Raw genomic sequence first — 72,089 nt, forward strand, 5'->3', positions numbered from 1 at the left:
TACACAAGTGCGAAAAGTGGTTTTTCAACACTAACACAAGTGCGAAAAGTGGTCTCCTGCACCAACACAAGTGCGAAAAGTGGTTTTTCAACACTAACAAAAGTGCGAAAAGTGGTTTTTCAACACTAACACAAGTGCGAAAAGTGGTTTTTCCACACTAATACAAGTGTAAAAGTGGTTTCCTGCACCAACACAAGTGCGAAAAGTGGTTTTTCAACACTAACACAAGAGCGAAAAGTGGTTTTTCAACACTAACACAAGTGCGAAAAGTGGTTTTTCAACACTATCACAAGTGCAAAAAGTGTTTTTTCCACACTAATACAAGTGCAAAAGTGGTTACCTGCACCAACACAAGTGCGAACAGTGGTTTTTCAACACTAACACAAGTGCGAAAAGTGGTTTTTCAACACTATCACAAGTGCAAAAAGTGCTTTTCCACACTAATACAAGTGCAAAAGTGGTTTCCTGCACCAACACAAGTGCGAAAAGTGGTTTTCTTCACTAACACATGTGCGAAAAGTGGGTTTTCAACACTATCACAAGTGCGAAAAGTGGTTTTTCAACACTAACACAAGTGCGAAAAGTGGTTTTTTCCACACTAATACAAGTGCAAAAGTGGTTTCCTGCACCAACACAAGTGCGAAAAGTGGTTTTTCAACACTAACACAAGTGCGAAAAGTGGGTTTTCAACACTAGCACAAGTGCGAAAAGTGGTTTCCTAAACTAACACAAGTGCGAAAAGTGGTTTTTCAACACTAACACAAATGCGAAAAGTGGTTTTTCAACACTAACACAAGTGCGAAAAGTGGTTTTTCAACACTATCACAAGTGCAAAAAGTGGTTTTTCAACACTAACACAAGTGCGAAAAGTGGTTTTTCCACACTAATACAAGTGCGAAAAGTGGTTGCCTTCACCAACACAAGTGCGAAAAGTGGGTTTTCAACACTAACACAAGTGCGAAAAGTGGGTTTTCAACACTAACACAAGTGCGAAAAGTGGTTGCCTTCACCAACACCAGTGCGAAAAGTGGTTTTACCACACTAATACAAGGGCAAAAGTGGTTCCTGCACCAACACAAGTGCGAAAAGTGGTTTCCTTCACTAACACATGTGCGAAAAGTGGGTTTTCAACACTATCACAAGTGCGAAAAGTGTTTTTCCACACTAATACAAGTGCAAAAGTGTTTCCTGCACCAACACAAGTGCAAAAAGTGGTTTTTCAACACTAACACAAGTGCGAAAAGTGGTTTTTCAACACTAATACAAGTGCAAAAGTGGATTTTCAACACTAACACAAGTGCGAAAAGTTGTTTTTCAACACTAATACAAATGCGAAAAGTGGTTTTTCCACACTAATACAAGTGCAAAAGTGGTTTCCTGCACCAACACAAGTGCAAAAAGTGGTTTTTCAACACTAACACAAGTGCGAAAAGTGGTTTTTCAACACTAACACAAGTGCGAAAAGTGGTTTTTCAACACTAACACAAGTGCGAAAAGTGGTTTCCTGCACCAACACAAGTGCGAAAAGTGGTTTTTCAACACTAACACAAGTGCGAAAAGTGGTTTTTCCACACTAATACAAGTGCAAAAGTGGTTTCCTGCACCTACACAAGTGCGAAAAGTGGTTTTTCAACACTAACACAAGTGCGAAAAGTGTTTTTTCCACACTAATACAAGTGCAAAAGTGGTTTCCTGCACCTACACAAGTGCGAAAAGTGGTTTTTCAACACTAACACAAGTGCGAAAACTGGTTTTTCAACACTAACACAAGTGCGAAAAGTGGTTTTTCAACACTAACACAAGTGCGAAAAGTGTTTTTTACACACTAATACAAGTGCAAAAGTGGTTTCCTGCACCAACACAAGTGCGAAAAGTGGTTTTTCAACACTAACACAAGTGCGAAAAGTGGTTTCCTGCACCAACACAAGTGCGAAAAGTGGTTTTTCAACACTAACACAAGTGCGAAAAGTGGTTTTTCCACACTAATACAAGTGCAAAAGTGGTTTCCTGCACCTACACAAGTGCGAAAAGTGGTTTTTCAACACTAACACAAGTGCGAAAAGTGGTTTTTCCACACTAATACAAGTGCAAAAGTGGTTTCCTGCACCTACACAAGTGCGAAAAGTGGTTTTTCAACACTAACACAAGTGCGAAAACTGGTTTTTCAACACTAACACAAGTGCGAAAAGTGGTTTTTCAACACTAACACAAGTGCGAAAAGTGTTTTTTACACACTAATACAAGTGCAAAAGTGGTTTCCTGCACCAACACAAGTGCGAAAAGTGGTTTTTCAACACTAACACAAGTGCGAAAAGTGGTTTTTCAACACTAACACAAGTGCGAAAAGTGGTTTCCTGCACCAACACAAGTGCGAAAAGTGGTTTTTCATCACTAACACAAGTGCGAAAAGTGGTTTTTCCACACTAATACAAGTGCAAAAGTGGTTTCTTGCACCAACACAAGTGCGAAAAGTGGGTTTTCAACACTAACACAAGTGCGAAAAGTGGTTTTTCAACACTAATACAAGTGCGAAAAGTGGTTTCCTGCACCAACACAAGTGCGAAAAATGGTTTTTCAACACTAACACAAGTGCGAAAAGTGGTTTTTCAACACTATCACAAGTGCGAAAAGTGGTTTTGCCACACTAATACAAGTGCAAAAGTGGTTTCCTGCACCAACACAAGTGCGAAAAGTGGTTTTTCAACACTAACACAAGTGCGAAAAGTGTTTTTTCCACACTAATACAAGTGCAAAAGTGGTTTCCTGCACCAACACAAGTGCGAAAAGTGGTTTTTCAACACTAACACAAGTGCGAAAAGTGGTTTTTCAACACTAACACAAGTGCGAAAAGTGGTTTTTCAACAATAACACAAGTGCGAAAAGTGTTTTTCCACACTAATACAAGTGCAAAAGTGGTTTCCTGCACCAACACAAGTGCGAAAAGTGGTTTTTCAACACTAACACAAGTGCGAAAAGTGGTTTTTCAACACTAACACAAGTGCGAAAAGTGGTTTCCTGCACCAACACAAGTGCGAAAAGTGGTTTTTCATCACTAACACAAGTGCGAAAAGTGGTTTTTCCACATTAATACAAGTGCAAAAGTGGTTTCCTGCACCAACACAAGTGCGAAAAGTGGGTTTTCAACACTAACACAAGTGCGAAAAGTGGTTTTTCAACACTAACACAAGTGCGAAAAGTGGTTTCCTGCACCAACACAAGTGCGAAAAGTGGTTTTTCAACGCTAACACAAGTGCGAAAAGTGGTTTTTCAACACTAACACAAGTGCGAAAAGTGGTTTTTCCACACTAATACAAGTGCGAAAAGTGGTTGCCTTCACCAACACAAGTGCGAAATGTGGGTTTTCAACACTAACACAAGTGCGAAAAGTGGTTTTTCAACACTAACACAAGTGCGAAAAGTGGTTTCCTGCACCAACACAAGTGCTAAAAGTGGTTTCCTTCACTAACACATGTGCGAAAAGTGGGTTTTCAACACTAACACAAGTGCGAAAAGTGGTTGCCTTCACCAACACCAGTGCGAAAAGTGGTTTTACCACACTAATACAAGGGCAAAAGTGGTTCCTGCACCAACACAAGTGCGAAAAGTGGTTTCCTTCACTAACACATGTGCGAAAAGTGGGTTTTCAACACTATCACAAGTGCGAAAAGTGTTTTTCCACACTAATACAAGTGCAAAAGTGTTTCCTGCACCAACACAAGTGCAAAAAGTGGTTTTTCAACACTAACACAAGTGCGAAAAGTGGTTTTTCAACACTAATACAAGTGCAAAAGTGGATTGTCAACACTAACACAAGTGCGAAAAGTGGTTTTTCAACACTAACACAAGTGCGAAAAGTGGGTTTTCAACACTAGCACAAGTGCGAAAAGTGGTTTCCTAAACTAACACAAGTGCGAAAAGTGGTTTTTCAACACTAACACAAATGCGAAAAGTGGTTTTTCAACACTAACACAAGTGCGAAAAGTGGTTTTTCAACACTATCACAAGTGCAAAAAGTGGTTTTTCAACACTAACACAAGTGCGAAAAGTGGTTTTTCCACACTAATACAAGTGCGAAAAGTGGTTGCCTTCACCAACACAAGTGCGAAAAGTGGGTTTTCAACACTAACACAAGTGCGAAAAGTGGGTTTTCAACACTAACACAAGTGCGAAAAGTGGTTGCCTTCACCAACACCAGTGCGAAAAGTGGTTTTACCACACTAATACAAGGGCAAAAGTGGTTCCTGCACCAACACAAGTGCGAAAAGTGGTTTCCTTCACTAACACATGTGCGAAAAGTGGGTTTTCAACACTATCACAAGTGCGAAAAGTGTTTTTCCACACTAATACAAGTGCAAAAGTGTTTCCTGCACCAACACAAGTGCAAAAAGTGGTTTTTCAACACTAACACAAGTGCGAAAAGTGGTTTTTCAACACTAATACAAGTGCAAAAGTGGATTTTCAACACTAACACAAGTGCGAAAAGTTGTTTTTCAACACTAATACAAATGCGAAAAGTGGTTTTTCCACACTAATACAAGTGCAAAAGTGGTTTCCTGCACCAACACAAGTGCAAAAAGTGGTTTTTCAACACTAACACAAGTGCGAAAAGTGGTTTTTCAACACTAACACAAGTGCGAAAAGTGGTTTTTCAACACTAACACAAGTGCGAAAAGTGGTTTCCTGCACCAACACAAGTGCGAAAAGTGGTTTTTCAACACTAACACAAGTGCGAAAAGTGGTTTTTCCACACTAATACAAGTGCAAAAGTGGTTTCCTGCACCTACACAAGTGCGAAAAGTGGTTTTTCAACACTAACACAAGTGCGAAAAGTGTTTTTTCCACACTAATACAAGTGCAAAAGTGGTTTCCTGCACCTACACAAGTGCGAAAAGTGGTTTTTCAACACTAACACAAGTGCGAAAACTGGTTTTTCAACACTAACACAAGTGCGAAAAGTGGTTTTTCAACACTAACACAAGTGCGAAAAGTGTTTTTTACACACTAATACAAGTGCAAAAGTGGTTTCTTGCACCAACACAAGTGCGAAAAGTGGGTTTTCAACACTAACACAAGTGCGAAAAGTGGTTTTTCAACACTAATACAAGTGCGAAAAGTGGTTTCCTGCACCAACACAAGTGCGAAAAATGGTTTTTCAACACTAACACAAGTGCGAAAAGTGGTTTTTCAACACTATCACAAGTGCGAAAAGTGGTTTTGCCACACTAATACAAGTGCAAAAGTGGTTTCCTGCACCAACACAAGTGCGAAAAGTGGTTTTTCAACACTAACACAAGTGCGAAAAGTGTTTTTTCCACACTAATACAAGTGCAAAAGTGGTTTCCTGCACCAACACAAGTGCGAAAAGTGGTTTTTCAACACTAACACAAGTGCGAAAAGTGGTTTTTCAACACTAACACAAGTGCGAAAAGTGGTTTTTCAACACTAACACAAGTGCGAAAAGTGTTTTTCCACACTAATACAAGTGCAAAAGTGGTTTCCTGCACCAACACAAGTGCTATAAGTGGTTTTTCAACACTAACACAAGTGCGAAAAGTGGTTTTTCAACACTAACACAAGTGCGAAAAGTGGTTTCCTGCACCAACACAAGTGCGAAAAGTGGTTTTTCATCACTAACACAAGTGCGAAAAGTGGTTTTTCCACATTAATACAAGTGCAAAAGTGGTTTCCTGCACCAACACAAGTGCGAAAAGTGGGTTTTCAACACTAACACAAGTGCGAAAAGTGGTTTTTCAACACTAACACAAGTGCGAAAAGTGGTTTCCTGCACCAACACAAGTGCGAAAAGTGGTTTTTCAACGCTAACACAAGTGCGAAAAGTGGTTTTTCAACACTAACACAAGTGCGAAAAGTGGTTTTTCCACACTAATACAAGTGCGAAAAGTGGTTGCCTTCACCAACACAAGTGCGAAATGTGGGTTTTCAACACTAACACAAGTGCGAAAAGTGGTTTTTCAACACTAACACAAGTGCGAAAAGTGGTTTCCTGCACCAACACAAGTGCTAAAAGTGGTTTCCTTCACTAACACATGTGCGAAAAGTGGGTTTTCAACACTAACACAAGTGCGAAAAGTGGTTGCCTTCACCAACACCAGTGCGAAAAGTGGTTTTACCACACTAATACAAGGGCAAAAGTGGTTCCTGCACCAACACAAGTGCGAAAAGTGGTTTCCTTCACTAACACATGTGCGAAAAGTGGGTTTTCAACACTATCACAAGTGCGAAAAGTGTTTTTCCACACTAATACAAGTGCAAAAGTGTTTCCTGCACCAACACAAGTGCAAAAAGTGGTTTTTCAACACTAACACAAGTGCGAAAAGTGGTTTTTCAACACTAATACAAGTGCAAAAGTGGATTGTCAACACTAACACAAGTGCGAAAAGTGGTTTTTCAACACTAACACAAGTGCGAAAAGTGGGTTTTCAACACTAGCACAAGTGCGAAAAGTGGTTTCCTAAACTAACACAAGTGCGAAAAGTGGTTTTTCAACACTAACACAAATGCGAAAAGTGGTTTTTCAACACTAACACAAGTGCGAAAAGTGGTTTTTCAACACTATCACAAGTGCAAAAAGTGGTTTTTCAACACTAACACAAGTGCGAAAAGTGGTTTTTCCACACTAATACAAGTGCGAAAAGTGGTTGCCTTCACCAACACAAGTGCGAAAAGTGGGTTTTCAACACTAACACAAGTGCGAAAAGTGGGTTTTCAACACTAACACAAGTGCGAAAAGTGGTTGCCTTCACCAACACCAGTGCGAAAAGTGGTTTTACCACACTAATACAAGGGCAAAAGTGGTTCCTGCACCAACACAAGTGCGAAAAGTGGTTTCCTTCACTAACACATGTGCGAAAAGTGGGTTTTCAACACTATCACAAGTGCGAAAAGTGTTTTTCCACACTAATACAAGTGCAAAAGTGTTTCCTGCACCAACACAAGTGCAAAAAGTGGTTTTTCAACACTAACACAAGTGCGAAAAGTGGTTTTTCAACACTAATACAAGTGCAAAAGTGGATTTTCAACACTAACACAAGTGCGAAAAGTTGTTTTTCAACACTAATACAAATGCGAAAAGTGGTTTTTCCACACTAATACAAGTGCAAAAGTGGTTTCCTGCACCAACACAAGTGCAAAAAGTGGTTTTTCAACACTAACACAAGTGCGAAAAGTGGTTTTTCAACACTAACACAAGTGCGAAAAGTGGTTTTTCAACACTAACACAAGTGCGAAAAGTGGTTTCCTGCACCAACACAAGTGCGAAAAGTGGTTTTTCAACACTAACACAAGTGCGAAAAGTGGTTTTTCCACACTAATACAAGTGCAAAAGTGGTTTCCTGCACCTACACAAGTGCGAAAAGTGGTTTTTCAACACTAACACAAGTGCGAAAAGTGTTTTTTCCACACTAATACAAGTGCAAAAGTGGTTTCCTGCACCTACACAAGTGCGAAAAGTGGTTTTTCAACACTAACACAAGTGCGAAAACTGGTTTTTCAACACTAACACAAGTGCGAAAAGTGGTTTTTCAACACTAACACAAGTGCGAAAAGTGTTTTTTACACACTAATACAAGTGCAAAAGTGGTTTCTTGCACCAACACAAGTGCGAAAAGTGGGTTTTCAACACTAACACAAGTGCGAAAAGTGGTTTTTCAACACTAATACAAGTGCGAAAAGTGGTTTCCTGCACCAACACAAGTGCGAAAAATGGTTTTTCAACACTAACACAAGTGCGAAAAGTGGTTTTTCAACACTATCACAAGTGCGAAAAGTGGTTTTGCCACACTAATACAAGTGCAAAAGTGGTTTCCTGCACCAACACAAGTGCGAAAAGTGGTTTTTCAACACTAACACAAGTGCGAAAAGTGTTTTTTCCACACTAATACAAGTGCAAAAGTGGTTTCCTGCACCAACACAAGTGCGAAAAGTGGTTTTTCAACACTAACACAAGTGCGAAAAGTGGTTTTTCAACACTAACACAAGTGCGAAAAGTGGTTTTTCAACACTAACACAAGTGCGAAAAGTGTTTTTCCACACTAATACAAGTGCAAAAGTGGTTTCCTGCACCAACACAAGTGCGAAAAGTGGTTTTTCAACACTAACACAAGTGCGAAAAGTGGTTTTTCAACACTATCACAAGTGCGAAAAGTGGTTTTGCCACACTAATACAAGTGCAAAAGTGGTTTCCTGCACCAACACAAGTGCGAAAAGTGGTTTTTCAACACTAACACAAGTGCGAAAAGTGTTTTTTCCACACTAATACAAGTGCAAAAGTGGTTTCCTGCACCAACACAAGTGCGAAAAGTGGTTTTTCAACACTAACACAAGTGCGAAAAGTGGTTTTTCAACACTAACACAAGTGCGAAAAGTGGTTTTTCAACACTAACACAAGTGCGAAAAGTGTTTTTCCACACTAATACAAGTGCAAAAGTGGTTTCCTGCACCAACACAAGTGCGAAAAGTGGTTTTTCAACACTAACACAAGTGCGAAAAGTGGTTTTTCAACACTAACACAAGTGCGAAAAGTGGTTTCCTGCACCAACACAAGTGCGAAAAGTGGTTTTTCAACACTAACACAAGTGCGAAAAGTGGTTTTTCCACACTAATACAAGTGCAAAAGTGGTTTCCTGCACCAACACAAGTGCGAAAAGTGGTTTTTCAACACTAACACAAGTGCGAAAAGTGGTTTTTCAACACTAACACAAGTGCGAAAAGTGGTTTTTCAACACTAACACAAGTGCGAAAAGTGTTTTTCCACACTAATACAAGTGCAAAAGTGGTTTCCTGCACCAACACAAGTGCGAAAAGTGGTTTTTCAACACTAACACAAGTGCGAAAAGTGGTTTTTCAACACTAACACAAGTGCGAAAAGTGGTTTCCTGCACCAACACAAGTGCGAAAAGTGGTTTTTCAACACTAACACAAGTGCGAAAAGTGGTTTTTCCACACTAATACAAGTGCAAAAGTGGTTTCCTGCACCTACACAAGTGCGAAAAGTGGTTTTTCAACACTAACACAAGTGCGAAAAGTGTTTTTTCCACACTAATACAAGTGCAAAAGTGGTTTCCTGCACCTACACAAGTGCGAAAAGTGGTTTTTCAACACTAACACAAGTGCGAAAACTGGTTTTTCAACACTAACACAAGTGCGAAAAGTGGTTTTTCAACACTAACACAAGTGCGAAAAGTGTTTTTTACACACTAATACAAGTGCAAAAGTGGTTTCTTGCACCAACACAAGTGCGAAAAGTGGGTTTTCAACACTAACACAAGTGCGAAAAGTGGTTTTTCAACACTAATACAAGTGCGAAAAGTGGTTTCCTGCACCAACACAAGTGCGAAAAATGGTTTTTCAACACTAACACAAGTGCGAAAAGTGGTTTTTCAACACTATCACAAGTGCGAAAAGTGGTTTTGCCACACTAATACAAGTGCAAAAGTGGTTTCCTGCACCAACACAAGTGCGAAAAGTGGTTTTTCAACACTAACACAAGTGCGAAAAGTGTTTTTTCCACACTAATACAAGTGCAAAAGTGGTTTCCTGCACCAACACAAGTGCGAAAAGTGGTTTTTCAACACTAACACAAGTGCGAAAAGTGGTTTTTCAACACTAACACAAGTGCGAAAAGTGGTTTTTCAACACTAACACAAGTGCGAAAAGTGTTTTTCCACACTAATACAAGTGCAAAAGTGGTTTCCTGCACCAACACAAGTGCGAAAAGTGGTTTTTCAACACTAACACAAGTGCGAAAAGTGGTTTTTCAACACTAACACAAGTGCGAAAAGTGGTTTCCTGCACCAACACAAGTGCGAAAAGTGGTTTTTCATCACTAACACAAGTGCGAAAAGTGGTTTTTCCACATTAATACAAGTGCAAAAGTGGTTTCCTGCACCAACACAAGTGCGAAAAGTGGGTTTTCAACACTAACACAAGTGCGAAAAGTGGTTTTTCAACACTAACACAAGTGCGAAAAGTGGTTTCCTGCACCAACACAAGTGCGAAAAGTGGTTTTTCAACGCTAACACAAGTGCGAAAAGTGGTTTTTCAACACTAACACAAGTGCGAAAAGTGGTTTTTCCACACTAATACAAGTGCGAAAAGTGGTTGCCTTCACCAACACAAGTGCGAAATGTGGGTTTTCAACACTAACACAAGTGCGAAAAGTGGTTTTTCAACACTAACACAAGTGCGAAAAGTGGTTTCCTGCACCAACACAAGTGCTAAAAGTGGTTTCCTTCACTAACACATGTGCGAAAAGTGGGTTTTCAACACTAACACAAGTGCGAAAAGTGGTTGCCTTCACCAACACCAGTGCGAAAAGTGGTTTTACCACACTAATACAAGGGCAAAAGTGGTTCCTGCACCAACACAAGTGCGAAAAGTGGTTTCCTTCACTAACACATGTGCGAAAAGTGGGTTTTCAACACTATCACAAGTGCGAAAAGTGTTTTTCCACACTAATACAAGTGCAAAAGTGTTTCCTGCACCAACACAAGTGCAAAAAGTGGTTTTTCAACACTAACACAAGTGCGAAAAGTGGTTTTTCAACACTAATACAAGTGCAAAAGTGGATTGTCAACACTAACACAAGTGCGAAAAGTGGTTTTTCAACACTAACACAAGTGCGAAAAGTGGGTTTTCAACACTAGCACAAGTGCGAAAAGTGGTTTCCTAAACTAACACAAGTGCGAAAAGTGGTTTTTCAACACTAACACAAATGCGAAAAGTGGTTTTTCAACACTAACACAAGTGCGAAAAGTGGTTTTTCAACACTATCACAAGTGCAAAAAGTGGTTTTTCAACACTAACACAAGTGCGAAAAGTGGTTTTTCCACACTAATACAAGTGCGAAAAGTGGTTGCCTTCACCAACACAAGTGCGAAAAGTGGGTTTTCAACACTAACACAAGTGCGAAAAGTGGGTTTTCAACACTAACACAAGTGCGAAAAGTGGTTGCCTTCACCAACACCAGTGCGAAAAGTGGTTTTACCACACTAATACAAGGGCAAAAGTGGTTCCTGCACCAACACAAGTGCGAAAAGTGGTTTCCTTCACTAACACATGTGCGAAAAGTGGGTTTTCAACACTATCACAAGTGCGAAAAGTGTTTTTCCACACTAATACAAGTGCAAAAGTGTTTCCTGCACCAACACAAGTGCAAAAAGTGGTTTTTCAACACTAACACAAGTGCGAAAAGTGGTTTTTCAACACTAATACAAGTGCAAAAGTGGATTTTCAACACTAACACAAGTGCGAAAAGTTGTTTTTCAACACTAATACAAATGCGAAAAGTGGTTTTTCCACACTAATACAAGTGCAAAAGTGGTTTCCTGCACCAACACAAGTGCAAAAAGTGGTTTTTCAACACTAACACAAGTGCGAAAAGTGGTTTTTCAACACTAACACAAGTGCGAAAAGTGGTTTTTCAACACTAACACAAGTGCGAAAAGTGGTTTCCTGCACCAACACAAGTGCGAAAAGTGGTTTTTCAACACTAACACAAGTGCGAAAAGTGGTTTTTCCACACTAATACAAGTGCAAAAGTGGTTTCCTGCACCTACACAAGTGCGAAAAGTGGTTTTTCAACACTAACACAAGTGCGAAAAGTGTTTTTTCCACACTAATACAAGTGCAAAAGTGGTTTCCTGCACCTACACAAGTGCGAAAAGTGGTTTTTCAACACTAACACAAGTGCGAAAACTGGTTTTTCAACACTAACACAAGTGCGAAAAGTGGTTTTTCAACACTAACACAAGTGCGAAAAGTGTTTTTTACACACTAATACAAGTGCAAAAGTGGTTTCCTGCACCAACACAAGTGCGAAAAGTGGTTTTTCAACACTAACACAAGTGCGAAAAGTGGTTTCCTGCACCAACACAAGTGCGAAAAGTGGTTTTTCAACACTAACACAAGTGCGAAAAGTGGTTTTTCCACACTAATACAAGTGCAAAAGTGGTTTCCTGCACCTACACAAGTGCGAAAAGTGGTTTTTCAACACTAACACAAGTGCGAAAAGTGGTTTTTCCACACTAATACAAGTGCAAAAGTGGTTTCCTGCACCTACACAAGTGCGAAAAGTGGTTTTTCAACACTAACACAAGTGCGAAAACTGGTTTTTCAACACTAACACAAGTGCGAAAAGTGGTTTTTCAACACTAACACAAGTGCGAAAAGTGTTTTTTACACACTAATACAAGTGCAAAAGTGGTTTCCTGCACCAACACAAGTGCGAAAAGTGGTTTTTCAACACTAACACAAGTGCGAAAAGTGGTTTTTCAACACTAACACAAGTGCGAAAAGTGGTTTCCTGCACCAACACAAGTGCGAAAAGTGGTTTTTCATCACTAACACAAGTGCGAAAAGTGGTTTTTCCACACTAATACAAGTGCAAAAGTGGTTTCTTGCACCAACACAAGTGCGAAAAGTGGGTTTTCAACACTAACACAAGTGCGAAAAGTGGTTTTTCAACACTAATACAAGTGCGAAAAGTGGTTTCCTGCACCAACACAAGTGCGAAAAATGGTTTTTCAACACTAACACAAGTGCGAAAAGTGGTTTTTCAACACTATCACAAGTGCGAAAAGTGGTTTTGCCACACTAATACAAGTGCAAAAGTGGTTTCCTGCACCAACACAAGTGCGAAAAGTGGTTTTTCAACACTAACACAAGTGCGAAAAGTGTTTTTTCCACACTAATACAAGTGCAAAAGTGGTTTCCTGCACCAACACAAGTGCGAAAAGTGGTTTTTCAACACTAACACAAGTGCGAAAAGTGGTTTTTCAACACTAACACAAGTGCGAAAAGTGGTTTTTCAACACTAACACAAGTGCGAAAAGTGTTTTTCCACACTAATACAAGTGCAAAAGTGGTTTCCTGCACCAACACAAGTGCGAAAAGTGGTTTTTCAACACTAACACAAGTGCGAAAAGTGGTTTTTCAACACTAACACAAGTGCGAAAAGTGGTTTCCTGCACCAACACAAGTGCGAAAAGTGGTTTTTCATCACTAACACAAGTGCGAAAAGTGGTTTTTCCACATTAATACAAGTGCAAAAGTGGTTTCCTGCACCAACACAAGTGCGAAAAGTGGGTTTTCAACACTAACACAAGTGCGAAAAGTGGTTTTTCAACACTAACACAAGTGCGAAAAGTGGTTTCCTGCACCAACACAAGTGCGAAAAGTGGTTTTTCAACGCTAACACAAGTGCGAAAAGTGGTTTTTCAACACTAACACAAGTGCGAAAAGTGGTTTTTCCACACTAATACAAGTGCGAAAAGTGGTTGCCTTCACCAACACAAGTGCGAAATGTGGGTTTTCAACACTAACACAAGTGCGAAAAGTGGTTTTTCAACACTAACACAAGTGCGAAAAGTGGTTTCCTGCACCAACACAAGTGCTAAAAGTGGTTTCCTTCACTAACACATGTGCGAAAAGTGGGTTTTCAACACTAACACAAGTGCGAAAAGTGGTTGCCTTCACCAACACCAGTGCGAAAAGTGGTTTTACCACACTAATACAAGGGCAAAAGTGGTTCCTGCACCAACACAAGTGCGAAAAGTGGTTTCCTTCACTAACACATGTGCGAAAAGTGGGTTTTCAACACTATCACAAGTGCGAAAAGTGTTTTTCCACACTAATACAAGTGCAAAAGTGTTTCCTGCACCAACACAAGTGCAAAAAGTGGTTTTTCAACACTAACACAAGTGCGAAAAGTGGTTTTTCAACACTAATACAAGTGCAAAAGTGGATTGTCAACACTAACACAAGTGCGAAAAGTGGTTTTTCAACACTAACACAAGTGCGAAAAGTGTTATTTCCACACTAATACAAGTGCAAAAGTGGTTTCCTGCACCAACACAAGTGCGAAAAGTGGTTTTTCAACACTAACACAAGTGCGAAAAGTGGTTTTTCAACACTAACACAAGTGCGAAAAGTGGTTTCCTGCACCAACACAAGTGCGAAAAGTGGTTTTTCATCACTAACACAAGTGCGAAAAGTGGTTTTTCCACACTAATACAAGTGCAAAAGTGGTTTCTTGCACCAACACAAGTGCGAAAAGTGGGTTTTCAACACTAACACAAGTGCGAAAAGTGGTTTTTCAACACTAACACAAGTGCGAAAAGTGGTTTCCTGCACCAACACAAGTGCGAAAAATGGTTTTTCAACACTAACACAAGTGCGAAAAGTGGTTTTTCAACACTATCACAAGTGCGAAAAGTGGTTTTGCCACACTAATACAAGTGCAAAAGTGGTTTCCTGCACCAACACAAGTGCGAAAAGTGGTTTTTCAACACTAACACAAGTGCGAAAAGTGTTTTTTCCACACTAATACAAGTGCAAAAGTGGTTTCCTGCACCAACACAAGTGCGAAAAGTGGTTTTTCAACACTAACACAAGTGCAAAAAGTGGTTTTTCAACACTAATACAAGTGCAAAGTGGATTTTCAACACTAACACAAGTGCGAAAAGTTGTTTTTCAACACTAATACAAATGCGAAAAGTGGTTTTTCCACACTAATACAAGTGCAAAAGTGGTTTCCTGCACCAACACAAGTGGAAAAAGTGGTTTTTCAACACTAACACAAGTGCGAAAAGTGGTTTTTCAACACTAACACAAGTGCGAAAAGTGGTTTTTCAACACTAACACAAGTGCGAAAAGTGGTTTCCTGCACCAACACAAGTGCGAAAAGTGGTTTTTCAACACTAACACAAGTGCGAAAAGTGGTTTTTCCACACTAATACAAGTGCAAAAGTGGTTTCCTGCACCTACACAAGTGCGAAAAGTGGTTTTTCAACACTAACACAAGTGCGAAAAGTGTTTTTTCCACACTAATACAAGTGCAAAAGTGGTTTCCTGCACCAACACAAGTGCGAAAAGTGGTTTTTCAACACTAACACAAGTGCGAAAAGTGGTTTTTCAACACTAACACAAGTGCGAAAAGTGGTTTTTCAACACTAACACAAGTGCGAAAAGTGTTTTTTCCACACTAATACAAGTGCAAAAGTGGTTTCCTGCACCAACACAAGTGCGAAAAGTGGTTTTTCAACACTAACACAAGTGCGAAAAGTGGTTTTTCAACACTAACACAAGTGCGAAAAGTGGTTTCCTGCACCAACACAAGTGCGAAAAATGGTTTTTCATCACTAACACAAGTGCGAAAAGTGGTTTTTCAACACTATCACAAGTGCGAAAAGTGGTTTTGCCACACTAATACAAGTGCAAAAGTGGTTTCCTGCACCAACACAAGTGCGAAAAGTGGTTTTTCAACACTAACACAAGTGCGAAAAGTGTTTTTTCCACACTAATACAAGTGCAAAAGTGGTTTCCTGCACCAACACAAGTGCGAAAAGTGGTTTTTCAACACTAACACAAGTGCAAAAAGTGGTTTTTCAACACTAACACAAGTGCGAAAAGTGGTTTTTCAACACTAACACAAGTGCGAAAAGTGTTTTTTCCACACTAATACAAGTGCAAAAGTGGTTTCCTGCACCAACACAAGTGCGAAAAGTGGTTTTTCAACACTAACACAAGTGCGAAAAGTGGTTTTTCAACACTAACACAAGTGCGAAAAGTGGTTTCCTGCACCAACACAAGTGCGAAAAGTGGTTTTTCATCACTAACACAAGTGCGAAAAGTGGTTTTTCCACATTAATACAAGTGCAAAAGTGGTTTCCTGCACCAACACAAGTGCGAAAAGTGGGTTTTCAACACTAACACAAGTGCGAAAAGTGGTTTTTCAACACTAACACAAGTGCGAAAAGTGGTTTCCTGCACCAACACAAGTGCGAAAAGTGGTTTTTCAACGCTAACACAAGTGCGAAAAGTGGTTTTTCAACACTAACACAAGTGCGAAAAGTGGTTTTTCCACACTAATACAAGTGCGAAAAGTGGTTGCCTTCACCAACACAAGTGCGAAAAGTGGGTTTTCAACACTAACACAAGTGCGAAAAGTGGTTTTTCAACACTAACACAAGTGCGAAAAGTGGTTTCCTGCACCAACACAAGTGCTAAAAGTGGTTTCCTTCACTAACACATGTGCGAAAAGTGGGTTTTCAACACTAACACAAGTGCGAAAAGTGGTTGCCTTCACCAACACCAGTGCGAAAAGTGGTTTTACCACACTAATACAAGGGCAAAAGTGGTTCCTGCACCAACACAAGTGCGAAAAGTGGTTTCCTTCACTAACACATGTGCGAAAAGTGGGTTTTCAACACTATCACAAGTGCGAAAAGTGTTTTTCCACACTAATACAAGTGCAAAAGTGTTTCCTGCACCAACACAAGTGCAAAAAGTGGTTTTTCAACACTAACACAAGTGCGAAAAGTGGTTTTTCAACACTAATACAAGTGCAAAAGTGGATTGTCAACACTAACACAAGTGCGAAAAGTTGTTTTTCAACACTAATACAAATGCGAAATTTGGTTTTTCCACACTAATACAAGTGCAAAAGTGGATTTCCAACACTAACACAAGTGCGAAAAGTTGTTTTTCAACACTAACACAAGTGCGAAAAGTGGTTTTTCCACACTAATACAAGTGCAAAAGTGGTTTCCTGCACCAACACAAGTGCAAAAAGTGGTTTTTCAACACTAACACAAGTGCGAAAAGTGGTTTTTCAACACTAACACAAGTGCGAAAAGTGGTTTTTCAACACTAACACAAGTGCGAAAAGTGTTTTTTCCACACTAATACAAGTGCAAAAGTGGTTTCCTGCACCAACACAAGTGCGAAAAGTGGTTTTTCAACACTAACACAAGTGCGAAAAGTGGTTTTTCAACACTAACACAAGTGCGAAAAGTGGTTTCCTGCACCAACACAAGTGCGAAAAGTGGTTTTTCATCACTAACACAAGTGCGAAAAGTGGTTTTTCCACACTAATACAAGTGCAAAAGTGGTTTCTTGCACCAACACAAGTGCGAAAAGTGGGTTTTCAACACTAACACAAGTGCGATAAGTGGTTTTTCAACACTAACACAAGTGCGAAAAGTGGTTTCCTGCACCAACACAAGTGCGAAAAATGGTTTTTCAACACTAACACAAGTGCGAAAAGTGGTTTTTCAACACTATCACAAGTGCGAAAAGTGGTTTTGCCACACTAATACAAGTGCAAAAGTGGTTTCCTGCACCAACACAAGTGCGAAAAGTGGTTTTTCAACACTAACACAAGTGCGAAAAGTGTTTTTTCCACACTAATACAAGTGCAAAAGTGGTTTCCTGCACCAACACAAGTGCGAAAAGTGGTTTTTCAACACTAACACAAGTGCGAAAAGTGGTTTTTCAACACTAACACAAGTGCGAAAAGTGGTTTTTCAACACTAACACAAGTGCGAAAAGTGTTTTTTCCACACTAATACAAGTGCAAAAGTGGTTTCCTGCACCAACACAAGTGCGAAAAGTGGTTTTTCAACACTAACACAAGTGCGAAAAGTGGTTTTTCAACACTAACACAAGTGCGAAAAGTGGTTTCCTGCACCAACACAAGTGCGAAAAGTGGTTTTTCATCACTAACACAAGTGCGAAAAGTGGTTTTTTCCACATTAATACAAGTGCAAAAGTGGTTTCCTGCACCAACACAAGTGCGAAAAGTGGGTTTGTCAACACTAACACAAGTGCGAAAAGTGGTTTTTCAACACTAACACAAGTGCGAAAAGTGGTTTCCTGCACCAACACAAGTGCGAAAAGTGGTTTTTCAACGCTAACACAAGTGCGAAAAGTGGTTTTTCAACACTAACACAAGTGCGAAAAGTGGTTTTTCCACACTAATACAAGTGCGAAAAGTGGTTGCCTTCACCAACACAAGTGCGAAAAGTGGGTTTTCAACACTAACACATGTGCGAAAAGTGGTTTTTCAACACTAACACAAGTGCGAAAAGTGGTTTCCTGCACCAACACAAGTGCTAAAAGTGGTTTCCTTCACTAACACATGTGCGAAAAGTGGGTTTTCAACACTAACACAAGTGCGAAAAGTGGTTGCCTTCACCAACACCAGTGCGAAAAGTGGTTTTACCACACTAATACAAGGGCAAAAGTGGTTCCTGCACCAACACAAGTGCGAAAAGTGGTTTCCTTCACTAACACATGTGCGAAAAGTGGGTTTTCAACACTATCACAAGTGCGAAAAGTGTTTTTCCACACTAATACAAGTGCAAAAGTGTTTCCTGCACCAACACAAGTGCAAAAAGTGGTTTTTCAACACTAACACAAGTGCGAAAAGTGGTTTTTCAACACGGTTTGTGTTAGTGATGAAAAACCACTTTTCGCACTTGTGTTGGTGCAGGAAACAACTTTTCAACAACTTTCAAAAGTGGTTTCAACTTTCAACACAAGTGCAAAAGTGGATTGTCAACACTAACACAAGTGCGAAAAGTTGTTTTTCAACACTAATACAAATGCGAAATTTGGTTTTTCCACACTAATACAAGTGCAAAAGTGGATTTCCAACACTAACACAAGTGCGAAAAGTTGTTTTTCAACACTAACACAAGTGCGAAAAGTGGTTTTTCCACACTAATACAAGTGCAAAAGTGGTTTCCTGCACCAACACAAGTGCAAAAAGTGGTTTTTCAACACTAACACAAGTGCGAAAAGTGGTTTTTCAACACTAACACAAGTGCGAAAAGTGGTTTTTCAACACTAACACAAGTGCGAAAAGTGGTTTCCTGCACCAACACAAGTGCGAAAAGTGGTTTTTCAACACTAACACAAGTGCGAAATGTGGTTTTTCCACACTAATACAAGTGCAAAAGTGGTTTCCTGCACCTACACAAGTGCGAAAAGTGGTTTTTCAACACTAACACAAGTGCGAAAAGTGTTTTTGCCACACTAATACAAATGCAAATGTGGTTTCCTGCACCAACACAAGTGCGAAAAGTGGTTTTTCAACACTAACACAAGTGCGAAAAGTGGTTTTTCAACACTAACACAAGTGCGAAAAGTGGTTTTTCAACACTAACACAAGTGCGAAAAGTGTTTTTTCCACACTGATACAAGTGCAAAAGTGGTTTCCTGCACCAACACAAGTGCGAAAAGTGGTTTTTCAACACTAACACAGGTGCGAAAAGTGGTTTTTCAACACTAACACAAGTGCGAAAAGTTGTTTCCTGCACCAACACAAGTGCGAAAAGTGGTTTTTCATCACTAACACAAGTGCGAAAAGTGGTTTTTCCACACTAATACAAGTGCAAAAGTGGTTTCCTGCACCAACACAAGTGCGAAAAGTGGGTTTTCAACACTAACACAAGTGCGAAAAGTGGTTTTTCAACACTAACACAAGTGCGAAAAGTGGTCTCCTGCACCAACACAAGTGCGAAAAGTGGTTTTTCAACACTAACACAAGTGCGAAAAGTGGTTTTTCAACACTAACACAAGTGCGAAAAGTGGTTTTTCCACACTAATACAAGTGTAAAAGTGGTTTCCTGCACAAACACAAGTGCGAAAAGTGGTTTTTCAACACTAACACAAGAGCGAAAAGTGGTTTTTCAACACTAACACAAGTGCGAAAAGTGGTTTTTCAACACTATCACAAGTGCAAAAAGTGTTTTTTCCACACTAATACAAGTGCAAAAGTGGTTACCTGCACCAACACAAGTGCGAACAGTGGTTTTTCAACACTAACACAAGTGCGAAAAGTGGTTTTTCAACACTATCACAAGTGCAAAAAGTGCTTTTCCACACTAATACAAGTGCAAAAGTGGTTTCCTGCACCAACACAAGTGCGAAAAGTGGTTTTCTTCACTAACACATGTGCGAAAAGTGGGTTTTCAACACTATCACAAGTGCGAAAAGTGGTTTTTCAACACTAACACAAGTGCGAAAAGTGGTTTTTTCCACACTAATACAAGTGCAAAAGTGGTTTCCTGCACCAACACAAGTGCGAAAAGTGGTTTTTCAACACTAACACAAGTGCGAAAAGTGGGTTTTCAACACTAGCACAAGTGCGAAAAGTGGTTTCCTAAACTAACACAAGTGCGAAAAGTGGTTTTTCAACACTAACACAAATGCGAAAAGTGGTTTTTCAACACTAACACAAGTGCGAAAAGTGGTTTTTCAACACTATCACAAGTGCAAAAAGTGTTTTTTCCACACTAATACAACTGCAAAAGTGGTTTCCTGCACCAACACAAGTGCGAAAAGTGGTTTTTCAACACTAACACAAGTGCAAAAAGTGTTTTTTCCACACTAACACAAGTGCGAAAAGTGGTTTTTCAACACTATCACAAGTGCAAAAAGTGTTTTTTCCACACTAATACAAGTGCAAAAGTGATTTCCTGCACCAACACAAGTGCGAAAAGTGGTTTTTCAACACTAACACAAATGCGAAAAGTGGTTTTTCAACACTAACACAAGTGCGAAAAGTGGTTTTTCAACACTATCACAAGTGCAAAAAGTGTTTTTTCCACACTAGTACAACTGCAAAAGTGGTTTCCTGCACCAACACAAGTGCGAAAAGTGGTTTTTCAACACTAACACAAGTGCGAAAAGTGGTTTTTCCACACTAATACAAGTGCAAAAGTGGTTTCCTGCACCAACACAAGTGCGAACAGTGGTTTTTCAACACTAACACATGTGCGAAAAGTGGGTTTTCAACACTATCACAAGTGCGAAAAGTGTTTTTTCCACACTAATACAAGTGCAAAAGTGGTTTCCTGCACCAACACAAGTGCGAAAAGTGGTTTTTCAACACTAACACAAGTGCGAAAAGTGGTTTTTCAACACTATCACAAGTGCAAAAAGTGTTTTTCCACACTAATACAAGTGCAAAAGCGGTTTCCTGCACCAACACAAGTGCGAAAAGTGGTTTTTCAACACTATTACAAGTGCAAAAAGTGTTTTTTCCACACTAACACAAGTGCAAAAAGTGTTTTTTCAACACTAACACAAGTGCGAAAATTGGTTTCCTGCACCAACACAAGTGCGAAAAGTGGTTTTTCAACACTAACACAAGTGAGAAAAGTGGTTTTTCAACACTAACACAAGTGCGAAAAGTGGTTTTTCAACACTATCACAAGTGCAAAAAGTGTTTTTCCACACTAATACAAGTGCAAAAGTGGTTTCCTGCACCAACACAAGTGAGAAAAGTGGTTTTTCAACACTAACACAAGTGCGAAAAGTGGTTTTTCAACACTAACACAAGTGCGAAAAGTGGTTTTTCAACACTAACACAAGCGCAAAAGTGGTTTCCTGCACCAACACAAGTGCGAAAAGTGGTTTCCTTCACTAACACATGTGCGAAAAGTGGGTTTTCAACACTAACACAAGTGCGAAAAGTGGTTGCCTTCACCAACACCAGTGCGAAAAGTGGTTTTTTCCACACTAATACAAGTGCAAAAGTGGTTTCCTGCACCAACACAAGTGCGAAAAGTGGTTTCCTTCACTAACACATGTGCGAAAAGTGGGTTTTCAACACTATCACAAGTGCGAAGTGTTTTTTCCATACTAATACAAGTGCAAAAGTGGTTTCCTCCACCAACACAAGTGCGAAAAGTGGTTTTTCAACACTAACACAAGTGCGAAAAGTGGGTTTTCAACACTAGCACAAGTGCGAAAAGTGGTTTCCTAAACTAACACAAGTGCGAAAAGTGGTTTTTCAACACTAACACAAATGCGAAAAGTGGTTTTTCAACACTAACACAAGTGCGAAAAGTGGTTTTTCAACACTATCACAAGTGCAAAAATTGTTTTTTCCACACTAATACAACTGCAAAAGTGGTTTCCTGCACCAACACAATTGCAAAAAGTGGTTTTTCAACACTCACACAAGTGCAAAAAGTGTTTTTTCCACACTAGCACAAGTGCGAAAAGTGGTTTTTCAACACTATCACAAGTGCAAAAAGTGTTTTTTCAACACTAACACAAGTGCGAAAATTGGTTTCCTGCACCAACACAAGTGCGAAAAGTGGTTTTTCAACACTAACACAAGTGCGAAAAGTGGTTTTCCCACACTAATATAAGTGCAAAAGTGGTTTCCTGCACCAACACAAGTGCGAAAAGTGGGTTTTCAACACTAACACAAGTGCGAAAAGTGGTTTTTCAACACTAACACAAGTGCGAAAAGTGGTTTCCTGCACCAACACAAGTGCGAAATGTGCTTTTTCAACACTAACACAAGTGCGAAAAGTGGTTTTTCAACACTAACACAAGTGCGAAAAGTGTTTTTTCCACACTAATACAAGTGTAAAAGTGGTTTCCTGCACCAACACAAGTGCGAAAAGTGGTTTTTCAACACTAACACAAGAGCGAAAAGTGGTTTTTCAACACTAACACAAGTGCGAAAAGTGGTCTCCTGCACCAACACAAGTGCGAAAAGTGGTTTTTCAACACTAACACAAGTGCGAAAAGTGGTTTTTCAACACTAACACAAGTGCGAAAAGTGGTTTTTCCACACTAATACAAGTGTAAAAGTGGTTTCCTGCACCAACACAAGTGCGAAAAGTGGTTTTTCAACACTAACACAAGAGCGAAAAGTGGTTTTTCAACACTAACACAAGTGCGAAAAGTGGTTTTTCAACACTATCACAAGTGCAAAAAGTGTTTTTTCCACACTAATACAAGTGCAAAAGTGGTTACCTGCACCAACACAAGTGCGAACAGTGGTTTTTCAACACTAACACAAGTGCGAAAAGTGGTTTTTCAACACTATCACAAGTGCAAAAAGTGCTTTTCCACACTAATACAAGTGCAAAAGTGGTTTCCTGCACCAACACAAGTGCGAAAAGTGGTTTTCTTCACTAACACATGTGCGAAAAGTGGGTTTTCAACACTATCACAAGTGCGAAAAGTGGTTTTTCAACACTAACACAAGTGCGAAAAGTGGTTTTTTCCACACTAATACAAGTGCAAAAGTGGTTTCCTGCACCAACACAAGTGCGAAAAGTGGTTTTTCAACACTAACACAAGTGCGAAAAGTGGGTTTTCAACACTAGCACAAGTGCGAAAAGTGGTTTCCTAAACTAACACAAGTGCGAAAAGTGGTTTTTCAACACTAACACAAATGCGAAAAGTGGTTTTTCAACACTAACACAAGTGCGAAAAGTGGTTTTTCAACACTATCACAAGTGCAAAAAGTGTTTTTTCCACACTAATACAACTGCAAAAGTGGTTTCCTGCACCAACACAAGTGCGAAAAGTGGTTTTTCAACACTAACACAAGTGCAAAAAGTGTTTTTTCCACACTAACACAAGTGCGAAAAGTGGTTTTTCAACACTATCACAAGTGCAAAAAGTGTTTTTTCCACACTAATACAAGTGCAAAAGTGATTTCCTGCACCAACACAAGTGCGAAAAGTGGTTTTTCAACACTAACACAAATGAGAAAAGTGGTTTTTCAACACTAACACAAGTGCGAAAAGTGGTTTTTCACACTATCACAAGTGCAAAAAGTGTTTTTTCCACACTAATACAACTGCAAAAGTGGTTTCCTGCACCAACACAAGTGCGAGAAGTGGTTTTTCAACACTAACACAAGTGCGAAAAGTGGTTTTTCCACACTAATACAAGTGCAAAAGTGGTTTCCTGCACCAACACAAGTGCGAACAGTGGTTTTTCAACACTAACACATGTGCGAAAAGTGGGTTTTCAACACTATCACAAGTGCGAAAAGTGTTTTTTCCACACTAATACAAGTGCAAAAGTGGTTTCCTGCACCAACACAAGTGCGAAAAGTGGTTTTTCAACACTAACACAAGTGCGAAAAGTGGTTTTTCAACACTATCACAAGTGCAAAAAGTGTTTTTCCACACTAATACAAGTGCAAAAGCGGTTTCCTGCTCCAACACAAGTGCGAAAAGTGGTTTTTCAACACTATTACAAGTGCAAAAAGTGTTTTTTCCACACTAACACAAGTGCGAAAAGTGGTTTTTCAACACTATCACAAGTGCAAAAAGTGTTTTTTCCACACTAATTCAAGTGCAAAAGTGGTTTCCTGCACCAACACAAGTGAGAAAAGTGGTTTTTCAACACTAACACAAGTGCGAAAAGTGGTTTTTCAACACTATCACAAGTGCAAAAAGTGTTTTTCCACACTAATACAAGTGCAAAAGTGGTTTCCTGCACCAACACAAGTGAGAAAAGTGGTTTTTCAACACTAACACAAGTGCGAAAAGTGGTTTTTCAACACTAACACAAGTGCGAAAAGTGGTTTTTCAACACTAACACAAGCGCAAAAGTGGTTTCCTGCACCAACACAAGTGCGAAAAGTGGTTTCCTTCACTAACACATGTGCGAAAAGTGGGTTTTCAACACTAACACAAGTGCGAAAAGTGGTTGCCTTCACCAACACCAGTGCGAAAAGTGGTTTTTTCCACACTAATACAAGTGCAAAAGTGGTTTCCTGCACCAACACAAGTGCGAAAAGTGGTTTCCTTCACTAACACATGTGCGAAAAGTGGGTTTTCAACACTATCACAAGTGCGAAGTGTTTTTTCCATACTAATACAAGTGCAAAAGTGGTTTCCTCCACCAACACAAGTGCGAAAAGTGGTTTTTCAACACTAACACAAGTGCGAAAAGTGGGTTTTCAACACTAGCACAAGTGCGAAAAGTGGTTTCCGAAACTAACACAAGTGCGAAAAGTGGTTTTTCAACACTAACACAAATGCGAAAAGTGGTTTTTCAACACTAACACAAGTGCGAAAAGTGGTTTTTCAACACTATCACAAGTGCAAAAATTGTTTTTTCCACACTAATACAACTGCAAAAGTGGTTTCCTGCACCAACACAATTGCAAAAAGTGGTTTTTCAACACTAACACAAGTGCAAAAAGTGTTTTTTCCACACTAGCACAAGTGCGAAAAGTGGTTTTTCAACACTATCACAAGTGCAAAAAGTGTTTTTTCAACACTAACACAAGTGCGAAAATTGGTTTCCTGCACCAACACAAGTGCGAAAAGTGGTTTTTCAACACTAACACAAGTGCGAAAAGTGGTTTTCCCACACTAATATAAGTGCAAAAGTGGTTTCCTGCACCAACACAAGTGCGAAAAGTGGGTTTTCAACACTAACACAAGTGCGAAAAGTGGTTTTTCAACACTAACACAAGTGCGAAAAGTGGTTTCCTGCACCAACACAAGTGCGAAATGTGCTTTTTCAACACTAACACAAGTGCGAAAAGTGGTTTTTCAACACTAACACAAGTGCGAAAAGTGGTTTTTCCACACTAATACAAGTGCAAAAGTGGTTTCCTGCACCAACACAAGTGCGAAAAGTGGTTTTTCAACACTAACACAAGTGCAAAAAGTGGTTTTTCAACACTAACACAAATGCGAAAAGTGGTTTTTCAACACTAACACAAGTGCGAAAAGTGGTTTTTCAACACTATCACAAGTGCAAAAAGTTTTTTTTCCACACTAATACAAGTGCAAAAGTGGTTTCCTGCACCAACACAAGTGCTAACAGTGGTTTTTCAACACTAACACAAGTGTGAAAAGTGGTTTTTCAACACTATCACAAGTGCAAAAAGTGTTTTTCCACACTAATACACGTTCAAAAGTGGTTTCCTGCACCAACACAAGTGCGAAAAGTGGTTTTTCAACACTAACACAAGTGCGAAAAGTGGTTTTTCCACACTAATACAAGTGCAAAAGTGGTTTCCTGCACCAACACAAGTGCGAACAGTGGTTTTTCAACACTAACACATGTACGAAAAGTGGGTTTTCAACACTATCACAAGTGCGAAAAGTGTTTTTTCCACACTAATACAAGTGCAAAAGTGATTTCCTGCACCAACACAAGTGCAAAAAGTGGTTTTTCAACACTAACACAAGTGCGAAAAGTGGTTTTTCAACACTATCACAAGTGCAAAAAGTGTTTTTTCCACACTAATACAAGTGCAAAAGCGGTTTCCTGCACCAACACAAGTGCGAAAAGTGGTTTTTCAACACTAACACAAGTGCAAAAAGTGTTTTTTCCACACTAACACAAGTGCGAAAAGTGGTTTTTCAACACTATCACAAGTGCAAAAAGTGTTTTTTCCACACTAATACAAGTGCAAAAGTGGTTTCCTGCACCAACACAAGTGAGAAAAGTGGTTTTTCAACACTAACACAAGTGCGAAAAGTGGTTTTTCAACACTATCACAAGTGCAAAAAGTGTTTTTCCACACTAATACAAGTGCAAAAGTGGTTTCCTGCACCAACACAAGTGAGAAAAGTGGTTTTTCAACACTAACACAAGTGCGAAAAGTGGTTTTTCAACACTAACACAAGTGCGAAAAGTGGTTTTTCAACACTAACACAAGCGCAAAAGTGGTTTCCTGCACCAACACAAGTGTGAAAAGTGGTTTCCTTCACTAACACATGTGCGAAAAGTGGGTTTTCAACACTAACACAAGTGCGAAAAGTGGATGCCTTCACCAACACCAGTGCGAAAAGTGGTTTTTTCCACACTAATACAAGTGCAAAAGTGGTTTCCTGCACCAACACAAGTGCAAAAAGTGGTTTCCTTCACTAACACATGTGCGAAAAGTGGGTTTTCAACACTATCAAAAGTGCGAAAAGTGTTTTTTCCATACTAATACAAGTGCAAAAGTGGTTTCCTCCACCAACACAAGTGCGAAAAGTGGTTTTTCAACACTAACACAAGTGCGAAAAGTGGGTTTTCAACACTAGCACAAGTGCGAAAAGTGGTTTCCTAAACTAACACAAGTGCGAAAAGTGGTTTTTCAACACTAACACAAGTGCAAAAAGTGTTTTTTCCAGACTAACACAAGTGCGAAAAGTGGTTTTTCAACACTATCACAAGTGCAAAAAGTGTTTTTTCCACATTAATACAAGTGCAAAAGTGGTTTCCTGCACCAACACAAGTGAGAAAAGTGGTTTTGCAACACTAACACAAATGCGAAAAGTGGTTTTTCAACACTATCACAAGTGCGAAAAGTGTTTTTTCCACACTAATACAAGTGCAAAAGTGGTTTCCTGCACCAACACAAGTGCGAAAATTGGTTTTTCAACACTAACACAATTGCGAAAAGTGGTTTTTCAACACTATCACAAGTGCAAAAAGTGTTTTTTCCACACTAATACAAGTGCAAAAGTGGTTTCCTGCACCAACACAAGTGCGAAAAGTGGTTTTTCAACACTAACACAAGTGCAAAAAGTGTTTTTTCCACACTAACACAAGTGCGAAAAGTGGTTTTTCAACACTATCACAAGTGCAAAAAGTGTTTTTTCCACACTAATACAAATGCAAAAGTGGTTTCCTGCACCAACACCAGTGAGAAAAGTGGTTTTTCAACACTAACACAAGTGCGAAAAGTGGTTTTTCAACACTATCACAAGTGCAAAAAGTGTTTTTTCCACACTAATACAAGTGCAAAACTGGTTTCCTGCACCAACACAAGTGAGAAAAGTGGTTTTACAACACTAACACAAGTGCGAAAAGTGGTTTTTCAACACTAACACAAGTGCGAAAAGTGGTTTTTCAACACTAACACAAGTGCAAAAGTGGTTTCCTGCACCAACACAAGTGCGAAAAGTGGTTTCCTTCACTAACACATGTGCGAAAAGTGGGTTTTCAACACTAACACAAGTGCGAAAAGTGGTTGCCTTCACCAACACCAGTGCGAAAAGTGGTTTTTCCACACTAATACAAGTGCAAAAGTGGTTTCCTGCACCAACACAACTGCGAAAAGTGGTTTCCTTCACTAACACATGTGCGAAAAGTGGTTTCCTTCACTAACACATGTGCGAAAAGTGGGTTTTCAACACTAACACAAGTGCGAAAAGTGGTTGCCTTCACCAACACCAATGCGAAAAGTGGTTTTACCACACTAATACAAGGGCAAAAGTGGTTCCTGCACCAACACAAGTGCGAAAAGTGGTTTCCTTCACTAACACATGTGCGAAAAGTGGGTTTTCAACACTATCACAAGTGCGAAAAGTGTTTTTCCACACTAAGACAAGTGCAAAAGTGTTTCCTGCACCAACACAAGTGCGAAAAGTGGTTTTTCAAAACTAACACAAGTGCGAAAAGTGGTTTTTCAACACGAATACAAGTGCAAAAGTGGCTTTTTCAACACTAACACAAGTGCGAAAAGTTGTTTTTCAACACTAATACAAATGCGAAAAGTGGTTTTTCCACAATAATACAAGTGCAAAAGTGGATTTCCAACACTAACACAAGTGCGAAAAGTTGTTTTTCAACACTAATACAAGTGCGAAAAGTGGTTTTTTCACACTAATACAAGTGCAAAAGTGGTTTCCTGCACCAACACAAGTGCGAAAAGTGGTTTTTCAACACTAACACAAGTGCGAAAAGTGGTTTTTCAACACTAACACAAGTGCAAAAAGTGTTTTTTCCACACTAATACAAGTGCAAAACTGGTTTCCTGCACCAACACAAGTGAGAAAAGTGGTTTTACAACACTAACACAAGTGCGAAAAGTGGTTTTTCAACACTAACACAAGTGCGAAAAGTGGTTTTTCAACACTAACACAAGTGCAAAAGTGGTTTCCTGCACCAACACAAGTGCGAAAAGTGGTTTCCTTCACTAACACATGTGCGAAAAGTGGGTTTTCAACACTAACACAAGTGCGAAAAGTGGTTGCCTTCACCAACACCAGTGCGAAAAGTGGTTTTTCCACACTAATACAAGTGCAAAAGTGGTTTCCTGCACCAACACAACTGCGAAAAGTGGTTTCCTTCACTAACACATGTGCGAAAAGTGGGTTTTCAACACTATCACAAGTGCGAAAAGTGTTTTTTCCACACTAATACAAGTGCAAAAGTGGTTTTCCTCCACCAACACAAGTGCGAAAAGTGGTTTTTCAACACTAACACAAGTGCGAAAAGTGGGTTTTCAACACTAACACAAGTGCGAAAAGTGGTTTCCTGCACCAACACAAGTGCAAAAAGTGGTTTTTCAACACTAACACAAGTGCGAAAAGTGGTTTTTCAACACTATCACAAGTGCAAAAAGGGTTTTTTCCACACTAATACAACTGCAAAAGTGGTTTCCTGCACCAACACAAGTGCGAAAAGTGGTTTTTCAACACTAACACAAGTGCAAAAAGTGTTTTTTCCACACTAACACAAGTGCGAAAAGTGGTTTTTCAACACTATCACAAGTGCAAAAAGTGTTTTTTCCACACTAATACAAGTGCAAAAGTGGTTTCCTGCACCAACACAAATGAGAAAAGTGGTTTTTCAACACTAACACAAGTGCGAAAAGTGGTTTTTCAACACTATCACAAGTGCAAAAAGTGTTTTTTCCACACTAATACAAGTGCAAAAGTGGTTTCCTGCACCAACACAAGTGCGAAAAGTGGTTTTTCAACACTAACACAAGTGCGAAAAGTGGTTTTTCAACACTAACACAAGTGCAAAAAGTGTTTTTTCAACACTAACACAAGTGCAAAACTGGTTTCCTGCACCAACACAAGTGCGAAAAGTGGTTTCCTTCACTAACACATGTGCGAAAAGTGGGTTTTCAACACTAACACAAGTGCGAAAAGTGGTTGCCTTCACCAACACCAGTGCGAAAAGTGGTTTTTCAACACTATCACAAGTGCAAAAAGTGTTTTTTCAACACTAACACAAGTGCGAAAATTGGTTTCCTGCACCAACACAAGTGCGAAAAGTGGTTTTTCAACACTAACACAAGTGCGAAAAGTGGTTTTCCCACACTAATATAAGTGCAAAAGTGGTTTCCTGCACCAACACAAGTGCGAAAAGTGGGTTTTCAACACTAACACAAGTGCGAAAAGTGGTTTTTCAACACTAACACAAGTGCGAAAAGTGGTTTCCTGCACCAACACAAGTGCGAAATGTGCTTTTTCAACACTAACACAAGTGCGAAAAGTGGTTTTTCAACACTAACACAAGTGCGAAAAGTGGTTTTTCCACACTAATACAAGTGCAAAAGTGGTTTCCTGCACCAACACAAGTGCGAAAAGTGGTTTTTCAACACTAACACAAGTGCAAAAAGTGGTTTTTCAACACTAACACAAATGCGAAAAGTGGTTTTTCAACACTAACACAAGTGCGAAAAGTGGTTTTTCAACACTATCACAAGTGCAAAAAGTTTTTTTTCCACACTAATACAAGTGCAAAAGTGGTTTCCTGCACCAACACAAGTGCTAACAGTGGTTTTTCAACACTAACACAAGTGTGAAAAGTGGTTTTTCAACACTATCACAAGTGCAAAAAGTGTTTTTCCACACTAATACACGTTCAAAAGTGGTTTCCTGCACCAACACAAGTGCGAAAAGTGGTTTTCCAACACTAACACAAGTGCGAAAAGTGGTTTTTCCACACTAATACAAGTGCAAAAGTGGTTTCCTGCACCAACACAAGTGCGAACAGTGGTTTTTCAACACTAACACATGTACGAAAAGTGGGTTTTCAACACTATCACAAGTGCGAAAAGTGTTTTTCCACACTAATACAAGTGCAAAAGTGATTTCCTGCACCAACACAAGTGCAAAAAGTGGTTTTTCAACACTAACACAAGTGCGAAAAGTGGTTTTTCAACACTATCACAAGTGCAAAAAGTGTTTTTTCCACACTAATACAAGTGCAAAAGCGGTTTCCTGCACCAACACAAGTGCGAAAAGTGGTTTTTCAACACTAACACAAGTGCAAAAAGTGTTTTTTCCACACTAACACAAGTGCGAAAAGTGGTTTTTCAACACTATCACAAGTGCAAAAAGTGTTTTTTCCACACTAATACAAGTGCAAAAGTGGTTTCCTGCACCAACACAAGTGAGAAAAGTGGTTTTTCAACACTAACACAAGTGCGAAAAGTGGTTTTTCAACACTATCACAAGTGCAAAAAGTGTTTTTCCACACTAATACAAGTGCAAAAGTGGTTTCCTGCACCAACACAAGTGAGAAAAGTGGTTTTTCAACACTAACACAAGTGCGAAAAGTGGTTTTTCAACACTAACACAAGTGCGAAAAGTGGTTTTTCAACACTAACACAAGCGCAAAAGTGGTTTCCTGCACCAACACAAGTGTGAAAAGTGGTTTCCTTCACTAACACATGTGCGAAAAGTGGGTTTTCAACACTAACACAAGTGCGAAAAGTGGTTGCCTTCACCAACACCAGTGCGAAAAGTGGTTTTTTCCACACTAATACAAGTGCAAAAGTGGTTTCCTGCACCAACACAAGTGCGAAAAGTGGTTTCCTTCACTAACACATGTGCGAAAAGTGGGTTTTCAACACTATCACAAGTGCGAAAAGTGTTTTTTCCATACTAATACAAGTGCAAAAGTGGTTTCCTCCACCAACACAAGTGCGAAAAGTGGTTTTTCAACACTAACACAAGTGCGAAAAGTGGGTTTTCAACACTAGCACAAGTGCGAAAAGTGGTTTCCTAAACTAACACAAGTGCGAAAAGTGGTTTTTCAACACTAACACAAATGCGAAAAGTGGTTTTTCAACACTAACACAAGTGCGAAAAGTGGTTTTTCAACACTATCACAAGTGCAAAAATTGTTTTTTCCACACTAATACAACTGCAAAAGTGGTTTCCTGCACCAACACAAGTGCAAAAAGTGGTTTTTCAACACTAACACAAGTGCAAAAAGTGTTTTTTCCAGACTAACACAAGTGCGAAAAGTGGTTTTTCAACACTATCACAAGTGCAAAAAGTGTTTTTTCCACATTAATACAAGTGCAAAAGTGGTTTCCTGCACCAACACAAGTGAGAAAAGTGGTTTTGCAACACTAACACAAATGCGAAAAGTGGTTTTTCAACACTATCACAAGTGCGAAAAGTGTTTTTTCCACACTAATACAAGTGCAAAAGTGGTTTCCTGCACCAACACAAGTGCGAAAATTGGTTTTTCAACACTAACACAATTGCGAAAAGTGGTTTTTCAACACTATCACAAGTGCAAAAAGTGTTTTTTCCACACTAATACAAGTGCAAAAGTGGTTTCCTGCACCAACACAAGTGCGAAAAGTGGTTTTTCAACACTAACACAAGTGCAAAAAGTGTTTTTTCCACACTAACACAAGTGCGAAAAGTGGTTTTTCAACACTATCACAAGTGCAAAAAGTGTTTTTTCCACACTAATACAAATGCAAAAGTGGTTTCCTGCACCAACACCAGTGAGAAAAGTGGTTTTTCAACACTAACACAAGTGCGAAAAGTGGTTTTTCAACACTATCACAAGTGCAAAAAGTGTTTTTTCCACACTAATACAAGTGCAAAACTGGTTTCCTGCACCAACACAAGTGAGAAAAGTGGTATTACAACACTAACACAAGTGCGAAAAGTGGTTTTTCAACACTAACACAAGTGCGAAAAGTGGTTTTTCAACACTAACACAAGTGCAAAAGTGGTTTCCTGCACCAACACAAGTGCGAAAAGTGGTTTCCTTCACTAACACATGTGCGAAAAGTGGGTTTTCAACACTAACACAAGTGCGAAAAGTGGTTGCCTTCACCAACACCAGTGCGAAAAGTGGTTTTTCCACACTAATACAAGTGCAAAAGTGGTTTCCTGCACCAACACAACTGCGAAAAGTGGTTTCCTTCACTAACACATGTGCGAAAAGTGGTTTCCTTCACTAACACATGTGCGAAAAGTGGGTTTTCAACACTAACACAAGTGCGAAAAGTGGTTGCCTTCACCAACACCAGTGCGAAAAGTGGTTTTACCACACTAATACAAGGGCAAAAGTGGTTCCTGCACCAACACAAGTGCGAAAAGTGGTTTCCTTCACTAACACATGTGCGAAAAGTGGGTTTTCAACACTATCACAAGTGCGAAAAGTGTTTTTCCACACTAAGACAAGTGCAAAAGTGGTTTTCCTCCACCAACACAAGTGCGAAAAGTGGTTTTTCAACACTAACACAAGTGCGAAAAGTGGGTTTTCAACACTAACACAAGTGCGAAAAGTGGTTTCCTGCACCAACACAAGTGCAAAAAGTGGTTTTTCAACACTAACACAAGTGCGAAAAGTGGTTTTTCAACACTATCACAAGTGCAAAAAGTGTTTTTTCCACACTAATACAAGTGCAAAAGTGGTTTCCTGCACCAACACAAGTGCGAAAAGTGGTTTTTCAACACTAACACAAGTGCGAAAAGTGGTTTTTCAACACTAACACAAGTGCAAAAAGTGGTTTTTCAACACTAACACAAGTGCAAAACTGGTTTCCTGCACCAACACAAGTGCGAAAAGTGGTTTCCTTCACTAACACATGTGCGAAAAGTGGGTTTTCAACACTAACACAAGTGCGAAAAGTGGTTGCCTTCACCAACACCAGTGCGAAAAGTGGTTTTACCACACGAATACAAGGGCAAAAGTGGTTCCTGCACCAACACAAGTGCGAAAAGTGGTTTCCTTCACTAACACATGTGCGAAAAGTGGGTTTTCAACACTATCACAAGTGCGAAAAGTGTTTTTCCACACTAATACAAGTGCAAAAGTGTTTCCTGCACCAACACAAGTGCGAAAAGTGGTTTTTCAAAACTAACACAAGTGCGAAAAGTGGTTTTTCAACACTAATACAAGTGCAAAAGTGGCTTTTTCAACACTAACACAAGTGCGAAAAGTTGTTTTTCAACACTAATACAAATGCGAAAAGTGGTTTTTCCACACTAATACAAGTGCAAAAGTGGATTTCCAACACTAACACAAGTGCGAAAAGTTGTTTTTCAACACTAATACAAGTGCGAAAAGTGGTTTTTCCACACTAATACAAGTGCAAAAGTGGTTTCCTGCACCAACACAAGTGCGAAAAGTGGTTTTTCAACATTATCACAAGTGCAAAAAGTGTTTTTTCCACACTAATACAACTGCAAAAGTGGTTTCCTGCACCAACACAAGTGCGAAAAGTGGTTTTTCAACACTAACACAAGTGCAAAAAGTGTTTTTTCCACACTAACACAAGTGCGAAAAGTGGTTTTTCAACACTATCACAAGTGCAAAAAGTGTTTTTTCCACACTAATACAAGTGCAAAAGTGATTTCCTGCACCAACACAAGTGCGAAAAGTGGTTTTTCAACACTAACACAAATGCGAAAAGTGGTTTTTCAACACTAACACAAGTGCGAAAAGTGGTTTTTCAACACTATCACAAGTGCAAAAAGTGTTTTTTCCACACTAATACAACTGCAAAAGTGGTTTCCTGCACCAACACAAGTGCGAAAAGTGGTTTTTCAACACTAACACAAGTGCGAAAAGTGGTTTTTCCACACTAATACAAGTGCAAAAGTGGTTTCCTGCACCAACACAAGTGCGAACAGTGGTTTTTCAACACTAACACATGTGCGAAAAGTGGGTTTTCAACACTATCACAAGTGCGAAAAGTGTTTTTTCCACACTAATACAAGTGCAAAAGTGGTTTCCTGCACCAACACAAGTGTGAAAAGTGGTTTTTCAACACTAACACAAGTGCGAAAAGTGGTTTTTCAACACTATCACAAGTGCAAAAAGTGTTTTTCCACACTAATACAAGTGCAAAAGCAGTTTCCTGCACCAACACAAGTGCGAAAAGTGGTTTTTCAACACTAACACAAGTGCGAAAAGTGGGTTTTCAACACTAGCACAAGTGCGAAAAGTGGTTTCCTAAACTAACACAAGTGCGAAAAGTGGTTTTTCAACACTAACACAAGTGCGAAAAGTTGTTTTTCAACACTAATACAAGTGCGAAAAGTGGTTTTTCCACACTAATACAAGTGCAAAAGTGGTTTCCTGCACCAACACAAGTGCGAAAAGTGGTTTTCAACATTATCACAAGTGCAAAAAGTGTTTTTTCCACACTAATACAACTGCAAAAGTGGTTTCCTGCACCAACACAAGTGCGAAAAGTGGTTTTTCAACACTAACACAAGTGCAAAAAGTGTTTTTTCCACACTAACACAAGTGCGAAAAGTGGTTTTTCAACACTATCACAAGTGCAAAAAGTGTTTTTTCCACACTAATACAAGTGCAAAAGTGATTTCCTGCACCAACACAAGTGCGAAAAGTGGTTTTTCAACACTAACACAAATGCGAAAAGTGGTTTTTCAACACTAACACAAGTGCGAAAAGTGGTTTTTCAACACTATCACAAGTGCAAAAAGTGTTTTTTCCACACTAATACAACTGCAAAAGTGGTTTCCTGCACCAACACAAGTGCGAAAAGTGGTTTTTCAACACTAACACAAGTGCGAAAAGTGGTTTTTCCACACTAATACAAGTGCAAAAGTGGTTTCCTGCACCAACACAAGTGCGAACAGTGGTTTTTCAACACTAACACATGTGCGAAAAGTGGGTTTTCAACACTATCACAAGTGCGAAAAGTGTTTTTTCCACACTAATACAAGTGCAAAAGTGGTTTCCTGCACCAACACAAGTGTGAAAAGTGGTTTTTCAACACTAACACAAGTGCGAAAAGTGGTTTTTCAACACTATCACAAGTGCAAAAAGTGTTTTTCCACACTAATACAAGTGCAAAAGCGGTTTCCTGCACCAACACAAGTGCGAAAAGTGGTTTTTCAACACTAACACAAGTGCGAAAAGTGGGTTTTCAACACTAGCACAAGTGCGAAAAGTGGTTTCCTAAACTAACACAAGTGCGAAAAGTGGTTTTTCAACACTAACACAAATGCGAAAAGTGGTTTTTCAACACTAACACAAGTGCGAAAAGTGGTTTTTCAACACTATCACAAGTGCAAAAATTGTTTTTTCCACACTAATACAACTGCAAAAGTGGTTTCCTGCACCAACACAATTGCAAAAAGTGGTTTTTCAACACTAACACAAGTGCAAAAAGTGTTTTTTCCACACTAGCACAAGTGCGAAAAGTGGTTTTTCAACACTATCACAAGTGCAAAAAGTGTTTTTTCAACACTAACACAAGTGCGAAAATTGGTTTCCTGCACCAACACAAGTGCGAAAAGTGGTTTTTCAACACTAACACAAGTGCGAAAAGTGGTTTTCCCACACTAATATAAGTGCAAAAGTGGTTTCCTGCACCAACACAAGTGCGAAAAGTGGGTTTTCAACACTAACACAAGTGCGAAAAGTGGTTTTTCAACACTAACACAAGTGCGAAAAGTGGTTTCCTGCACCAACCCAAGTGCGAAATGTGCTTTTTCAACACTAACACAAGTGCGAAAAGTGGTTTTTCAACACTAACACAAGTGCGAAAAGTGGTTTTGCCACACTAATACAAGTGCAAAAGTGGTTTCCTGCACCAACACAAGTGCGAAAAGTGGTTTTTCAACACTAACACAAGTGCAAAAAGTGGTTTTTCAACACTAACACAAATGCGAAAAGTGGTTTTTCAACACTAACACAAGTGCGAAAAGTAGTTTTTCAACACTATCACAAGTGCAAAAAGTTTTTTTTCCACACTAATACAAGTGCAAAAGTGGTTTCCTGCACCAACACAAGTGCGAACAGTGGTTTTTCAACACTAACACAAGTGTGAAAAGTGGTTTTTCAACACTATCACAAGTGCAAAAAGTGTTTTTCCACACTAATACACGTTCAAAAGTGGTTTCCTGCACCAACACAAGTGCGAAAAGTGGTTTTTCAACACTAACACAAGTGCGAAAAGTGGTTTTTCCACACTAATACAAGTGCAAAAGTGGTTTCCTGCACCAACACAAGTGCGAACAGTGGTTTTTCAACACTAACACATGTACGAAAAGTGGGTTTTCAACACTATCACAAGTGCGAAAAGTGTTTTTTCCACACTAATACAAGTGCAAAAGTGATTTCCTGCACCAACACAAGTGCGAAAAGTGGTTTTTCAACACTAACACAAGTGCGAAAAGTGGTTTTTCAACACTATCACAAGTGCAAAAAGTGTTTTTTCCACACTAATACAAGTGCAAAACTGGTTTCCTGCACCAACACAAGTGCGAAAAGTGGTTTCCTTCACTAACACATGTGCGAAAAGTGGGTTTTCAACACTAACACAAGTGCAAAAAGTGGTTGCCTTCACCAACACCAGTGCGAAAAGTGGTTTTACCACACGAATACAAGGGCAAAAGTGGTTCCTGCACCAACACAAGTGCGAAAAGTGGTTTCCTTCACTAACACATGTGCGAAAAGTGGGTTTTCAACACTATCACAAGTGCGAAAAGTGTTTTTCCACACTAATACAAGTGCAAAAGTGTTTCCTGCACCAACACAAGTGCGAAAAGTGGTTTTTCAAAACTAACACAAGTGCGAAAAGTGGTTTTTCAACACTAATACAAGTGCAAAAGTGGCTTTTTCAACACTAACACAAGTGCGAAAAGTTGTTTTTCAACACTAATACAAATGCGAAAAGTGGTTTTTCCACACTAATACAAGTGCAAAAGTGGATTTCCAACACTAACACAAGTGCGAAAAGTTGTTTTTCAACACTAATACAAGTGCGAAAAGTGGTTTTTCCACACTAATACAAGTGCAAAAGTGGTTTCCTGCACCAACACAAGTGCGAAAAGTGGTTTTTCAACACTATCACAAGTGCAAAAAGTGTTTTTTCCACACTAATACAACTGCAAAAGTGGTTTCCTGCACCAACACAAGTGCGAAAAGTGGTTTTTCAACACTAACACAAGTGCAAAAAGTGTTTTTTCCACACTAACACAAGTGCGAAAAGTGGTTTTTCAACACTATCACAAGTGCAAAAAGTGTTTTTTCCACACTAATACAAGTGCAAAAGTGATTTCCTGCACCAACACAAGTGCGAAAAGTGGTTTTTCAACACTAACACAAATGCGAAAAGTGGTTTTTCAACACTAACACAAGTGCGAAAAGTGGTTTTTCAACACTATCACAAGTGCAAAAAGTGTTTTTTCCACACTAATACAACTGCAAAAGTGGTTTCCTGCACCAACACAAGTGCGAAAAGTGGTTTTTCAACACTAACACAAGTGCGAAAAGTGGTTTTTCCACACTAATACAAGTGCAAAAGTGGTTTCCTGCACCAACACAAGTGCGAACAGTGGTTTTTCAACACTAACACATGTGCGAAAAGTGGGTTTTCAACACTATCACAAGTGCGAAAAGTGTTTTTTCCACACTAATACAAGTGCAAAAGTGGTTTCCTGCACCAACACAAGTGCGAAAAGTGGTTTTTCAACACTAACACAAGTGCGAAAAGTGGTTTTTCAACATTATCACAAGTGCAAAAAGTGTTTTTCCACACTAATACAAGTGCAAAAGCGGTTTCCTGCACCAACACAAGTGCGAAAAGTGGTTTTTCAACACTATTACAAGTGCTAAAAGTGTTTTTTCCACACTAACACAAGTGCGAAAAGTGGTTTTTCAACACTATCACAAGTGCAAAAAGTGTTTTCCACACTAATACAAGTGCAAAAGTGGTTTCCTGCACCAACACAAGTGAGAAAAGTGGTTTTTCAACACTAACACAAGTGCGAAAAGTGGTTTTTCAACACTATCACAAGTGCAAAAAGTGTTTTTCCACACTAATACAAGTGCAAAAGTGGTTTCCTGCACCAACACAAGTGAGAAAAGTGGTTTTTCAACACTAACACAAGTGCGAAAAGTGGTTTTTCAACACTAACACAAGTGCGAAAAGTGGTTTTTCAACACCAACACAAGCGCAAAAGTGGTTTCCTGCACCAACACAAGTGCGAAAAGTGGTTTCCTTCACTAACACATGTGCGAAAAGTGGGTTTTCAACACTAACACAAGTGCGAAAAGTGGTTGCCTTCACCAACACCAGTGCGAAAAGTGGTTTTTTCCACACTAATACAAGTGCAAAAGTGGTTTCCTGCACCAACACAAGTGCGAAAAGTGGTTTCCTTCACTAACACATGTGCGAAAAGTGGGTTTTCAACACTATCACAAGTGCGAAGTGTTTTTTCCATACTAATACAAGTGCAAAAGTGGTTTCCTCCACCAACACAAGTGCGAAAAGTGGTTTTTCAACACTAACACAAGTGCGAAAAGTGGGTTTTCAACACTAGCACAAGTGCGAAAAGTGGTTTCCTAAACTAACACAAGTGCGAAAAGTGGTTTTTCAACACTAACACAAATGCGAAAAGTGGTTTTTCAACACTAACACAAGTGCGAAAAGTGGTTTTTCAAAACTATCACAAGTGCAAAAATTGTTTTTTCCACACTAATACAACTGCAAAAGTGGTTTCCTGCACCAACACAATTGCAAAAAGTGGTTTTTCAACACTAACACAAGTGCAAAAAGTGTTTTTTCCACACTAGCACAAGTGCGAAAAGTGGTTTTTCAACACTATCACAAGTGCAAAAAGTGTTTTTTCAACACTAACACAAGTGCGAAAATTGGTTTCCTGCACCAACACAAGTGCGAAAAGTGGTTTTTCAACACTAACACAAGTGCGAAAAGTGGTTTTCCCACACTAATATAAGTGCAAAAGTGGTTTCCTGCACCAACACAAGTGCGAAAAGTGGGTTTTCAACACTAACACAAGTGCGAAAAGTGGTTTTTCAACACTAACACAAGTGCGAAAAGTGGTTTCCTGCACCAACACAAGTGTGAAATGTGCTTTTTCAACACTAACACAAGTGCGAAAAGTGGTTTTTCAACACTAACACAAGTGCGAAAAGTGGTTTTTCCACACTAATACAAGTGCAAAAGTGGTTTCCTGCACCAACACAAGTGCGAAAAGTGGTTTTTCAACACTAACACAAGTGCAAAAAGTGGTTTTTCAACACTAACACAAATGCGAAAAGTGGTTTTTCAACACTAACACAAGTGCGAAAAGTGGTTTTTCAACACTATCACAAGTGCAAAAAGTTTTTTTTCCACACTAATACAAGTGCAAAAGTGGTTTCCTGCACCAACACAAGTGCTAACAGTGGTTTTTCAACACTAACACAAGTGTGAAAAGTGGTTTTTCAACACTATCACAAGTGCAAAAAGTGTTTTTCCACACTAATACACGTTCAAAAGTGGTTTCCTGCACCAACACAAGTGCGAAAAGTGGTTTTTCAACACTAACACAAGTGCGAAAAGTGGTTTTTCCACACTAATACAAGTGCAAAAGTGGTTTCCTGCACCAACACAAGTGCGAACAGTGGTTTTTCAACACTAACACATGTACGAAAAGTGGGTTTTCAACACTATCACAAGTGCGAAAAGTGTTTTTTCCACACTAATACAAGTGCAAAAGTGATTTCCTGCACCAACACAAGTGCAAAAAGTGGTTTTTCAACACTAACACAAGTGCGAAAAGTGGTTTTTCAACACTATCACAAGTGCAAAAAGTGTTTTTTCCACACTAATACAAGTGCAAAAGCGGTTTCCTGCACCAACACAAGTGCGAAAAGTGGTTTTTCAACACTAACACAAGTGCAAAAAGTGTTTTTTCCACACTAACACAAGTGCGAAAAGTGGTTTTTCAACACTATCACAAGTGCAAAAAGTGTTTTTTCCACACTAATACAAGTGCAAAAGTGGTTTCCTGCACCAACACAAGTGAGAAAAGTGGTTTTTCAACACTAACACAAGTGCGAAAAGTGGTTTTTCAACACTATCACAAGTGCAAAAAGTGTTTTTCCACACTAATACAAGTGCAAAAGTGGTTTCCTGCACCAACACAAGTGAGAAAAGTGGTTTTTCAACACTAACACAAGTGCGAAAAGTGGTTTTTCAACACTAACACAAGTGCGAAAAGTGGTTTTTCAACACTAACACAAGCGCAAAAGTGGTTTCCTGCACCAACACAAGTGTGAAAAGTGGTTTCCTTCACTAACACATGTGCGAAAAGTGGGTTTTCAACACTAACACAAGTGCGAAAAGTGGTTGCCTTCACCAACATCAGTGCGAAAAGTGGTTTTTTCCACACTAATACAAGTGCAAAAGTGGTTTCCTGCACCAACACAAGTGCAAAAAGTGGTTTCCTTCACTAACACATGTGCGAAAAGTGGGTTTTCAACACTATCAAAAGTGCGAAAAGTGTTTTTTCCATACTAATACAAGTGCAAAAGTGGTTTCCTCCACCAACACAAGTGCGAAAAGTGGTTTTTCAACACTAACACAAGTGCGAAAAGTGGGTTTTCAACACTAGCACAAGTGCGAAAAGTGGTTTCCTAAACTAACACAAGTGCGAAAAGTGGTTTTTCAACACTAACACAAATGCGAAAAGTGGTTTTTCAACACTAACACAAGTGCGAAAAGTGGTTTTTCAACACTATCACAAGTGCAAAAATTGTTTTTTCCACACTAATACAACTGCAAAAGTGGTTTCCTGCACCAACACAAGTGCAAAAAGTGGTTTTTCAACACTAACACAAGTGCAAAAAGTGTTTTTTCCAGACTAACACAAGTGTGAAAAGTGGTTTTTCAACACTATCACAAGTGCAAAAAGTGTTTTTTCCACATTAATACAAGTGCAAAAGTGGTTTCCTGCACCAACACAAGTGAGAAAAGTGGTTTTGCAACACTAACACAAATGCGAAAAGTGGTTTTTCAACACTATCACAAGTGCGAAAAGTGTTTTTTCCACACTAATACAAGTGCAAAAGTGGTTTCCTGCACCAACACAAGTGCGAAAATTGGTTTTTCAACACTAACACAATTGCGAAAAGTGGTTTTTCAACACTATCACAAGTGCAAAAAGTGTTTTTTCCACACTAATACAAGTGCAAAAGTGGTTTCCTGCACCAACACAAGTGCGAAAAGTGGTTTTTCAACACTAACACAAGTGCAAAAAGTGTTTTTTCCACACTAACACAAGTGCGAAAAGTGGTTTTTCAACACTATCACAAGTGCAAAAAGTGTTTTTTCCACACTAATACAAATGCAAAAGTGGTTTCCTGCACCAACACCAGTGAGAAAAGTGGTTTTTCAACACTAACACAAGTGCGAAAAGTGGTTTTTCAACACTATCACAAGTGCAAAAAGTGTTTTTTCCACACTAATACAAGTGCAAAACTGGTTTCCTGCACCAACACAAGTGAGAAAAGTGGTTTTACAACACTAACACAAGTGCGAAAAGTGGTTTTTCAACACTAACACAAGTGCGAAAAGTGGTTTTTCAACACTAACACAAGTGCAAAAGTGGTTTCCTGCACCAACACAAGTGCGAAAAGTGGTTTCCTTCACTAACACATGTGCGAAAAGTGGGTTTTCAACACTAACACAAGTGCGAAAAGTGGTTGCCTTCACCAACACCAGTGCGAAAAGTGGTTTTTCCACACTAATACAAGTGCAAAATTGGTTTCCTGCACCAACACAACTGCGAAAAGTGGTTTCCTTCACTAACACATGTGCGAAAAGTGGTTTCCTTCACTAACACATGTGCGAAAAGTGGGTTTTCAACACTAACACAAGTGCGAAAAGTGGTTGCCTTCACCAACACCAGTGCGAAAAGTGGTTTTACCACACTAATACAAGGGCAAAAGTGGTTCCTGCACCAACACAAGTGCGAAAAGTGGTTTCCTTCACTAACACATGTGCGAAAAGTGGGTTTTCAACACTATCACAAGTGCGAAAAGTGTTTTTCCACACTAAGACAAGTGCAAAAGTGTTTCCTGCACCAACACAAGTGCGAAAAGTGGTTTTTCAAAACTAACACAAGTGCGAAAAGTGGTTTTTCAACACGAATACAAGTGCAAAAGTGGCTTTTTCAACACTAACACAAGTGCGAAAAGTTGTTTTTCAACACTAATACAAATGCGAAAAGTGGTTTTTCCACAATAATACAAGTGCAAAAGTGGATTTCCAACACTAACACAAGTGCGAAAAGTTGTTTTTCAACACTAATACAAGTGCGAAAAGTGGTTTTTCCACACTAATACAAGTGCAAAAGTGGTTTCCTGCACCAACACAAGTGCGAAAAGTGGTTTTTCAACACTAACACAAGTGCGAAAAGTGGTTTTTCAACACTAACACAAGTGCAAAAAGTGTTTTTTCCACACTAATACAAGTGCAAAACTGGTTTCCTGCACCAACACAAGTGAGAAAAGTGGTTTTACAACACTAACACAAGTGCGAAAAGTGGTTTTTCAACACTAACACAAGTGCGAAAAGTGGTTTTTCAACACTAACACAAGTGCAAAAGTGGTTTCCTGCACCAACACAAGTGCGAAAAGTGGTTTCCTTCACTAACACATGTGCGAAAAGTGGGTTTTCAACACTAACACAAGTGCGAAAAGTGGTTGCCTTCACCAACACCAGTGCGAAAAGTGGTTTTTCCACACTAATACAAGTGCAAAAGTGGTTTCCTGCACCAACACAACTGCGAAAAGTGGTTTCCTTCACTAACACATGTGCGAAAAGTGGGTTTTCAACACTATCACAAGTGCGAAAAGTGTTTTTTCCACACTAATACAAGTGCAAAAGTGGTTTTCCTCCACCAACACAAGTGCGAAAAGTGGTTTTTCAACACTAACACAAGTGCGAAAAGTGGGTTTTCAACACTAACACAAGTGCGAAAAGTGGTTTCCTGCACCAACACAAGTGCAAAAAGTGGTTTTTCAACACTAACACAAGTGCGAAAAGTGGTTTTTCAACACTATCACAAGTGCAAAAAGGGTTTTTTCCACACTAATACAACTGCAAAAGTGGTTTCCTGCACCAACACAAGTGCGAAAAGTGGTTTTTCAACACTAACACAAGTGCAAAAAGTGTTTTTTCCACACTAACACAAGTGCGAAAAGTGGTTTTTCAACACTATCACAAGTGCAAAAAGTGTTTTTTCCACACTAATACAAGTGCAAAAGTGGTTTCCTGCACCAACACAAATGAGAAAAGTGGTTTTTCAACACTAACACAAGTGCGAAAAGTGGTTTTTCAACACTATCACAAGTGCAAAAAGTGTTTTTTCCACACTAATACAAGTGCAAAAGTGGTTTCCTGCACCAACACAAGTGCGAAAAGTGGTTTTTCAACACTAACACAAGTGCGAAAAGTGGTTTTTCAACACTAACACAAGTGCAAAAAGTGTTTTTTCAACACTAACACAAGTGCAAAACTGGTTTCCTGCACCAACACAAGTGCGAAAAGTGGTTTCCTTCACTAACACATGTGCGAAAAGTGGGTTTTCAACACTAACACAAGTGCGAAAAGTGGTTGCCTTCACCAACACCAGTGCGAAAAGTGGTTTTTCAACACTATCACAAGTGCAAAAAGTGTTTTTTCAACACTAACACAAGTGCGAAAATTGGTTTCCTGCACCAACACAAGTGCGAAAAGTGGTTTTTCAACACTAACACAAGTGCGAAAAGTGGTTTTCCCACACTAATATAAGTGCAAAAGTGGTTTCCTGCACCAACACAAGTGCGAAAAGTGGGTTTTCAACACTAACACAAGTGCGAAAAGTGGTTTTTCAACACTAACACAAGTGCGAAAAGTGGTTTCCTGCACCAACACAAGTGCGAAATGTGCTTTTTCAACACTAACACAAGTGCGAAAAGTGGTTTTTCAACACTAACACAAGTGCGAAAAGTGGTTTTTCCACACTAATACAAGTGCAAAAGTGGTTTCCTGCACCAACACAAGTGCGAAAAGTGGTTTTTCAACACTAACACAAGTGCAAAAAGTGGTTTTTCAACACTAACACAAATGCGAAAAGTGGTTTTTCAACACTAACACAAGTGCGAAAAGTGGTTTTTCAACACTATCACAAGTGCAAAAAGTTTTTTTTCCACACTAATACAAGTGCAAAAGTGGTTTCCTGCACCAACACAAGTGCTAACAGTGGTTTTTCAACACTAACACAAGTGTGAAAAGTGGTTTTTCAACACTATCACAAGTGCAAAAAGTGTTTTTCCACACTAATACACGTTCAAAAGTGGTTTCCTGCACCAACACAAGTGCGAAAAGTGGTTTTTCAACACTAACACAAGTGCGAAAAGTGGTTTTTCCACACTAATACAAGTGCAAAAGTGGTTTCCTGCACCAACACAAGTGCGAACAGTGGTTTTTCAACACTAACACATGTACGAAAAGTGGGTTTTCAACACTATCACAAGTGCGAAAAGTGTTTTTCCACACTAATACAAGTGCAAAAGTGATTTCCTGCACCAACACAAGTGCAAAAAGTGGTTTTTCAACACTAACACAAGTGCGAAAAGTGGTTTTTCAACACTATCACAAGTGCAAAAAGTGTTTTTTCCACACTAATACAAGTGCAAAAGCGGTTTCCTGCACCAACACAAGTGCGAAAAGTGGTTTTTCAACACTAACACAAGTGCAAAAAGTGTTTTTTCCACACTAACACAAGTGCGAAAAGTGGTTTTTCAACACTATCACAAGTGCAAAAAGTGTTTTTTCCACACTAATACAAGTGCAAAAGTGGTTTCCTGCACCAACACAAGTGAGAAAAGTGGTTTTTCAACACTAACACAAGTGCGAAAAGTGGTTTTTCAACACTATCACAAGTGCAAAAAGTGTTTTTCCACACTAATACAAGTGCAAAAGTGGTTTCCTGCACCAACACAAGTGAGAAAAGTGGTTTTTCAACACTAACACAAGTGCGAAAAGTGGTTTTTCAACACTAACACAAGTGCGAAAAGTGGTTTTTCAACACTAACACAAGCGCAAAAGTGGTTTCCTGCACCAACACAAGTGTGAAAAGTGGTTTCCTTCACTAACACATGTGCGAAAAGTGGGTTTTCAACACTAACACAAGTGCGAAAAGTGGTTGCCTTCACCAACACCAGTGCGAAAAGTGGTTTTTTCCACACTAATACAAGTGCAAAAGTGGTTTCCTGCACCAACACAAGTGCGAAAAGTGGTTTCCTTCACTAACACATGTGCGAAAAGTGGGTTTTCAACACTATCACAAGTGCGAAAAGTGTTTTTTCCATACTAATACAAGTGCAAAAGTGGTTTCCTCCACCAACACAAGTGCGAAAAGTGGTTTTTCAACACTAACACAAGTGCGAAAAGTGGGTTTTCAACACTAGCACAAGTGCGAAAAGTGGTTTCCTAAACTAACACAAGTGCGAAAAGTGGTTTTTCAACACTAACACAAATGCGAAAAGTGGTTTTTCAACACTAACACAAGTGCGAAAAGTGGTTTTTCAACACTATCACAAGTGCAAAAATTGTTTTTTCCACACTAATACAACTGCAAAAGTGGTTTCCTGCACCAACACAAGTGCAAAAAGTGGTTTTTCAACACTAACACAAGTGCAAAAAGTGTTTTTTCCAGACTAACACAAGTGCGAAAAGTGGTTTTTCAACACTATCACAAGTGCAAAAAGTGTTTTTTCCACATTAATACAAGTGCAAAAGTGGTTTCCTGCACCAACACAAGTGAGAAAAGTGGTTTTGCAACACTAACACAAATGCGAAAAGTGGTTTTTCAACACTATCACAAGTGCGAAAAGTGTTTTTTCCACACTAATACAAGTGCAAAAGTGGTTTCCTGCACCAACACAAGTGCGAAAATTGGTTTTTCAACACTAACACAATTGCGAAAAGTGGTTTTTCAACACTATCACAAGTGCAAAAAGTGTTTTTTCCACACTAATACAAGTGCAAAAGTGGTTTCCTGCACCAACACAAGTGCGAAAAGTGGTTTTTCAACACTAACACAAGTGCAAAAAGTGTTTTTTCCACACTAACACAAGTGCGAAAAGTGGTTTTTCAACACTATCACAAGTGCAAAAAGTGTTTTTTCCACACTAATACAAATGCAAAAGTGGTTTCCTGCACCAACACCAGTGAGAAAAGTGGTTTTTCAACACTAACACAAGTGCGAAAAGTGGTTTTTCAACACTATCACAAGTGCAAAAAGTGTTTTTTCCACACTAATACAAGTGCAAAACTGGTTTCCTGCACCAACACAAGTGAGAAAAGTGGTATTACAACACTAACACAAGTGCGAAAAGTGGTTTTTCAACACTAACACAAGTGCGAAAAGTGGTTTTTCAACACTAACACAAGTGCAAAAGTGGTTTCCTGCACCAACACAAGTGCGAAAAGTGGTTTCCTTCACTAACACATGTGCGAAAAGTGGGTTTTCAACACTAACACAAGTGCGAAAAGTGGTTGCCTTCACCAACACCAGTGCGAAAAGTGGTTTTTCCACACTAATACAAGTGCAAAAGTGGTTTCCTGCACCAACACAACTGCGAAAAGTGGTTTCCTTCACTAACACATGTGCGAAAAGTGGTTTCCTTCACTAACACATGTGCGAAAAGTGGGTTTTCAACACTAACACAAGTGCGAAAAGTGGTTGCCTTCACCAACACCAGTGCGAAAAGTGGTTTTACCACACTAATACAAGGGCAAAAGTGGTTCCTGCACCAACACAAGTGCGAAAAGTGGTTTCCTTCACTAACACATGTGCGAAAAGTGGGTTTTCAACACTATCACAAGTGCGAAAAGTGTTTTTCCACACTAAGACAAGTGCAAAAGTGTTTCCTGCACCAACACAAGTGCGAAAAGTGGTTTTTCAAAACTAACACAAGTGCGAAAAGTGGTTTTTCAACACGAATACAAGTGCAAAAGTGGCTTTTTCAACACTAACACAAGTGCGAAAAGTTGTTTTTCAACACTAATACAAATGCGAAAAGTGGTTTTCCACAATAATACAAGTGCAAAAGTGGATTTCCAACACTAACACAAGTGCGAAAAGTTGTTTTTCAACACTAATACAAGTGCGAAAAGTGGTTTTTCCACACTAATACAAGTGCAAAAGTGGTTTCCTGCACCAACACAAGTGCGAAAAGTGGTTTTTCAACACTAACACAAGTGCGAAAAGTGGTTTTTCAACACTAACACAAGTGCAAAAAGTGTTTTTTCCACACTAATACAAGTGCAAAACTGGTTTCCTGCACCAACACAAGTGAGAAAAGTGGTTTTACAACACTAACACAAGTGCGAAAAGTGGTTTTTCAACACTAACACAAGTGCGAAAAGTGGTTTTTCAACACTAACACAAGTGCAAAAGTGGTTTCCTGCACCAACACAAGTGCGAAAAGTGGTTTCCTTCACTAACACATGTGCGAAAAGTGGGTTTTCAACACTAACACAAGTGCGAAAAGTGGTTGCCTTCACCAACACCAGTGCGAAAAGTGGTTTTTCCACACTAATACAAGTGCAAAAGTGGTTTCCTGCACCAACACAACTGCGAAAAGTGGTTTCCTTCACTAACACATGTGCGAAAAGTGGGTTTTCAACACTATCACAAGTGCGAAAAGTGTTTTTTCCACACTAATACAAGTGCAAAAGTGGTTTTCCTCCACCAACACAAGTGCGAAAAGTGGTTTTTCAACACTAACACAAGTGCGAAAAGTGGGTTTTCAACACTAACACAAGTGCGAAAAGTGGTTTCCTGCACCAACACAAGTGCAAAAAGTGGTTTTTCAACACTAACACAAGTGCGAAAAGTGGTTTTTCAACACTATCACAAGTGCAAAAAGGGTTTTTTCCACACTAATACAACTGCAAAAGTGGTTTCCTGCACCAACACAAGTGCGAAAAGTGGTTTTTCAACACTAACACAAGTGCAAAAAGTGTTTTTTCCACACTAACACAAGTGCGAAAAGTGGTTTTTCAACACTATCACAAGTGCAAAAAGTGTTTTTTCCACACTAATACAAGTGCAAAAGTGGTTTCCTGCACCAACACAAATGAGAAAAGTGGGTTTTTCAACACTAACACAAGTGCGAAAAGTGGTTTTTCAACACTATCACAAGTGCAAAAAGTGTTTTTTCCACACTAATACAAGTGCAAAAGTGGTTTCCTGCACCAACACAAGTGCGAAAAGTGGTTTTTCAACACTAACACAAGTGCGAAAAGTGGTTTTTCAACACTAACACAAGTGCAAAAAGTGTTTTTTCAACACTATAGACAGGTCCATGCCAGGCAGAAATGGCGCCGTTTTCCAGTCAAGGTTTTCTCAGTGGATTTATATACTTTTGATCATACTCTGTCGAATAAGCTTGTGGGCCACCCTGAAATTTGCCTCAAATCCAAGATGGCGGCCAAAAATCCAAAATGGCCACCAGAATAGCTAAAATAGTATTTCTGAGAGTTGCTTTTACCCATAGATGATTTTTTTTCAACTGATTGTGGCCTATTATGATAAAGAAAGATAACTCAGTCATAACTCAGCCATAAAAATTAACAATCGGTACTTTATTAACAAAATGGCCGCCGGGCAACTTCCGTATTACGGAAACTGCTATAACTTCAGTTCCGAGTGTGATATGATTATAATTTTGGTGTCCAGTCATATGTTTTTGGGGTCAAGGAATCCATATTTGTACTTTTTATTTCAGTGAAATCATTGGTTCATAAAGAAATCTAAGATGGCTGCCAATACTGGCCACCGATGTGGCAGATTCAGTCATGTCTTGTGCTCCATAATATATATTACAATACATTTTGATTCAATTTCTTGGTTTCCAAAGTCTGGTTATCCATTTAGTTGGTTTATCATGACACTAGCTCAATAGATCATCCCCTAAATCATGGATGAACAATAAATCCAAGATGGCTGCCGCTGAACGGCTCCTAGTCAGTTTTGCTTCGTCTACCAAACTACACAGGTTTATAAAATGTATCTGAATTCCCATTCAATATGATCCCCGGCTTTGGTTATGCTTTGGGAAAAATATGTTGTTCAAAAGGCACATAATCCTCAGTTACTAAGATCAAGATCAAGATCACTCTCTTCACTCTGAAAGTCTGAATAAAGTCCACAGGTATCCGAAGAAAGTTGTTCCATGGTGCTCTCCGAATTTTCCCCATCTCCTTGGTACTCTTCATCAACTTCAGATTCTTCTGCTCTTTCTTCTGCCCCACCGATACCTATAAAAAATGTGAATGGATATAGTCGGGATTCAAAACAGTAAATCATATAAAAATAACAAAATTACGATTGCATTTTGGACTTATCTACCTTGCTTTTCTCTTTCTCTACAGTGAACTTCACTGTCTTGTACATGTTTTCTGCTTGTATTCCTGTGTCTCTTCTTCCTTGAAGGCTGGCTTCTCTCTTCTACTGCATCTTCTAAATCTGCATCATACTCCGCGAGACCTGTAAGTGGAAGGTTACACATATTTAATCTGGATGAATGCACTGCCAGTGGGAATACATTGGAGGAACTTTATGACAGGAACGAAAAGCAATGATCAAAGTAATGATATATTTTTAGTATACTTACTTTGAATTTGTCTTTTCTTGCTCTTTTTCTTGGAGAGGCTTGGAGGGAGTTGCGGGCAGGTAAACCATATTGGCCTGATACCATCATCTGTATTTTCCCATCCTCTGTCAGTGATAGAAGGATACTCAATGTTTTGCTTGAGACACTGGTACCACACCCATGCCTGAAGGTCACTCCTCTTGAGGTGTTCATTGGTGCTACTCTCGTCTGGAAGGATGCTGGAACTAGATTTCACCTTTTGAGTGTTGTACGTTCGGATCCTTGTTTCAACAAAGCTTTCTTGTTCACTTCCAGAATACATGCAGGTTCTGAAGAAGCATTTAGCACTGGTAGCATCTTGAAAAGATTGATTTGATCTGCCCAGCTGAGAGAGTAGATGGGATTTCTCTTGTTTCAACATCTTCTTCAATGGCTTGATTTTGCCGATGCGAAATGGGAATGATGTCGTGTCACATCCAGTAATGCTATGATATGCTGGGAGAGTTTGACACACTTCATCTCCAAAATGAGTCGTTAGTTTCTTGACACTGACGTACCGATGGTCAATCTTCATGAACCAGTCTTGTGGTGGTTTGCAGACAGAATAGGCATAGCTCAAGAGGATCAGTACATCTGTATCTGAAGCCTTAATCACAACCGGACCTTCGCACTTGCTTGCATGAAGAACAAGCCTGGTGTCAGCCTCATGATGGTTGCAGGATTCAAGTTGTTCAAACTTAGTTTGCGTGATCAACCATGTATTCTGTTCCTCTGTCACGGTGAGTGGAATTCTGAGTTTCGATCTGACTGAATCACTTTTGAAGTAAGTGACCATAAATTTAATCAGCTCAGTCTTGTTTTCAGCATTATGCAGAAATGCGTCCCAATCTTTGCCTCTGGGCATACTCTGCTCGGGGCTTGTGATGTGGGTTCTTCTACCAGAGATCCCTCGGCGTCGTTGGGTTAACTCCTTTGTAGTGGACGTACAGTAGGAATCAAATATGATCCCAAGCTGTTTTGGGTTTGACTGGCTTGGTGGCATGCAGAATTTCAATAGGGCATCAGTGTATTCTCCCCAAGTCTGTTGAGCCGGGATTGACTTTACAGCTGCCATTCCGTCAATCAGCCAGTTGCTTCTATTTGGCGGTTCCTCTGTAGTTGATGAAGATTCCTCAATAAGGTAGTTCCTCAGCGCTGCTTTAGAACCTTGTCGAATGTCTCGTTCTGGTGTGGCAAGGGCAAGTGGAATAGTTGTCAGGGGGTGTGAATGTGCCTCTTCAGGGGTAGTTGCCTTTCCTACCAACACACCAAATGCTTGTCGATCCTCCTTGAGAACGTTCACTGCCTTTGGATTTTTCTTGACCTTCTCCATGCCCGTTTTGATCTTGAGATTCACAATCCTGTCAAAAATGTTCATTCTGCCTTCTCCAGTAGCCTTGAGTCTAAGGTTAACAAAGTCTTGGAATTGTTTCTCTCCTGCTTCGGTTGATGACAACAATCCACTGACAATACCTTGGTTAATTTCCACTCCAGTTTTCATGTGACGCGCAGAACCAATCAGAAAAGGGTCAAAGTACTTATCCAATTGGATGACTAGGTTGCGAACCATGTTGTCATGCTGCCTCCGTGCCCCTATTGTTGTTTCCTTGTGAGTTGAAGAGGTCAGGATATGCAACCTTTCCTTCAATCTTCCTCTGAGCTTTGCCATTAAGTGACTCGTTTTTATGAACGCATCTGTTGTCTGCTTGCTGGTACTGTAACCGCCTTGCATTGGACCACCCCGGACTTTAACCTCTCTGTTGATTGTGGTCTCAGTGATCAAGTCCCCATGGATCGTAGAAAAGGGCTCGCCAGTCATCGACCCTCCGAATCCATTTTGCAACAGATCATCCCAGGCATCTTTGTGATTCACCTTCAGATTTTGGAGATTGACGTGTTGGAATGTCAGGTACCTAGCATAGTTGATGTGCCCGAAAGCAAAGCACTTTGGAAGAAGCGTTCTCTCTGCTGCCAGGTGTGTTTCAATGCTCTTCTCCCTTACAGCTGCTATGAGGCACAACATTGCTGATACGTCCTTAAGATATTCTGCTATCATTTTGGCCTGAGTTCCTGCTGATTGCATCAGTGAGGTACAGATGTCCTTGAAAATAGGTAACTGCAGAACTGATTCAAGACTTGTCTTATTTGGATTGAACCCGAGGTTGGCGACCACTTCTCTCGTATACTCGTCCAATATGGAAGCAACATCTTGTGATTTCATCCTGTGCCTCAGTAGGGCCTCAAATGACTGTTTGTGTAGACGAATGCTTCTTGCGTAGTGACGTCCTTCAAATGCTTGAGCAACAGAACCATCGGCAATAGCTCCGGCATCTACCCACCAGTCCTTCAAACCAAGACATCCATACTTCTTGAAGAGAATCTTGAGGTTCACCAGAATGGTATGGAATCCTCCCATGAGTGGTATTATTTTGTCATACCTCTCCTGATGCTGATATAGCCATGAAATGATCAACATTTTGCTGTTGATTGCCTCATCTGCATGTGCAAAAATATAGTCCAGTTCAAGATCTTCAGCAATCTGTACTATCATGTCCATGTACCATTTAATCACATTGTCTCCCGGGGGCAATGGAACGACAGGAAGATACTCCAACTTGCACTTTGTAGTGGAGCAATCAGTCACAGTTTTCATGAATGAAGTCCAAGAACCTACAGGTCCCAGCACGTCTTTATCAATCTCAGGAAAGTATTCTTCTAGGCAGTCGTCACCAACAGTACCAACGAGAACCCAAGCAATATTCCGTTCCAGAGCATCGTGTAACACTTGTGAATCTCTGTAGTCATCATTGAAGTCGGGAAAGGATGGAGGGGGTGCTCTTTTCTTAGGGATTTTGGATGCTCCATAGTCAGGCTCCTCTTGCTCAATGATATTGGACTGTTTAAGTTTTGAAGTGTTGCCAGCGGCGGTATCATCAGCATGTACAGCCTGGAATATTGTACCAGTTGTGTGATGAGTAGTTTGGGCTCCCGTCAGCGTCTGCTGTTTACCATCTGAGTTATCAAATGTTATATGTACACTTCGACCCTTGACGAAACCTGGAGGTAGCATCTTCTTGTGCTCCATGCTGATGGACTTTGCCCAATTATTGTTCAAGTCACGGACATCTGTGTATGGTATTCCAATGCCACATCGATTCAAGAGAGTAGTTGCCTCTTTGCTACCAGTGATTCTATGTATGGTCAAACTCAAAGCAGTTCCTAATGGTGATCGCTCACCTTTGACCATTTTTTCCCAGCTCTGAGTTATAGCTGAAATTTTCTCCGCTTCAGCGTTGCTTGTAGCCGTAGCATACCCAAATGCGTTTGTAGATCTCCTGGGATTGATTGACCAAGAAATGGCATTGAAGATACAGTGAAGAGGTCTGTGACTATCGAGTAGATCAAACAGCTCATCTGGTTCAAGGGGCCATTTGATATCATACCTCTGTGAAAGTTTACGACGAATCAGCTTTGAAAATGCTATTGTCAAATCAGATTCACGTAGACCATTTCCTTCAATTGTAGCCGCAGAATACGATATCGGATTGACCGCAGTGGAATGGACAACTAGCCGGTTCCCAAACAAGTGGAAGTCGATGGCGTCACCAAATTTCTCAGTCAGTCGTTTTTTCAACATGCAGGTTTTTGAAATCGGAGGGTCCTCAAGTTCATTGTCTTCACTGATCTCCTTTATGTCCTCAATCAATTCTCTCAGGAAATACGCCTTTTGATCCTTGACTACCATGCGGTGAAACAGTTTGAAAAAGCTGTCCATAACCTCGGTAGCTAATCTATCCTTCTCTGCTGCATCCGCTGACAGCAACTTTCTATCATATGCATAGGTAAAATTGTCATAACAACTTTTATGATAGTACACATCAACTGCAAACATGTCATATGATGCTCCACTCAGAATAACATCGAGTCGCTTCGCTGCATCATGGAACTTATCTCCTTCATCTTTGATTTTCATGTCCTTTGAACGTTCTACTTTACTGACAGCATTCTTCTCGGAGCATCTACCAAGACCACCACTATTGTACGGTTTACTGTCATCTTTCGTATCCACGTTGCACACGAAACAGATTTGCTTTTTCTCAAGTGACCCCCTGCGTATCCTATACGCGGGAGCAGCAACTGGTTCATTCGACTCATGAATATTCTCTGAACTGGAAACGGGAAGTTTGCGAGACTGGGCTTCCTTTCGGGCAATTCTGTTCCGAAATGTGATTCTACAGTTCTCATGAATCTTGACATCATGGCCTGCACTAGATAGTCTCACAGCGGCTGATTGAAATTCAGCATATGGTGCCTGAGTACACAGACTCTTGTCAACTTTAACCCATCTTCCCGCTAATTCTTGAATAGACTGCAATCCCTCCTCAGTCATATTATAAGCTGACTCAACGTCCTTAATAGTTTCATTACAGAGGCAGCACAACGGTTTGTCGCCCCTTGCTAAACTCAAAATCGGCGTGGATGCCATTGTGCAACCCTTTTCTCCTGTGCCAAAAAAGTTTTGTCTTTATGTAGTAATTTTATGAGGATTCACTGTATCTGCTAAGCCAGGATTCATGGAATCATTTCTTTGCGTCCGCATTCATGGAATCATTTCTTTGCATCCGGATTCAAGGAATCTGAAATGGAAACCAAGAAATTGAATCAAAATGTATTGTAATATATATTTCACTGAAATAAAAAGTACAAATATGGATTCCTTGACCCCAAAAACATATGACTGGACACCAAAATTATAATCATATCACACTCGGAACTGAAGTTATAGCAGTTTCCGTAATACGGAAGTTGCCCGGCGGCCATTTTGTTAATAAAGTACCGATTGTTAATTTTTATGGCTGAGTTATGACTGAGTTATCTTTCTTTATCATAATAGGCCACAATCAGTTGAAAAAAACTCATCTATGGGTAAAAGCAACTCTCAGAAATACTATTTTAGCTATTCTGGTGGCCATTTTGGATTTTTGGCCGCCATCTTGGATTTGAGGCAAATTTCAGGGTGGCCCACAAGCTTATTCGACAGAGTATGATCAAAAGTATATAAATCCACTGAGAAAACCTTGACTGGAAAACGGCGCCATTTCTGCCTGGCATGGACCTGTCTACTAACACAAGTGCAAAACTGGTTTCCTGCACCAACACAAGTGCGAAAAGTGGTTTCCTTCACTAACACATGTGCGAAAAGTGGGTTTTCAACACTAACACAAGTGCGAAAAGTGGTTGCCTTCACCAACACCAGTGCGAAAAGTGGTTTTACCACACTAATACAAGGGCAAAAGTGGTTCCTGCACCAACACAAGTGCGAAAAGTGGTTTCCTTCACTAACACATGTGCGAAAAGTGGGTTTTCAACACTATCACAAGTGCGAAAAGTGTTTTTCCACAATAATGCAAGTGCAAAAGTGTTTCCTGCACCAACACAAGTGCGAAAAGTGGTTTTTCAAAACTAACACAAGTGCGAAAAGTGGTTTTTCAACACTATTACAAGTGCAAAAGTGGCTTTTTCAACACTAACACAAGTGCGAAAAGTTGTTTTTCAACACTAATACAAATGCGAAAAGTGGTTTTTCCACACTAATACAAGTGCAAAAGTGGATTTCCAACACTAACACAAGTGCGAAAAGTTGTTTTTCAACACTAATACAAGTGCGAAAAGTGGTTTTTCCACACTAATACAAGTGCAAAAGTGGTTTCCTGCACCAACACAAGTGCGAAAAGTGGTTTTTCAACACTAACACAAGTGCGAAAAGTGGTTTTTCAACACTAACACAAGTGCGAAAAGTGGTTTTTCAACACTAACACAAGTGCGAAAAGTGGTTTCCTGCACCAACACAAGTGCGAAATGTGCTTTTTCAACACTAACACAAGTGCGAAAAGTGGTTTTTCAACACTAACACAAGTGCGAAAAGTGGTTTTTCCACACTAATACAAGTGCAAAAGTGGTTTCCTGCACCAACACAAGTGCGAAAAGTGGTTTTTCAACACTAACACAAGTGCAAAAAGTGGTTTTTCAACACTAACACAAATGCGAAAAGTGGTTTTTCAACACTAACACAAGTGCGAAAAGTGGTTTTTCAACACTATCACAAGTGCAAAAAGTTTTTTTTCCACACTAATACAAGTGCAAAAGTGGTTTCCTGCACCAACACAAGTGCTAACAGTGGTTTTTCAACACTAACACAAGTGTGAAAAGTGGTTTTTCAACACTATCACAAGTGCAAAAAGTGTTTTTCCACACTAATACACGTTCAAAAGTGGTTTCCTGCACCAACACAAGTGCGAAAAGTGGTTTTTCAACACTAACACAAGTGCGAAAAGTGGTTTTTCCACACTAATACAAGTGCAAAAGTGGTTTCCTGCACCAACACAAGTGCGAACAGTGGTTTTTCAACACTAACACATGTACGAAAAGTGGGTTTTCAACACTATCACAAGTGCAAAAAGTCGTTTTTCAACACTAACACAAGTGCAAAAAGTGTTTTTTCCAGACTAACACAAGTGCGAAAAGTGGTTTTTCAACACTATCACAAGTGCAAAAAGTGTTTTTTCCACATTAATACAAGTGCAAAAGTGGTTTCCTGCACCAACACAAGTGAGAAAAGTGGTTTTGCAACACTAACACAAATGCGAAAAGTGGTTTTTCAACACTATCACAAGTGCGAAAAGTGTTTTTTCCACACTAATACAAGTGCAAAAGTGGTTTCCTGCACCAACACAAGTGCGAAAATTGGTTTTTCAACACTAACACAATTGCGAAAAGTGGTTTTTCAACACTATCACAAGTGCAAAAAGTGTTTTTTCCACACTAATACAAGTGCAAAAGTGGTTTCCTGCACCAACACAAGTGCGAAAAGTGGTTTTTCAACACTAACACAAGTGCAAAAAGTGTTTTTTCCACACTAACACAAGTGCGAAAAGTGGTTTTTCAACACTATCACAAGTGCAAAAAGTGTTTTTTCCACACTAATACAAATGCAAAAGTGGTTTCCTGCACCAACACCAGTGAGAAAAGTGGTTTTTCAACACTAACACAAGTGCGAAAAGTGGTTTTTCAACACTATCACAAGTGCAAAAAGTGTTTTTTCCACACTAATACAAGTGCAAAACTGGTTTCCTGCACCAACACAAGTGAGAAAAGTGGTTTTACAACACTAACACAAGTGCGAAAAGTGGTTTTTCAACACTAACACAAGTGCGAAAAGTGGTTTTTCAACACTAACACAAGTGCAAAAGTGGTTTCCTGCACCAACACAAGTGCGAAAAGTGGTTTCCTTCACTAACACATGTGCGAAAAGTGGGTTTTCAACACTAACACAAGTGCGAAAAGTGGTTGCCTTCACCAACACCAGTGCGAAAAGTGGTTTTTCCACACTAATACAAGTGCAAAAGTGGTTTCCTGCACCAACACAACTGCGAAAAGTGGTTTCCTTCACTAACACATGTGCGAAAAGTGGTTTCCTTCACTAACACATGTGCGAAAAGTGGGTTTTCAACACTAACACAAGTGCGAAAAGTGGTTGCCTTCACCAACACCAGTGCGAAAAGTGGTTTTACCACACTAATACAAGGGCAAAAGTGGTTCCTGCACCAACACAAGTGCGAAAAGTGGTTTCCTTCACTAACACATGTGCGAAAAGTGGGTTTTCAACACTATCACAAGTGCGAAAAGTGTTTTTCCACACTAAGACAAGTGCAAAAGTGTTTCCTGCACCAACACAAGTGCGAAAAGTGGTTTTTCAAAACTAACACAAGTGCGAAAAGTGGTTTTTCAACACGAATACAAGTGCAAAAGTGGCTTTTTCAACACTAACACAAGTGCGAAAAGTTGTTTTTCAACACTAATACAAATGCGAAAAGTGGTTTTTCCACAATAATACAAGTGCAAAAGTGGATTTCCAACACTAACACAAGTGCGAAAAGTTGTTTTTCAACACTAATACAAGTGCGAAAAGTGGTTTTTCCACACTAATACAAGTGCAAAAGTGGTTTCCTGCACCAACACAAGTGCGAAAATTGGTTTTTCAACACTAACACAAGTGCGAAAAGTGGTTTTTCAACACTAACACAAGTGCAAAAAGTGTTTTTTCCACACTAATACAAGTGCAAAACTGGTTTCCTGCACCAACACAAGTGAGAAAAGTGGTTTTACAACACTAACATAAGTGCGAAAAGTGGTTTTTCAACACTAACACAAGTGCGAAAAGTGGTTTTTCAACACTAACACAAGTGCAAAAGTGGTTTCCTGCACCAACACAAGTGCGAAAAGTGGTTTCCTTCACTAACACATGTGCGAAAAGTGGGTTTTCAACACTAACACAAGTGCGAAAAGTGGTTGCCTTCACCAACACCAGTGCGAAAAGTGGTTTTTCCACACTAATACAAGTGCAAAAGTGGTTTCCTGCACCAACACAACTGCGAAAAGTGGTTTCCTTCACTAACACATGTGCGAAAAGTGGGTTTTCAACACTATCACAAGTGCGAAAAGTGTTTTTTCCACACTAATACAAGTGCAAAAGTGGTTTTCCTCCACCAACACAAGTGCGAAAAGTGGTTTTTCAACACTAACACAAGTGCGAAAAGTGGGTTTTCAACACTAACACAAGTGCGAAAAGTGGTTTCCTGCACCAACACAAGTGCAAAAAGTGGTTTTTCAACACTAACACAAGTGCGAAAAGTGGTTTTTCAACACTATCACAAGTGCAAAAAGGGTTTTTTCCACACTAATACAACTGCAAAAGTGGTTTCCTGCACCAACACAAGTGCGAAAAGTGGTTTTTCAACACTAACACAAGTGCAAAAAGTGTTTTTTCCACACTAACACAAGTGCGAAAAGTGGTTTTTCAACACTATCACAAGTGCAAAAAGTGTTTTTTCCACACTAATACAAGTGCAAAAGTGGTTTCCTGCACCAACACAAATGAGAAAAGTGGTTTTTCAACACTAACACAAGTGCGAAAAGTGGTTTTTCAACACTATCACAAGTGCAAAAAGTGTTTTTTCCACACTAATACAAGTGCAAAAGTGGTTTCCTGCACCAACACAAGTGCGAAAAGTGGTTTTTCAACACTAACACAAGTGCGAAAAGTGGTTTTTCAACACTAACACAAGTGCAAAAAGTGTTTTTTCAACACTAACACAAGTGCAAAACTGGTTTCCTGCACCAACACAAGTGCGAAAAGTGGTTTCCTTCACTAACACATGTGCGAAAAGTGGGTTTTCAACACTAACACAAGTGCGAAAAGTGGTTGCCTTCACCAACACCAGTGCGAAAAGTGGTTTTACCACACTAATACAAGGGCAAAAGTGGTTCCTGCACCAACACAAGTGCGAAAAGTGGTTTCCTTCACTAACACATGTGCGAAAAGTGGGTTTTCAACACTATCACAAGTGCGAAAAGTGTTTTTCCACAATAATACAAGTGCAAAAGTGTTTCCTGCACCAACACAAGTGCGAAAAGTGGTTTTTCAAAACTAACACAAGTGCGAAAAGTGGTTTTTCAACACTATTACAAGTGCAAAAGTGGCTTTTTCAACACTAACACAAGTGCGAAAAGTTGTTTTTCAACACTAATACAAATGCGAAAAGTGGTTTTTCCACACTAATACAAGTGCAAAAGTGGATTTCCAACACTAACACAAGTGCGAAAAGTTGTTTTTCAACACTAATACAAGTGCGAAAAGTGGTTTTTCCACACTAATACAAGTGCAAAAGTGGTTTCCTGCACCAACACAAGTGCGAAAAGTGGTTTTTCAACACTAACACAAGTGCGAAAAGTGGTTTTTCAACACTAACACAAGTGCGAAAAGTGGTTTTTCAACACTAACACAAGTGCGAAAAGTGGTTTCCTGCACCAACACAAGTGCGAAATGTGCTTTTTCAACACTAACACAAGTGCGAAAAGTGGTTTTTCAACACTAACACAAGTGCGAAAAGTGGTTTTTCCACACTAATACAAGTGCAAAAGTGGTTTCCTGCACCAACACAAGTGCGAAAAGTGGTTTTTCAACACTAACACAAGTGCAAAAAGTGGTTTTTCAACACTAACACAAATGCGAAAAGTGGTTTTTCAACACTAACACAAGTGCGAAAAGTGGTTTTTCAACACTATCACAAGTGCAAAAAGTTTTTTTTCCACACTAATACAAGTGCAAAAGTGGTTTCCTGCACCAACACAAGTGCTAACAGTGGTTTTTCAACACTAACACAAGTGTGAAAAGTGGTTTTTCAACACTATCACAAGTGCAAAAAGTGTTTTTCCACACTAATACACGTTCAAAAGTGGTTTCCTGCACCAACACAAGTGCGAAAAGTGGTTTTTCAACACTAACACAAGTGCGAAAAGTGGTTTTTCCACACTAATACAAGTGCAAAAGTGGTTTCCTGCACCAACACAAGTGCGAACAGTGGTTTTTCAACACTAACACATGTACGAAAAGTGGGTTTTCAACACTATCACAAGTGCGAAAAGTGTTTTTTCCACACTAATACAAGTGCAAAAGTGATTTCCTGCACCAACAAAAGTGCAAAAAGTGGTTTTTCAACACTAACACAAGTGCGAAAAGTGGTTTTTCAACACTATCACAAGTGCAAAAAGTGTTTTTTCCACACTAATACAAGTGCAAAAGCGGTTTCCTGCACCAACACAAGTGCGAAAAGTGGTTTTTCAACACTAACACAAGTGCAAAAAGTGTTTTTTCCACACTAACACAAGTGCGAAAAGTGGTTTTTCAACACTATCACAAGTGCAAAAAGTGTTTTTTCCACACTAATACAAGTGCAAAAGTGGTTTCCTGCACCAACACAAATGAGAAAAGTGGTTTTTCAACACTAACACAAGTGCGAAAAGTGGTTTTTCAACACTATCACAAGTGCAAAAAGTGTTTTTTCCACACTAATACAAGTGCAAAAGTGGTTTCCTGCACCAACACAAGTGCGAAAAGTGGTTTTTCAACACTAACACAAGTGCGAAAAGTGGTTTTTCAACACTAACACAAGTGCAAAAAGTGTTTTTTCAACACTAACACAAGTGCAAAACTGGTTTCCTGCACCAACACAAGTGCGAAAAGTGGTTTCCTTCACTAACACATGTGCGAAAAGTGGGTTTTCAACACTAACACAAGTGCGAAAAGTGGTTGCCTTCACCAACACCAGTGCGAAAAGTGGTTTTTCAACACTATCACAAGTGCAAAAAGTGTTTTTTCAACACTAACACAAGTGCGAAAATTGGTTTCCTGCACCAACACAAGTGCGAAAAGTGGTTTTTCAACACTAACACAAGTGCGAAAAGTGGTTTTCCCACACTAATATAAGTGCAAAAGTGGTTTCCTGCACCAACACAAGTGCGAAAAGTGGGTTTTCAACACTAACACAAGTGCGAAAAGTGGTTTTTCAACACTAACACAAGTGCGAAAAGTGGTTTCCTGCACCAACACAAGTGCGAAATGTGCTTTTTCAACACTAACACAAGTGCGAAAAGTGGTTTTTCAACACTAACACAAGTGCGAAAAGTGGTTTTTCCACACTAATACAAGTGCAAAAGTGGTTTCCTGCACCAACACAAGTGCGAAAAGTGGTTTTTCAACACTAACACAAGTGCAAAAAGTGGTTTTTCAACACTAACACAAATGCGAAAAGTGGTTTTTCAACACTAACACAAGTGCGAAAAGTGGTTTTTCAACACTATCACAAGTGCAAAAAGTTTTTTTTCCACACTAATACAAGTGCAAAAGTGGTTTCCTGCACCAACACAAGTGCTAACAGTGGTTTTTCAACACTAACACAAGTGTGAAAAGTGGTTTTTCAACACTATCACAAGTGCAAAAAGTGTTTTTCCACACTAATACACGTTCAAAAGTGGTTTCCTGCACCAACACAAGTGCGAAAAGTGGTTTTTCAACACTAACACAAGTGCGAAAAGTGGTTTTTCCACACTAATACAAGTGCAAAAGTGGTTTCCTGCACCAACACAAGTGCGAACAGTGGTTTTTCAACACTAACACATGTACGAAAAGTGGGTTTTCAACACTATCACAAGTGCGAAAAGTGTTTTTCCACACTAATACAAGTGCAAAAGTGATTTCCTGCACCAACACAAGTGCAAAAAGTGGTTTTTCAACACTAACACAAGTGCGAAAAGTGGTTTTTCAACACTATCACAAGTGCAAAAAGTGTTTTTTCCACACTAATACAAGTGCAAAAGCGGTTTCCTGCACCAACACAAGTGCGAAAAGTGGTTTTTCAACACTAACACAAGTGCAAAAAGTGTTTTTTCCACACTAACACAAGTGCGAAAAGTGGTTTTTCAACACTATCACAAGTGCAAAAAGTGTTTTTTCCACACTAATACAAGTGCAAAAGTGGTTTCCTGCACCAACACAAGTGAGAAAAGTGGTTTTTCAACACTAACACAAGTGCGAAAAGTGGTTTTTCAACACTATCACAAGTGCAAAAAGTGTTTTTCCACACTAATACAAGTGCAAAAGTGGTTTCCTGCACCAACACAAGTGAGAAAAGTGGTTTTTCAACACTAACACAAGTGCGAAAAGTGGTTTTTCAACACTAACACAAGTGCGAAAAGTGGTTTTTCAACACTAACACAAGCGCAAAAGTGGTTTCCTGCACCAACACAAGTGTGAAAAGTGGTTTCCTTCACTAACACATGTGCGAAAAGTGGGTTTTCAACACTAACACAAGTGCGAAAAGTGGTTGCCTTCACCAACACCAGTGCGAAAAGTGGTTTTTTCCACACTAATACAAGTGCAAAAGTGGTTTCCTGCACCAACACAAGTGCGAAAAGTGGTTTCCTTCACTAACACATGTGCGAAAAGTGGGTTTTCAACACTATCACAAGTGCGAAAAGTGTTTTTTCCATACTAATACAAGTGCAAAAGTGGTTTCCTCCACCAACACAAGTGCGAAAAGTGGTTTTTCAACACTAACACAAGTGCGAAAAGTGGGTTTTCAACACTAGCACAAGTGCGAAAAGTGGTTTCCTAAACTAACACAAGTGCGAAAAGTGGTTTTTCAACACTAACACAAATGCGAAAAGTGGTTTTTCAACACTAACACAAGTGCGAAAAGTGGTTTTTCAACACTATCACAAGTGCAAAAATTGTTTTTTCCACACTAATACAACTGCAAAAGTGGTTTCCTGCACCAACACAAGTGCAAAAAGTGGTTTTTCAACACTAACACAAGTGCAAAAAGTGTTTTTTCCAGACTAACACAAGTGCGAAAAGTGGTTTTTCAACACTATCACAAGTGCAAAAAGTGTTTTTTCCACATTAATACAAGTGCAAAAGTGGTTTCCTGCACCAACACAAGTGAGAAAAGTGGTTTTGCAACACTAACACAAATGCGAAAAGTGGTTTTTCAACACTATCACAAGTGCGAAAAGTGTTTTTTCCACACTAATACAAGTGCAAAAGTGGTTTCCTGCACCAACACAAGTGCGAAAATTGGTTTTTCAACACTAACACAATTGCGAAAAGTGGTTTTTCAACACTATCACAAGTGCAAAAAGTGTTTTTTCCACACTAATACAAGTGCAAAAGTGGTTTCCTGCACCAACACAAGTGCGAAAAGTGGTTTTTCAACACTAACACAAGTGCAAAAAGTGTTTTTTCCACACTAACACAAGTGCGAAAAGTGGTTTTTCAACACTATCACAAGTGCAAAAAGTGTTTTTTCCACACTAATACAAATGCAAAAGTGGTTTCCTGCACCAACACCAGTGAGAAAAGTGGTTTTTCAACACTAACACAAGTGCGAAAAGTGGTTTTTCAACACAATCACAAGTGCAAAAAGTGTTTTTTCCACACTAATACAAGTGCAAAACTGGTTTCCTGCACCAACACAAGTGAGAAAAGTGGTATTACAACACTAACACAAGTGCGAAAAGTGGTTTTTCAACACTAACACAAGTGCGAAAAGTGGTTTTTCAACACTAACACAAGTGCAAAAGTGGTTTCCTGCACCAACACAAGTGCGAAAAGTGGTTTCCTTCACTAACACATGTGCGAAAAGTGGGTTTTCAACACTAACACAAGTGCGAAAAGTGGTTGCCTTCACCAACACCAGTGCGAAAAGTGGTTTTTCCACACTAATACAAGTGCAAAAGTGGTTTCCTGCACCAACACAACTGCGAAAAGTGGTTTCCTTCACTAACACATGTGCGAAAAGTGGTTTCCTTCACTAACACATGTGCGAAAAGTGGGTTTTCAACACTAACACAAGTGCGAAAAGTGGTTGCCTTCACCAACACCAGTGCGAAAAGTGGTTTTACCACACTAATACAAGGGCAAAAGTGGTTCCTGCACCAACACAAGTGCGAAAAGTGGTTTCCTTCACTAACACATGTGCGAAAAGTGGGTTTTCAACACTATCACAAGTGCGAAAAGTGTTTTTCCACACTAAGACAAGTGCAAAAGTGTTTCCTGCACCAACACAAGTGCGAAAAGTGGTTTTTCAAAACTAACACAAGTGCGAAAAGTGGTTTTTCAACACGAATACAAGTGCAAAAGTGGCTTTTTCAACACTAACACAAGTGCGAAAAGTTGTTTTTCAACACTAATACAAATGCGAAAAGTGGTTTTCCACAATAATACAAGTGCAAAAGTGGATTTCCAACACTAACACAAGTGCGAAAAGTTGTTTTTCAACACTAATACAAGTGCGAAAAGTGGTTTTTCCACACTAATACAAGTGCAAAAGTGGTTTCCTGCACCAACACAAGTGCGAAAAGTGGTTTTTCAACACTAACACAAGTGCGAAAAGTGGTTTTTCAACACTAACACAAGTGCAAAAAGTGTTTTTTCCACACTAATACAAGTGCAAAACTGGTTTCCTGCACCAACACAAGTGAGAAAAGTGGTTTTACAACACTAACACAAGTGCGAAAAGTGGTTTTTCAACACTAACACAAGTGCGAAAAGTGGTTTTTCAACACTAACACAAGTGCAAAAGTGGTTTCCTGCACCAACACAAGTGCGAAAAGTGGTTTCCTTCACTAACACATGTGCGAAAAGTGGGTTTTCAACACTAACACAAGTGCGAAAAGTGGTTGCCTTCACCAACACCAGTGCGAAAAGTGGTTTTTCCACACTAATACAAGTGCAAAAGTGGTTTCCTGCACCAACACAACTGCGAAAAGTGGTTTCCTTCACTAACACATGTGCGAAAAGTGGGTTTTCAACACTATCACAAGTGCGAAAAGTGTTTTTTCCACACTAATACAAGTGCAAAAGTGGTTTTCCTCCACCAACACAAGTGCGAAAAGTGGTTTTTCAACACTAACACAAGTGCGAAAAGTGGGTTTTCAACACTAACACAAGTGCGAAAAGTGGTTTCCTGCACCAACACAAGTGCAAAAAGTGGTTTTTCAACACTAACACAAGTGCGAAAAGTGGTTTTTCAACACTATCACAAGTGCAAAAAGGGTTTTTTCCACACTAATACAACTGCAAAAGTGGTTTCCTGCACCAACACAAGTGCGAAAAGTGGTTTTTCAACACTAACACAAGTGCAAAAAGTGTTTTTTCCACACTAACACAAGTGCGAAAAGTGGTTTTTCAACACTATCACAAGTGCAAAAAGTGTTTTTTCCACACTAATACAAGTGCAAAAGTGGTTTCCTGCACCAACACAAATGAGAAAAGTGGGTTTTTCAACACTAACACAAGTGCGAAAAGTGGTTTTTCAACACTATCACAAGTGCAAAAAGTGTTTTTTCCACACTAATACAAGTGCAAAAGTGGTTTCCTGCACCAACACAAGTGCGAAAAGTGGTTTTTCAACACTAACACAAGTGCGAAAAGTGGTTTTTCAACACTAACACAAGTGCAAAAAGTGTTTTTTCAACACTAACACAAGTGCAAAACTGGTTTCCTGCACCAACACAAGTGCGAAAAGTGGTTTCCTTCACTAACACATGTGCGAAAAGTGGGTTTTCAACACTAACACAAGTGCGAAAAGTGGTTGCCTTCACCAACACCAGTGCGAAAAGTGGTTTTACCACACTAATACAAGGGCAAAAGTGGTTCCTGCACCAACACAAGTGCGAAAAGTGGTTTCCTTCACTAACACATGTGCGAAAAGTGGGTTTTCAACACTAACACAAGTGCGAAAAGTGGTTGCCTTCACCAACACCAGTGCGAAAAGTGGTTTTTCAACACTATCACAAGTGCAAAAAGTGTTTTTTCAACACTAACACAAGTGCGAAAATTGGTTTCCTGCACCAACACAAGTGCGAAAAGTGGTTTTTCAACACTAACACAAGTGCGAAAAGTGGTTTTCCCACACTAATATAAGTGCAAAAGTGGTTTCCTGCACCAACACAAGTGCGAAAAGTGGGTTTTCAACACTAACACAAGTGCGAAAAGTGGTTTTTCAACACTAACACAAGTGCGAAAAGTGGTTTCCTGCACCAACACAAGTGCGAAATGTGCTTTTTCAACACTAACACAAGTGCGAAAAGTGGTTTTTCAACACTAACACAAGTGCGAAAAGTGGTTTTTCCACACTAATACAAGTGCAAAAGTGGTTTCCTGCACCAACACAAGTGCGAAAAGTGGTTTTTCAACACTAACACAAGTGCAAAAAGTGGTTTTTCAACACTAACACAAATGCGAAAAGTGGTTTTTCAACACTAACACAAGTGCGAAAAGTGGTTTTTCAACACTATCACAAGTGCAAAAAGTTTTTTTTCCACACTAATACAAGTGCAAAAGTGGTTTCCTGCACCAACACAAGTGCTAACAGTGGTTTTTCAACACTAACACAAGTGTGAAAAGTGGTTTTTCAACACTATCACAAGTGCAAAAAGTGTTTTTCCACACTAATACACGTTCAAAAGTGGTTTCCTGCACCAACACAAGTGCGAAAAGTGGTTTTTCAACACTAACACAAGTGCGAAAAGTGGTTTTTCCACACTAATACAAGTGCAAAAGTGGTTTCCTGCACCAACACAAGTGCGAACAGTGGTTTTTCAACACTAACACATGTACGAAAAGTGGGTTTTCAACACTATCACAAGTGCGAAAAGTGTTTTTCCACACTAATACAAGTGCAAAAGTGATTTCCTGCACCAACACAAGTGCAAAAAGTGGTTTTTCAACACTAACACAAGTGCGAAAAGTGGTTTTTCAACACTATCACAAGTGCAAAAAGTGTTTTTTCCACACTAATACAAGTGCAAAAGCGGTTTCCTGCACCAACACAAGTGCGAAAAGTGGTTTTTCAACACTAACACAAGTGCAAAAAGTGTTTTTTCCACACTAACACAAGTGCGAAAAGTGGTTTTTCAACACTATCACAAGTGCAAAAAGTGTTTTTTCCACACTAATACAAGTGCAAAAGTGGTTTCCTGCACCAACACAAGTGAGAAAAGTGGTTTTTCAACACTAACACAAGTGCGAAAAGTGGTTTTTCAACACTATCACAAGTGCAAAAAGTGTTTTTCCACACTAATACAAGTGCAAAAGTGGTTTCCTGCACCAACACAAGTGAGAAAAGTGGTTTTTCAACACTAACACAAGTGCGAAAAGTGGTTTTTCAACACTAACACAAGTGCGAAAAGTGGTTTTTCAACACTAACACAAGCGCAAAAGTGGTTTCCTGCACCAACACAAGTGTGAAAAGTGGTTTCCTTCACTAACACATGTGCGAAAAGTGGGTTTTCAACACTAACACAAGTGCGAAAAGTGGTTGCCTTCACCAACACCAGTGCGAAAAGTGGTTTTTTCCACACTAATACAAGTGCAAAAGTGGTTTCCTGCACCAACACAAGTGCGAAAAGTGGTTTCCTTCACTAACACATGTGCGAAAAGTGGGTTTTCAACACTATCACAAGTGCGAAAAGTGTTTTTTCCATACTAATACAAGTGCAAAAGTGGTTTCCTCCACCAACACAAGTGCGAAAAGTGGTTTTTCAACACTAACACAAGTGCGAAAAGTGGGTTTTCAACACTAGCACAAGTGCGAAAAGTGGTTTCCTAAACTAACACAAGTGCGAAAAGTGGTTTTTCAACACTAACACAAATGCGAAAAGTGGTTTTTCAACACTAACACAAGTGCGAAAAGTGGTTTTTCAACACTATCACAAGTGCAAAAATTGTTTTTTCCACACTAATACAACTGCAAAAGTGGTTTCCTGCACCAACACAAGTGCAAAAAGTGGTTTTTCAACACTAACACAAGTGCAAAAAGTGTTTTTTCCAGACTAACACAAGTGCGAAAAGTGGTTTTTCAACACTATCACAAGTGCAAAAAGTGTTTTTTCCACATTAATACAAGTGCAAAAGTGGTTTCCTGCACCAACACAAGTGAGAAAAGTGGTTTTGCAACACTAACACAAATGCGAAAAGTGGTTTTTCAACACTATCACAAGTGCGAAAAGTGTTTTTTCCACACTAATACAAGTGCAAAAGTGGTTTCCTGCACCAACACAAGTGCGAAAATTGGTTTTTCAACACTAACACAATTGCGAAAAGTGGTTTTTCAACACTATCACAAGTGCAAAAAGTGTTTTTTCCACACTAATACAAGTGCAAAAGTGGTTTCCTGCACCAACACAAGTGCGAAAAGTGGTTTTTCAACACTAACACAAGTGCAAAAAGTGTTTTTTCCACACTAACACAAGTGCGAAAAGTGGTTTTTCAACACTATCACAAGTGCAAAAAGTGTTTTTTCCACACTAATACAAATGCAAAAGTGGTTTCCTGCACCAACACCAGTGAGAAAAGTGGTTTTTCAACACTAACACAAGTGCGAAAAGTGGTTTTTCAACACAATCACAAGTGCAAAAAGTGTTTTTTCCACACTAATACAAGTGCAAAACTGGTTTCCTGCACCAACACAAGTGAGAAAAGTGGTATTACAACACTAACACAAGTGCGAAAAGTGGTTTTTCAACACTAACACAAGTGCGAAAAGTGGTTTTTCAACACTAACACAAGTGCAAAAGTGGTTTCCTGCACCAACACAAGTGCGAAAAGTGGTTTCCTTCACTAACACATGTGCGAAAAGTGGGTTTTCAACACTAACACAAGTGCGAAAAGTGGTTGCCTTCACCAACACCAGTGCGAAAAGTGGTTTTTCCACACTAATACAAGTGCAAAAGTGGTTTCCTGCACCAACACAACTGCGAAAAGTGGTTTCCTTCACTAACACATGTGCGAAAAGTGGTTTCCTTCACTAACACATGTGCGAAAAGTGGGTTTTCAACACTAACACAAGTGCGAAAAGTGGTTGCCTTCACCAACACCAGTGCGAAAAGTGGTTTTACCACACTAATACAAGGGCAAAAGTGGTTCCTGCACCAACACAAGTGCGAAAAGTGGTTTCCTTCACTAACACATGTGCGAAAAGTGGGTTTTCAACACTATCACAAGTGCGAAAAGTGTTTTTCCACACTAAGACAAGTGCAAAAGTGTTTCCTGCACCAACACAAGTGCGAAAAGTGGTTTTTCAAAACTAACACAAGTGCGAAAAGTGGTTTTTCAACACGAATACAAGTGCAAAAGTGGCTTTTTCAACACTAACACAAGTGCGAAAAGTTGTTTTTCAACACTAATACAAATGCGAAAAGTGGTTTTCCACAATAATACAAGTGCAAAAGTGGATTTCCAACACTAACACAAGTGCGAAAAGTTGTTTTTCAACACTAATACAAGTGCGAAAAGTGGTTTTTCCACACTAATACAAGTGCAAAAGTGGTTTCCTGCACCAACACAAGTGCGAAAAGTGGTTTTTCAACACTAACACAAGTGCGAAAAGTGGTTTTTCAACACTAACACAAGTGCAAAAAGTGTTTTTTCCACACTAATACAAGTGCAAAACTGGTTTCCTGCACCAACACAAGTGAGAAAAGTGGTTTTACAACACTAACACAAGTGCGAAAAGTGGTTTTTCAACACTAACACAAGTGCGAAAAGTGGTTTTTCAACACTAACACAAGTGCAAAAGTGGTTTCCTGCACCAACACAAGTGCGAAAAGTGGTTTCCTTCACTAACACATGTGCGAAAAGTGGGTTTTCAACACTAACACAAGTGCGAAAAGTGGTTGCCTTCACCAACACCAGTGCGAAAAGTGGTTTTTCCACACTAATACAAGTGCAAAAGTGGTTTCCTGCACCAACACAACTGCGAAAAGTGGTTTCCTTCACTAACACATGTGCGAAAAGTGGGTTTTCAACACTATCACAAGTGCGAAAAGTGTTTTTTCCACACTAATACAAGTGCAAAAGTGGTTTTCCTCCACCAACACAAGTGCGAAAAGTGGTTTTTCAACACTAACACAAGTGCGAAAAGTGGGTTTTCAACACTAACACAAGTGCGAAAAGTGGTTTCCTGCACCAACACAAGTGCAAAAAGTGGTTTTTCAACACTAACACAAGTGCGAAAAGTGGTTTTTCAACACTATCACAAGTGCAAAAAGGGTTTTTTCCACACTAATACAACTGCAAAAGTGGTTTCCTGCACCAACACAAGTGCGAAAAGTGGTTTTTCAACACTAACACAAGTGCAAAAAGTGTTTTTTCCACACTAACACAAGTGCGAAAAGTGGTTTTTCAACACTATCACAAGTGCAAAAAGTGTTTTTTCCACACTAATACAAGTGCAAAAGTGGTTTCCTGCACCAACACAAATGAGAAAAGTGGGTTTTTCAACACTAACACAAGTGCGAAAAGTGGTTTTTCAACACTATCACAAGTGCAAAAAGTGTTTTTTCCACACTAATACAAGTGCAAAAGTGGTTTCCTGCACCAACACAAGTGCGAAAAGTGGTTTTTCAACACTAACACAAGTGCGAAAAGTGGTTTTTCAACACTAACACAAGTGCAAAAAGTGTTTTTTCAACACTAACACAAGTGCAAAACTGGTTTCCTGCACCAACACAAGTGCGAAAAGTGGTTTCCTTCACTAACACATGTGCGAAAAGTGGGTTTTCAACACTAACACAAGTGCGAAAAGTGGTTGCCTTCACCAACACCAGTGCGAAAAGTGGTTTTACCACACTAATACAAGGGCAAAAGTGGTTCCTGCACCAACACAAGTGCGAAAAGTGGTTTCCTTCACTAACACATGTGCGAAAAGTGGGTTTTCAACACTATCACAAGTGCGAAAAGTGTTTTTCCACAATAATACAAGTGCAAAAGTGTTTCCTGCACCAACACAAGTGCGAAAAGTGGTTTTTCAAAACTAACACAAGTGCGAAAAGTGGTTTTTCAACACTATTACAAGTGCAAAAGTGGCTTTTTCAACACTAACACAAGTGCGAAAAGTTGTTTTTCAACACTAATACAAATGCGAAAAGTGGTTTTTCCACACTAATACAAGTGCAAAAGTGGATTTCCAACACTAACACAAGTGCGAAAAGTTGTTTTTCAACACTAATACAAGTGCGAAAAGTGGTTTTTCCACACTAATACAAGTGCAAAAGTGGTTTCCTGCACCAACACAAGTGCGAAAAGTGGTTTTTCAACACTAACACAAGTGCGAAAAGTGGTTTTTCAACACTAACACAAGTGCGAAAAGTGGTTTTTCAACACTAACACAAGTGCGAAAAGTGGTTTCCTGCACCAACACAAGTGCGAAATGTGCTTTTTCAACACTAACACAAGTGCGAAAAGTGGTTTTTCAACACTAACACAAGTGCGAAAAGTGGTTTTTCCACACTAATACAAGTGCAAAAGTGGTTTCCTGCACCAACACAAGTGCGAAAAGTGGTTTTTCAACACTAACACAAGTGCAAAAAGTGGTTTTTCAACACTAACACAAATGCGAAAAGTGGTTTTTCAACACTAACACAAGTGCGAAAAGTAGTTTTTCAACACTATCACAAGTGCAAAAAGTTTTTTTTCCACACTAATACAAGTGCAAAAGTGGTTTCCTGCACCAACACAAGTGCTAACAGTGGTTTTTCAACACTAACACAAGTGTGAAAAGTGGTTTTTCAACACTATCACAAGTGCAAAAAGTGTTTTTCCACACTAATACACGTTCAAAAGTGGTTTCCTGCACCAACACAAGTGCGAAAAGTGG

General features: G+C 39.5%; 1 protein-coding gene across 1 annotated transcript; it reads right to left on the bottom strand.

The window, feature by feature from the left end:
• Positions 1-48,962: 48,962 nt before the first annotated feature.
• LOC137427388 (uncharacterized) lies at positions 48,963-54,517 on the bottom strand. The gene is made up of 3 exons (XM_078777437.1): positions 50,014-54,517; positions 49,749-49,886; positions 48,963-49,657 (listed from the first exon to the last, which is right to left on the bottom strand). Exons 1-3 carry the CDS (start codon positions 54,515-54,517, stop codon positions 49,488-49,490), a joined length of 4,812 nt encoding a protein of 1,603 aa, XP_078633563.1. The 3' UTR covers positions 48,963-49,487.
• Positions 54,518-72,089: the final 17,572 nt, after the last annotated feature.

Source organism: Myxine glutinosa, chromosome 5 (genome assembly GCF_964187855.1).
Source record: "Myxine glutinosa chromosome 5, kmMyxGlut1.1, whole genome shotgun sequence".
Taxonomy (NCBI): domain Eukaryota; kingdom Metazoa; phylum Chordata; class Myxini; order Myxiniformes; family Myxinidae; genus Myxine; species Myxine glutinosa.

Bases quoted from the DNA above. Each gene is read 5' to 3' on its own strand.
- LOC137427388 (XM_078777437.1), bottom strand. From the start codon at position 54,517: ATGGCATCCACGCCGATTTTGAGTTTAGCAAGGGGCGACAAACCGTTG. The intron at 49,887-50,013 runs GTAAGTATACTA...TTCCACTTACAG, and splicing joins CAAGAAAAGACAAATTCAAA to GTCTCGCGGAGTATGATGCA. The intron at 49,658-49,748 runs GTAGATAAGTCC...CATTTTTTATAG, and splicing joins TAGAGAAAGAGAAAAGCAAG to GTATCGGTGGGGCAGAAGAA.